At 41.5% G+C, this 72089-nt stretch overlaps 3 protein-coding genes across 4 annotated transcripts; 2 read left to right on the top strand and 1 right to left on the bottom strand.

Moving 5' to 3' along the window:
• The first annotated feature begins 16307 nt into the window (after nt 1-16307).
• On the top strand, nt 16308-29568 carry polr3f (polymerase (RNA) III (DNA directed) polypeptide F). Its single transcript, XM_080455913.1, has 9 exons — nt 16308-16467; nt 19569-19686; nt 21116-21183; nt 21883-21950; nt 22985-23097; nt 23601-23744; nt 26243-26350; nt 28167-28358; nt 29292-29568. The coding sequence occupies exons 1-9, from the start codon at nt 16406-16408 to the stop codon at nt 29367-29369; spliced, it is 951 nt and encodes a 316-aa protein (XP_080312039.1). The 5' UTR covers nt 16308-16405; the 3' UTR covers nt 29370-29568.
• Nucleotides 29569-30399: 831 nt separating this feature from the next.
• On the bottom strand, nt 30400-39400 carry rbbp9 (retinoblastoma binding protein 9). Of its 2 annotated transcripts, none has more exons than XM_080450383.1 (5): nt 39264-39343; nt 33628-33670; nt 33239-33344; nt 32828-32913; nt 30400-32090 (listed from the first exon to the last, which is right to left on the bottom strand). In XM_080450383.1, the coding sequence occupies exons 2-5, from the start codon at nt 33659-33661 to the stop codon at nt 31867-31869; spliced, it is 450 nt and encodes a 149-aa protein (XP_080306509.1). In that variant the 5' UTR covers nt 33662-33670; nt 39264-39343; the 3' UTR covers nt 30400-31866. The 2 variants fall into 2 exon arrangements, with proteins under 2 accessions (XP_080306509.1, XP_080306508.1); XM_080450382.1 differs by having other exon boundaries at nt 30460-32090; nt 39233-39400.
• Nucleotides 39401-43875: 4475 nt separating this feature from the next.
• LOC308093777 (sodium- and chloride-dependent creatine transporter 1-like) lies at nt 43876-45687 on the top strand (the record flags this gene model as incomplete). Its single annotated transcript, XM_080440114.1, has 1 exon — nt 43876-45687. Exon 1 carries the CDS (start codon nt 43906-43908, stop codon nt 45685-45687), a length of 1782 nt encoding a protein of 593 aa, XP_080296240.1. The 5' UTR covers nt 43876-43905.
• Between the last annotated feature and the right edge of the window lie 26402 nt (nt 45688-72089).

Raw genomic sequence — 72089 nt, 5'->3', positions numbered from 1 at the left:
GCGTCTATCTCCAGCTCCGTGATGTCGCCGTCGTAGAGGGATATCTTCTGGTCCAGCTTCTCGTTCCTGGGGTAGCGAGGCTTTTCGCCGCCGTCCGACGTGGGAGTGAAGACGGGGATGCTTTTCAGGGGCGTGTATTTGGGAGTCTTGTAGAACCGCCGCCTGTCCTCCACGGACAAAGACAGCAGGAAGTCCTTGGTCTCCTTCCAGGAGGACTTGAGCTTCATGCCGCGGAAAAACACACCCGTGTTCTGTGACGATATTCCTAATTGCTCAGATTCCGCCAGCAAATGAGAAAGACTTATTGTATATAGAGTGAAGTTTCACCTTTGGAGTAACGGACAAGCAGAGAAACTAGCAGGTCAGCTACGCAGGTGCCAATTGATCCAACTGACTTCTTTGTAGAAATATATATGCGCATTACACCATGACCGACAATGACCCATATATGTCACTGTATGCCACGCCCCCTAATACCAAACATGGAAATCAGTTGACCTGACTTTTCTTTCTTTCAGTGCTATATTCATATTGATGACGTCAGGGATCCATATATGGGGGAATTGTGGATTCATAGATATTTTTAGTGATCTGCTGATCGACCGGCTTCACACCGGGCATCACACTCCTCGGGTCACCCCTATGAAGTATGAAGTCCATCGGTCGATGTGGATGTGTTCAATTGTGGTCACACGGACACACTTGCATAGATTCAAGAATCAAGTTGGGAATGCATTTAGCAGACGCTCTTTATCAAGAGCGACTTACAGTAAGCAAGGTAAACACATGCATCAAATGTATAGAGACAGTGTAGTGCCTCAGTAATATATGATCATAGGTCAACCAATAACCTAGCATCAGTCTAAACAGTATATTATCAACAAACAAACAAAATATGTACATCGAATCTAAAGAAACCATGTTAATGAACCTAGCATAATTATGTCTAAATAACAGGCTATCTAAATGACATTTAACCTTTGCATAAGACTGCATGGTCGTCAAGGCTAGGTCAAGTGCTACGGGCTATGGTCTGAAGAGGTGAGTCTTCAAATTACGGCAGAAAATTGGGAGTGAGTCTGCCGTTCTAACTGCAATGGGTTGGTTCCCCCATTGCAATAATCCCCCATCCCCATTGCAATAATAATACTCTTTATAATTTATAAAGCGCTTTTCGAAAACAATGTTACAAAGTGCTTTAAAATGCCAAGATAAAAAAAAACATCCGTAAGAATAAACAACAGTCAATTGAACCCAGCTTTTAACCTTCTATGATTGATTATATGTTTTAACAATGAAGCACTCTGAGATTCCCTAAGAAGGAAAAGTGCAATACAAATAAAATGCAGTATTATTTATAATTCACAATAATACACAACAACAACATCCAACAATATACACACATACACAACTATACCTCACTGCTCAGCTAACAACACACACACAACACACAGCTTACTGTAGCTTTCATGTCTTGTCCAGCAGAAACAAAGTTGATTCTCAGACTGACTTCAAAGTTGTCCTCCTGAACCACCGCTGAGACCATCTGTAATGACGTAGGAGACACCACCATAGCTTCAGTATGGGACATTTAAGAGACACACGCGTGATGAGAAAGAGACATTGGGCACACAATGTGATAAGATCTCTTCTAGGGCTCATACTTCTCAGAACTGTCTCATAAAAGTCTCAGATTCCTTTTAATGTTATTCCCTTTAATTCTCCTTTAAAATAACTGAGACATAATTGAGATCAGGGGTATACAATTATGAGATCTCTGTTTATCCTACTATGCAACATAACTACTAGTAATATTGTATTGTCATACTCTGGTATACAGATTGGTTAAAATAGCTCTGTGAGGGTGGTGTGAGGGTGGTGAGGTGGTGAGCCCAAAAACTCTTCTGCCCGGTTCTCCTCAGTGGCTGGAGCAATTGCTCTGCATTTGCACACAGACATTCACCATTACCATGAAGCCCGTTTTTTCGATTCCCCCAACTGTCAGCTGTTTATTAGCGTTTTTATGTAAAAGAATGTCGCCATGGTTACGGCTGCCCAGCTGTGGGATGGCCCCGCGAGCTATGGGATGAATGGCTCCCGGGTTGCCAGATCATGTGCGCATATCCCCCCACGGGTATGGACTAGTTATAATAATTACAATAAGTTCCGACTGCAGTTTTAACGCATCAGTCATGAGTTGAAACTCCCAGCTTGTAGCTGGAGACGTGTGGGTTGTATGGACGTACGCGGCCCATGTGTGGTTCTCCTATCAGAGTCCTGAAGTCTGGGTTGTTCTGGGCGTAACTCCTCAGGTGAGCACACACATGGTCCAACTGCTGCCTCCAGTAACCTGTAGGAGGAGAGGAGAGGAGAGGAGGGGAGGAGAGGGGGGTGGAGAGAGGAGAGGAGAGGGGAGGGGAGGGGAGGGGAGGAGAGGAGAGGAGAGGAGAGGAGAGGAGAGGAGAGGAGAGGAGAGGAGAGGAGAGGAGAGGGGAGGGGAGGGGAGGGGAGGGGAGGAGAGGAGTGTGTTTCTTGTGAACATATAGTACTCATGAGTCATGCATATATAAACTGCTTTAGTTTCCATCAGTGCAAATGGTGTATCATTAAAGATTGAATGTCACACAACGTAGAGGGGTCTTTAATCTAAAATAAACTAGTTTTTGTACAACTTTTCTCCCCCCAATGTATATTGTTCTGTGTTGTCAGCTCAGTGGCCTTTTGGTTAGAATGTCCCCCTTGAGATTGGAAGGTCGGGGGTTCGATTCCCCGGCTGGGTCATACCAAAGACTATAGAAATGGTACCTAATGCCTCCCTGCTTGGCACTCACCATCAAGGGTTGGATCGGGGGCAAGTCCATGTGATATACTGTACTAGAGTCGTGTCCAGGGGGTATACTTGTACATCAAGCCGCTTCGCGCTACTGAAACAGGAGATCGGCTCCTGACCCATGGGCCCAATGACTCGGGAAACGTTGGTTCCCAAAGCTACTTACCTTACGGGTCCATTTGGTTCCATTTGTACACTCTCAGAGTTACACACCCATAAGTGGCCATTTGGAACCCTCTCAAGGAACCATGAGGGTCCCTAGACCCCAACATGCACAATATCAGCACCCTGACTCTGTTTGACCAGAGTGGAACACAACCTTAATTACCATGGTAATACCATGAAGGAAGTAAGAAAGAGGCACAATTTATTTCCAATATGGCTGCTGTGCATAGCGCCAGTTAGCGCTCATCGTACCTCTTCCTGGACTGACGGCGGTCAGCAGTGGGCGGCGGTCTCTCATGGCCTCCTGTCTCTTGGTGTCTAGCGCCCCCTGCTGTTCCTTCTTGTGTATGTGAGCGGCAGAAGGGTAGAACAGCCCCGCGGTCTGGGTCCCACTGTCTGCTGTGGGCGGAGCCAGCGCCAGGCTGGGGGAGGGGCCAGAGGAAGGGAGGGGCTTCCAGATAGCACTGTGGGAGACCTGAGATGAAATCTAACAATGAAGAATAAGAATGACTAGAAAAGCAAGCTTCCCGGAGCTAAGATCTCCACCCGTAGTATCAAAACCCTGTTTGACGGTCATTGCCATTTGACTTAAGCCAATCGTAGCCAATCAGAATGGAATATGATAAATCAGACTGACATATCTTCAAGTAAAAGTCAAGAATTCTAAATATACTTGAGTAAAAGTACAAAAGTATTGGTATCAAAATGTACTTAAAGTACCAAAAGCAGAAGTACTAAAATGTTTGAAAATAGCAGATCTACGCGTTGTGAGCTTGTAGATCTGCTATTTTCAAATAGCCTAGGTATAAAATAGGGCTAAAGTGGTTCATGTATGTTTTATAATGTAATATATTTATATCTGAAAAGTAACTATTAACGAGATTGTAGTGGAGTAAAAGTACAATATTTGCCTCTGAGATGTAGTGGAGTAGAAGTAAAAGTACTGAAAATTGGAAATATAAGTAAAAATACCTCAACCTACTTAAGTAGGCCTACAGTACTTTTTTTTGTTTTTTTTTTGTTATCCTTTTAGCCTATAAGTGTTGTACCAGGTTGTGCTCCAGGTCCGTGGAGGTTGTGGTGGCACCGTGGGGTTGGGACCGGCCCGGTCCCTCCAGGAACACGCCACACGTCCCACAGTAACAGGCGTACGGGTGACTGCTGGCTCCACACCGAGAACACACCACATGACGGGCTGGGTGGGCTGGCTGCATGAGGAGACACACACACACACTTATATGGATGGATGCAGTGATGGTGAGAAGTACTCACATGTTTTACTTAAGTAAAAGTGTCAATACTGCAATGTAGATACACTCAGTAACAAGTAGAAGTCACGTATTCAAAATGTACTTGAGTAAAAGTTGGCATAAAAATAATACTTAAAGTGCCAAAAGTAAAAGCACTTCCATTGTGTGCAGAAAGTTAAAAATGTATTAAAAATATTTTGAAAATAGCAGATCTACAAGCTCACAATGCGTCGCATTGTGAGCTTGTAGATCTGCTATTTTCAAATGGCCAAAATATATATAGGGCTGAAGTGGTTAGTGTTTTGAAATAATAATCAGAATCTACAAACTAGTAACTAAAGTTTTCATATAATTGTAGTGGAGTGGATAATTGTAGTGGAGCAGCTAGAAGGTCCTGGGTTCGATTCCCGCAGGGGACGCTGTGGGTGCTGGGGGCGTGTTCTCTCCTCCGCGTCATCAGTGCCCACACCCTAGGTGGAGTTGGCGAAAGGGCCTTTCTGTGTGGAGTTTGCATGTTCTCCCCGTGTCTCCTAGGGTAGGTACCCTCACAAAAAACATGCAGTAATCCTGGTCACTATACTGCCTCCCCCTGGCCAGCCGGGGCGCCTGATGGAGGGGAAGGGAACTGGTTGGAATAACGTGTTCCTTCCACGTGCTACGTCCAACCAGGGAAACTCTCCCCTGTCAGGTGATAAGAAGGTCAGACGGCTCTCATGCATTGAAGGAGGCATGAGCTCGGCCCTGGCCTCCCTAGGTTGGCAGAGGGAAGGTAGTGCCCAGGATTACACGCTTAGGCATTGGCACTAGGGTGAAAAAATAGGGGTTACAAAATCGTGGGATAAAAAAAAAAAAGAATAATGGAGTAAAATAATAATATTTGCCTCTGAGATGTAGTGGAGTCAAAGTAAAATTATTGAAAATTGGAAATACTCCAGTAAAGTAAAAAAAAATACATCAAAATTGATGGAGGTACTGATTGATCGATCGATCAATCGATCGAACAGACAGAGATGAAGAAAGCCTCCCCCGGTACCTTAGAACCACACCAGTCACAGAAGCGAGCGTCAGAGTGGTTGATTCGTTTACATTTGGAACAGGCCACCATCTTGTTTTCTCCTGATGGAAGAGGGGGGGCGCTCTGACCACTAAACACCCCCTGCAAATAAACAAACAAAAAAACAAACACGCTTTTAATAACATGCCCAAAATAAGGACGTGGTTAATGTGGGTTAATGACGCTTTCAGTCTCTGGATCATAATCTGAAGGAAGGGACCCAAATTCTCCTCCACGAGGCTTGACTTATTGACCATACATGGGCAACTGGCGGCCCGGGGGCCACATGTGGCCCCCACCTTCACTTAATGCGGCCTGCAGGTTAATAGAATACTGATATATTATTGATTTCAGCTGTTACAATAACAAACATGCAAACATGAACCCGCTTTAACTACTTCAGTCTATATTAGCAGCTTAATGACTAGTATTAAAATTCTAGTCTTTTTTATGTCCAATGTATTTGTATTTAAGTTCATAAAGTTCACATAAGTATAACTAAATGCAATTGAAATTAAATAAAACATATTTTTCGATCTACACCAAAAATAGCAGATCTATTGTGAGCTTGTAGATCTGCTATTTTTGATGAATGTTCCCCCCATAATATGGATGCTGGGGTTCATGTGGTTAAAAGTCAAGTATAAAGTTATGTTCAATCTGTCCTAATGGAAACGGATATTCTCTCAAGTTTTCCTCCTGACATACTGTATCTTATAGGGGGACAGATTGACATATTATGATATAAATGTAAGGTACTGTAAAGTAACAATGTAATTCAGGGGTGTCTTACCGTGGAGTTCTGAGGCAGTCTGGTCTCACAGGTCACACAGTAGAAGATATGTCCTGGGTTCCCTGTCCCACAAGATGGACACACCACCTTCCCCTAACACACCAGACCAGACAGGGACACAATACCAAATATAACTAATACAGGCTACAAACATGTCTAATCATACCTTATCCTATACAGTATCGTCACTGTGGGGCGGAAACCTGTCCAAAACTGTTTATATAAAATAAAATAAAAATTATATATATAATAAAACAATTATATCCATTGTTCCAATAGATATAACGTAGTTATTATTTAGTCACAAGCTCTTATTAATACTTTTCATTGGTTCAATATTTATAAAACCCACAGACAGAATTAACCACTTTAATCTGGTGTCATTATTGCCTTTCGGCCTGGCGAGAGAGTATGTTTTACCCCCTGTCCGTCCGTCCGTGTGTGTGTGTGTGTGTGTGTGTGTGTGTGTGTGTCCTGTCCGTCCGTTAGCAGCTAATCTCCGGCACCGTTGGCCCGGTCGCTGCGAAACTGTGCATAAACACTCCCTGGATGCCAATTCAGAACCTCTGCCCCAAATTTTTCACATGGGCCTGTTATAGCGCCACCAGGAGGCCGATTTGTGCAAAAGAAAAATGTTACATTACTCCTACAGATGTTATCCAAACGTCATGCAAATTGGTACACAGTATCTCTATAGTCATGTGATCAACACGGATCTGTCTGATTTCCCATATTCCATCCTGATTGGCTAAGGTTGGCTTCCAAAGTTTGCAGGATTGGTCCGTTTTGAACAGCTTGCAATTTCCGTGAAATTTCACACGCACAGGAAGAAATGCCACCCTTTTCACATTGGCCTGTTATAGCGCCACCAGCAGGTCTAATTTAGCAAAACAAATTTTTGGAACAAAATGCCTCAACGCACGCATGCACACACACACACACACACACACACACACACACACACACAGGCGAGTCTTATATCACCTGTAGTTTTAAGCAGGCTTGAGGTTGTAGCTGGGGGTCGATGGGAGCCTCACAGATCACACAGCTCACAGTGTTGACAGGAACCATGGTGTTACAGTGGACACACAGGGTCATCTAGAGGACAGAACCATGGTGTTACAGTGGACACACAGGGTCATCTGGAGGACAGTTCACATACAGTACGTTTCACAGTTAGTTCAGGGAATCAGACCGCGCTGACCCAGTAGCGAAAATAGCCGCTCTACAAGCTCACAGCGTGTTGCACTGCGACACACTGGTTCGCCTTGATTGCGCTTAAACCTTAACATTTAACTTCTCTAAAACTATGCCTAAACCTAACCCTAACCTCACAAACACTATGCCTAACCCTAATCCTAACCTCTACCCTAGCCTCACAGAAATAATGCCTAAACCTAACCTCAAAACCCTGTCCGTCTGGGCGAAACACCTGGGAAAGACATCCTCCCGTGACCTTGTAGATTGTCTAAATTCAAATTCAGCGTCTTATGACGCCAGTGGTTCTCAAAGTGAGGTCCAGGGACCCTCAGGGAATACAAGAACGCTTGCCCCAAAACACGCTCGCCCCAGGCCAAATCCGGCGACCTCGGAACAGTCACCACCGGGTATTCCTAAACGTAACCTCCGTAAAACTATGCCTAAAACGGACCTTATTCCTAAACGTAACCTCAGTAAAACTATGTCTAACTCTGACCTTATTCCTAAACGTAACCTCAGTAAAACTATGCCTAAAACGGACCTTATTCCTAAACGTAACTTCAGTAAAACTATGCCTAAAACGGACCTTATTCCTAAACGTAACCTCAGTAAAACTATGCCTAAAACTGACCTTATTCCTAAACGTAACCTCAGTAAAACTATGCCTAAAACGGACCTTATTCCTAAACGTAACCTCAGTAAAACTATGTCTAACTCTTAACTTATTCCTAACCCTAACCTCAGTAAAACTATGCCTAACTCTAAACGTATTCCTAACCTTAACCTCAGAAACTATGTCTAACTCTAAACTTATTCCTAAACGTAACCTCAGTAAAACTATGCCTAACTCTAAACTTATTCCTAACCCTAACCTCAGTAAAACTATGCCTAACTCTAAACTTATTCCTAACCTTAACCTCAGTAAAACTATGCCTAACTCTAAACTTATTCCTAACCCTAACCTCAGTAAAACTATGCCTAACTCTAAACTTATTCCTAACCTTAACCTCAGTAAAACTATGCCTAACTCTAAACGTATTCCTAACCCTAACCTCAGTAAAACTATGCCTAACTCTAAACTTATTCCTAACCTTAACCTCAGTAAAACTATGCCTAACTCTAAACGTATTCCTAACCTTAACCTCAGTAAAACAAATACAAGAGTACAAGAACCACTGGTGGCGAGCGGAACCCAATGGACCATTACGGGTCCATTTGGTTCAATTTGTATACACTCTCGGAGTTATGGGGATCCTTGAAGTTGAAAAGATTTGAGAACCACTGGTTTAAGAGGTCAAAAACTCAGCCCCGGGTCATTAAGTAATTTCAACATGAAAAACATGTGTTATGCATCCTCCCAGCATGCATCTGCACCGACACGGTATAAAGCATACCTGTCCGCCCTCTGTGGGGGGTAAACTCCGTCCGGGTACAGGAGCCAATGGGAAGCCACAGTGGAGACAGAAGCGGGCGAATGGATCTGAGGGACGGTGGTTCAGACACTGACTGCATCTGGACCACAGAATGACAGGGTTATTAAATAAACATTCTGAACATTCAGACAGAATGACAGGGTTATTAAATAAACCTTCTGAACATTCAGAGAGAGATACGGTTCAGACTGAACCTGTACAAGATTTCATTAATTCCACATCCGTTAAAATATTTAAAAAAGCAAAGAAGAGCAGTGGTGGAAAAAGTACTCAAATGTTTTACTTAAGAAAACGTATCAATACTGCAATGTAGAAGTACTCCGTTACAAGTAAGTCCGGAATTCTAAATTTACTTGAGTAAAAGTACAAAAGTATTGGTGTCAAAATGTACTTAAAGCACCAAAAGTAGAATGCAGAATGTCCCATTTCACAAGTTTTCAAATGTATACAAATCTTTTGAAAATAGCAGATCTACAAGCTCGAAGCTAGTGCTTCGACTGTATATGATGGGGACTAAGATATTGTGATTTCACAGTTGTATTACTATTACTAATAACATGTCTGAGGAGCTGTACAAAAGTACATGTATGTACACAAGATGTAACAATAAACTTGAACCTTCAATTATGTTAATGTGATGTGTTGTTTTCATCTTGGTACCTGAGGAAGTCTGTGTCTCTGTGGATTCTGTTCCTCTGTGTGTTAGTCAGGTTCCTCAGAGGACTGTCCTGGGAACCCGCCTTCTGACACACACACACACACACACACACACACACACACACACACACACACACACACACACACACACACACACACACACACACACACACACACACACACACACCACAAGGTTACAACAAATACTGACTGGACTGTGTTATTACACATAATGTATTAGGCAACTAATACATTATATATACATTAATAATACATAAGATATAAACATTTTAGGACAGCATTGGAAATAGCTGAAAAGATCTACAAGCTCTTGTGACATTGGTAGTATAAAATAGGGAAAACTCTAACCCCATCCCCTAACCTCTAAATGCCTAACCCAAATATTTTCCTAATTGTAAGCCTAACTCCCCAAATCTTCTTTTGAACACACGTAAGTACACGTTCCAACTCCAACATATAATATATTTTCATGTATACTGTGTGCAGACCTCATGTGAATATGGTATGTTAATTCCACTTACATTTTATTATAGTTATTATTTTGTAATGTTTAGTATTTTCTATTTAAAGGTAGGGTAAGTGATTTTTTTTGGTTAAAACAAAAAGTATTTTGTTAAAAGGTTAAAGCATTATATTCTGATAGTAATCATTGCTATAGAGTGTTTGTTCAGTAACAGGAGTCTCCCCGTCTCTTCAGCTCTTTAATAAACAGAAAATACATTTTCCGGTAGGTGTCAAAATCTCAGCCAATCAGGAGAAAGTACCAATTTTTAAGCTTCATTTTTATAGTGTTCCAGTTCAAATTTTGCCTGCTCATTTCCTAGTGTCATCACTTCCAATTTCACTTGTTTAATCTGTATCCTGATTGAGTTCTCTATCCTCATTGGATAAAATTGGAAATGAAACTGAAACTGACACGAAAATGCATTTTCGTTTTATAAAGAGCTGGAGAGAAAAGGAGACTCCTTTTACTGAACAAACACTCTATAGCAATGAGTACTATCAGAATATAGAGCTATTTAACACTTATTTTAACCAAAAAAAATCACTTACCCTACCTTTAACTATAAAGCACTTTGAGCTGCATTCTGTATGAAAGGTGATGTAATTCAGATTGCTGTTAACGTAGTTAATGGATATTTAATTTAAAGTAAAGTAATTTGTGAGCGCACCAGTGTCTGAGAGTGATGAATGGAGCCAGCCTCCTCCACAGGGGTCCGAGGGCCAAGGCGACTGTTGAGGAAACGAGGGCCCCTGGGGGACCTGCTGGAAGGACCCCCCTGGACCTTCGGTACTGTGGTCAAAACAAACAAACAAAGATGTGAATAAAGAAATAAGCTCATTCTTTTTTTAATTAATTAATTTAGAGTGGCCAATTATTTGTTTGACTTTTCTCTCCCCATTTAAACCAATTAGTTCCTCCACACACACATTTATGTGTTTCCACTGCTGTTGTATCCTACTGGCTCACTTGCCAGTGAGGAGCCCCCACCGGGATGAGAGCATGTACCAATGATTACAATCATTACCACCAGATCTAGCACTTTGTAAGTTCCACACATAACACACACACACACACACAAACACACACACACACACACACACGCACACATGCACGCACATGCACACGCACACACACACACACACACACACACACACGCGCGCGCGCGCGCGCACGCACACGCACACGCACACGCACACGCACACACACACACACACACACACACACACACACACACACACACACACACACCTTGAAGCCATGATGAGTCGCCACCAGAGCCGATCTGTGAAGCCTCCTGTCAGGGAGAAGATAAAAACACTCTCAGTCACTTGAATTCAAATTCCACCTTAACATGTGTTTGACTCAAACACTGGCGTTTTAATTTCAAAGACCACTTTGATAGGCATCAGGCCACGGACCCTCATCTGATATGATTTTTTTCTCTCTGGGACCCAAGGGATAAGGGTCCATTTGGTTCCTCCTAACTATCAATCATTTAGCAGGGGACCTCCTGGAACTCCCTCAAGGATCCATTGGGGTCCCCTAGACCTTTTTTATTTTATTATTTTCACATGTACACCACTTTATCCACTCCATTTTTAATGCTGCGTTCACACTGAAAGATACAAAGATACAAAGATACACAGCATATTTGTAGCTTTGTAGCTGAAGTTGAAACCAGCTCAACTTGTTTGTAGCTTTGTAGCTGTTAGATTTTGTAGCAGATAGAAACGTTGGATGTATCCATGTATCTTCATGTCACTGGCTTCCATCGAAAAGGAATAGTATCCTATATCTTTGTATCTGCCAGTGTGAATGCAGCATTAGAAGGGTGTGTGGGTGGTGCAGAAGTAAAGCACAAATATAATAATGATTATGATTTAGACAGCATTATAATGTAGTGTAGTGTAACTGTACCAGTCTGGACTGCTCACTGAGTTTCATGAAGTTCTCGTCGTCCTTCCTGGATTTAGACTCATCTAAGACCTCTGACTTCACCATGAAGACCTTTGTTACCGTCGCACTCTGTCTGCCATCACTGTTCATAGACAGATAGATAGATAGATAGATAGATAGATAGATAGATAGATAGATAGATAGATAGATAGATAGATAGATAGATAGATAGATAGATAGATAGATAGATAGATAGATAGATAGATTTCAAATGTATTTCACATTTATGTTTCATTGTATATTAAAAATGTCTCTGTCATTCCTTGCCATGTTGGACTAATAAAGTATGTTTTAACTTAAACTGAACAGAGTGCCTCGATCTATTTTAAGTTCACCGCCAGATTTTTCACTTTTAAGTCTAACAAAGGAAAGGAACTTAAAAGTCTTGACCCACACATTTCTCTGTGCGGAACCCCAGCGTCCATATTACGGTGGGAACATTATCCAAAAACTAGCCGATCAACAAGCTCACAATGTGTCGCGAACGCGACGCATTGTGACCTTGTAGATCGGCAATTTTTTTTTCACGGTAATCGAATTATTGGCTCAGGAATGCAACAAAAAAGAAACCAAAAACACGAATTCAAGGCTTCATGGGCTGTGCAATTGATAGAAAATACGACATTTGTTGGGTGAACTACTCCTTTAAGTGGTTATGCAGTAAAAGTGACCTCCCACCTTGTGACGGCCACAGCCCTGACAGTCACCCTGCCGTGGGGTAGATGGATGGGTGCGGTGTACGTCAGGGTGCTGTTGTTACCCCGACATCCTGCGTTCTGTAGGGGCTCAGGCTTACTGCCGTCCACTGTGTACAAGATACTCACATCTGCTGTGTCTGCATGGACAAAAACACCACATCACACGTATACATCAATGTCATCACTTGCTGTTGGATAGTAACCTTGTGTCTATACAGTATATTTAAAGGTAGGGTAAGTGATATTTTTTGGTTAAAACAAAAAGTTGGTTAAAGCTCTATATTCTGATAGTAATCATTGCTATAGAGTGTTTGTTCAGTAACAAACTCAGTGTTTGTTCTCTCCAGCTCTTTAATAAACAGAAATACATTTTCAGGTAGGTCACAATTTCAGCCAATCAGGAGAGAGTATCCATTTATCAGCTTCATTTTTATAGTGTTCCAGTTCCAATTTTGTCTTCTCATTTCTTTGTGTCATCACTTCTAATTCCACTTGTTTAATCTGTGTCCTGACTGAGTTCTCTATCCTGATTGGATAAAATTGGTATCCTGACCTGAAAATGCAGTCTCATTTCCCATTTCCTGAAAAGTAACAGGAATAATAAAAGTAGTCGATCTACAAGCTCACAAGCTACGAGCTTGCTGTAGATAGATCGGCTATTTTCGGCATGCAGCCAAGTAAGAATCAGATATTACGAGCCATCACAGCCCGCCAAAAACACATAAGTCAACTAAATCAACTGTAGATTTATTTGACTAAATCTTGTGATATTTATTCAACTAAAACTAGACTAAAACATTTCAGATGACTACAATTGATTTTTTTTTTTAATTAAGTTTTAGTCTAGCTTTAGTTGACTAAATATCATAAGATTATAGTCGACTAAAACTACACTTGATTTAGTCGACTAAAATGTATTTTGGGCGGTGCCTTGATGGCGTCGTAATGGTTGATTTTACACCTGGTTGCATGCTGAAAATAGCAGATCTACAAGCTCACAACGCGTCGCAGCGTGACACGTTGTGAGCTTGTAGATCTGCTATTTTCAGAGCACAACCAAACATAAAATGACTAGTTCTATACTGGATCTCTTCTCCACTAGTCCCTCCCTAACGTTTTAGTCTAGTTATTATTTGTTGACGAAATTGTCAATATATTTAGTCTTAGTTTTAGTCATCGTAGCTTAGTTTAAATTTCGTTTTTATTTCGTTTTCGTCAGTTTTTTTCGTCATAGTTTTTAGTCAACGAAATCAACACTGCTGCAATATTTATTTGGTTTATTGTGTGAACAGAGAGGTGTACAAGATCAGGGACGTGCACAGATAGACTCTTTAAAAAAAAAATGTTTACAGTATGTAGCCCATGGTGACATCGATCAATTCTAGATTAAAAGCTTTTAATATATTAACAATTCCCCAAAATGTGCATTGCAATTTTCTTCTATAAATCTCACACTACTAGGGCAGCCGGCGGTTCCGCGCGCTGCGCAAGGTGCCCTTTTTTTTTTACTTGAGCACCTGCCCCGCAAGCCGCAAAATGTCTGTGCACGCCACTGTACCAGATTTGACCTCCACTGGAGTGGAGGTGCTGATGTCCTGCTTGCTCTGTCCATGTGAAGGAGGTCTGATGGGGATGATGAGAGGAGTGACCACACTGCCAGCTGTCATGATCTGCAAACAATATACCAGTGGTGGAAAAAGTACTTAAGTAAAAGTATCAATACTACAATGTAGAAACACTCTGTTACAAGTAAAAGTTGAGTTGAGTAAAAATTGACTTTTGAAAATAGCAGATCTACAAGCTCACAATGCGTCGCATCGCGACGCATTGTGAGCTTGTCGATCGGCTATTTTCAAATGGCCGAAATGTATATAGGGCTGAAGTGGTTAAAGTAGGTTTTGTAATAATAATAATCAATTCTACAAAGTAGTAACTAAAGTTTTCAAATAATTGCAGTGCAACATTTGCCTCTGAGATGTAGTGGAGTAGAAGTAAAAGTACCTAAAATTGGAAATACTCCAGTAAAGTAAAAAAAAAAACCTCAGAATTGTACTTAGGTACAGTACTTGAGTAAATGTACTGAGTTACTTTACACCACTGGTAGTAAGTAATCTGTGCACAGGAGTTAAAAATGTCTCACCAACAAAGTAATGGGCGAAACAAATCAAGTAAACACACTGTCAAGTAAATAATATGATGGAAAGAGTTACAAAAGACAACATCCATATTAATTGACAATTACAATAAACAAAACTTCACAAAGAACAGCACAGCTTAAATGTTATTGTAATATAACGAAGATAAAATGAAATGGATTACTGTACTTACTATGCTCCTCTGTCCCTGCTTGGAGCCGTTTGCATCATGGTCTCCATAGCAACCGGTCTGGAGCCCATCGACCGGACGGATCGCCCTGTTGTGATTGGCTTGTTGTTGTCAAGGGAGACGGACGAGGAGCTACTTGTAAACCAATGACAGGTAACTAGTTATGGGTTTAGCTCAGTGGTGGAAAGTAACTAAGTACATGTACTCAAGTACTGGACTTATGTACAAATTTAAGGATGTTTTACTTTACTGGATTATATTAAATTTTCACTACTTTTACTTCTACTCCACTACGTCTCAGAGGCAAATATAGTACTTTTACTCGACTACAATTATTAGAAAACTAGTTAGTTAAGTTTTCTAAATAATTGTATGGAGTAAAAGTATAACATCTGAGATGTAGTGCCTACTGTAGAAGTAAAAGTACTGAAAATTGGAAATACTCCAGTAAAGTTAAAATACATCAAAATTGTACTTTAGTACTATTAACTGCTATAATAAAACACATATTATTTATATGTATATTCATATAAACACAAAAAACAACACTTATTGCGTGATGTAACTGTTACATCACGCAATAAGGTGTTTTTGAGTGCATCATGTTATAACATGATGCACGTAACGTTACGTTATTGTATTACAACAGAAGACGTTACAACACGCTTGTTGATACGAGAAACGGTTACACCGGAATCGGTAACACGTCTGAGTTTGTGACTCCTCGTCCGCGCGTCGCCGTGGAGTCCCACAATTCGATAGGTCCTTACTGTCGATGTAACACAGAAGTTGACTTTTTTTTTTATCAGGCAGTTTTTTCGGTCGCTCGGCCGGCTGAGGCGGCTCGCCATTGGATAGCCCTGAATCATGACAGTCATGGCGCAACTTCTTCCTGGTTTTGGACATTTCTTCATGTACAACCCGTACATCTACATAAACGTTCAAATTTCAAATATAAAGTCCTGACCCTACGGCCATGGATGTAAAAATGTAAAACGCTTTGGTCTAAGTACCCGTATCTTTCGTATTGCTCAATAAAAAGCCTTTTAATCTGATTGGCGGCCATCTTCTCATAGAGTTATAATGTATCAGAGTGCAATACACCTCTCAACCGATAAGGTCGCATAATTGAAAGCATATGAGGACATTTTAAGAAAATGGCCACCAATCGGATTAAAATGCTTTTTTATTGAACAATACGGAATATACGGGTACTTAAACTAAAGCGTTTCAACTTAATACATCCATGGCCGTGGGGTAAGCACTTTATATTTGAAATATGAACGTTTTATGTAGATGTAGGGATTGTAAAAAAAAAAAGAAATATCCAAAACCAGGAACAAGTTGCGCCATGACGCGTGTGACAGACGAGCGTCATGTGAACCACGGCCAGCCATTGGATAACTGTTGAGGACCCTGAGCAGAGAGCAGCATCTCTCATGCTGCATTGCTGCTCAGATAGACAGAGTTTAAACATCTTTAACTCGCTTAAACTTTAACATTTTCATCGCATTCACAATGACAGACGTCAAGGTGAAGCAGGAGTCTAATGGCCCCGACGTGGCGGAGATAGAGAACAGGTGGGTTCCATGTTTTAACCCTATTATGGCTGGTTCGTGTTATAAACGAAGCTAACGGTGGCTAAAGGCTAGCGACGCGTTGGTTTGTTTACCTTTTTACTCCATCATGTAGATCAGTGGTTCTCAAACCTTTTTCATGTCAAGGACCCCCAGATTGACATTTATTAGCCCGCGGACCCCCATTTGAAAATATATGCCAGGGACCCCCATAAGAAGTTGTTTTTACGGCTCTATAGCAGTGATTCTCAACCATTTGAATTTCAAGGACCCCCTGTTTGACATGCATTAAGGCTGAGGACCCCCTTTTCATGGCATTTCTATCTCTGGGACCCCAATTTATATTGTAAAATTGATGTAGACCTGTAAGGGTCCATTTGGTTCCATGTGTACACTCTCAGAGTTACAGACCCATAAGGGTCCATTTGGTTCCTAATCTATTTTACCCAGGACCCCACTTTGAGAGCCTATGATGTAGAAGATATGGAACATGTCTTCAATCAGGGGTTCTTAAACATGTTCATATAAGGACCCCCGACGTAGATGTGTATTTGGCTGCGAACGAACCCCCCCATCTGAAAAGATCTGGTGCCAGGGAATCAGGGACCCCCATAAGAGAAGATGTATGTTGTTGAAAATAGCTGATCTACAAGCTCACAACGTGTGTGAGCTTGTAGATCAGCTATTTTCCAATAGCCTAATAGTATAAGTATACAATAGGGTAGCCATGGTTCACATGACGCTCGTCTGTCACATGTCATGATATGACGGTCATGTTTCAGGGCTAACAATAGGGATAAAGTGGTTAAACGTATTTTGATGCTTTACTCATTTGTTGGGGGAGTGTGGACCCCTTGGAACCCCCTCTCAAGGACCCCTGCGGGTCCCCGGACCCCACGTTGAGAACCATGTAGATTATGAAAACATTAAAATGTCTGTGGGTGTTTTTTTCCAGTCTCTCCTCTGCAATGTCAGAATAACAATCAGCTTTATTGTCACATCACAGGTTTTACAGAGGTAAAAAAGTGGGTGAAATTCGTTTTCGTTTATTAGTTCTATCGTATTGTTATTTGTCTATATCAGTGGTTCTCAAACTTTTTCATGTCAAGGACCCCCAAAATGATATGTATTTGGCCGCGGACCCCCATCTCAAAATATTTTGTTCCAGGGACCCCCCAGAAGCAAAGCTTTGAGTTACAAAAAAAAACATATATTCAAAGATTTGCACAAATTTAAGATTTTTCTAAAATAGCAGATCTACAAGCTCATAGCACGGCACTCGGTGCCGCGCTATGAGCTTGTATATCTGCTATTTTTGAATAGTCAAAGTATAAAAGGTTAAAATTATTCTGATGCTATATTTACACATTTTGCTGGGGACCCCCTGGAACCCCCTCAAGTACCCCTGGGGGTCCCCAGACCCCACTTTGAGAACCAATGGTCTATGATGTCTATGATAGTCACTGATAATCTATCTATGCATCTAGACTGAGTTTAATGATCATGATCATTAATTCTGATCATAAATGTAATCCTTAACTGGCTGTGGGTGATGTCTCATGTTGGCATAAAGCGCATCGTTATAATTTTAATGACACATCATACAGAATGATCTAGACCAGTGGTTCTCAAACGTTTTCATGTCAAGGACCCCCAAATTGATAAATATTTGGCCGCGGACCCCCATCTGAAAATATGTCATGCCAAGGACCCCCAGAAGCAAAGATTTATGTTAAAAATGTTGACTAATGTTCAAGATTTCTGAAAAATAGCAGATCTACAAGCTCAAAGCGCGGCACTCGGTGCCGCGCTATGAGCTTGTAGATCTGCTATTTTTGAATAGCCAAAGTATATAGGTTAAAGTGGTTAAAATGATTGTGATGCTATATTAAATAGTTTTGCTGGGGACCCCCTGGTTTGCTGGGGGTCCCTGGGGGGGTTCTAGTGATCGGAAAACAATAGATCTAGAATATGTTGTCATGTCATATTTTAGGAGCTCCAGATTTCATTTCCTAATTGATAGATCGCCCTCCTTATCCAAATGAATTAAAACTACAGTCAGAAAGTCAACAGTTGTATGGTAAATGGTGCATTCTAAAGTTTATATACAATACTGTGGCCTCTCTCCAAAGCGCTTTATACAATGTGCATTACATTCACCCATTCACACACCCAAACAATAGTTACAATACAATGTATCATCCTGCTCACCGGGAGCAGGTTAGGGGGAGTTTAATAGTGTTGCTCAAGAACACTTTGTCACAGCCGGGGATCGAACCAGGAACCTTTATATTTCCAGGATGAACGCTCTACCTCCTGAGCCACTGCCGCCCCTACTGTATGTTGCTATACCATTGAGCTGCACAGAGCCAGTCATTTCTCTAATAACGTAGTGTGTGTGTGTGTGTGTGTGTGTGTGTGTGTGTGTGTATATACTTGTATTATAGTAGAATTTGGGAAATAGACATTTTGAGGAGCGTTTTTCCTGGTCCTCACAAGAGAAAAGGTTGTTTTAGGGCATTTGTTCTCAAAGTGGGGTCCGGGGGTCCTTGGGGGCGGGGGGGGGGGGGTTCCAAAGGGTCCCCAGCAAAAGGTGTTAATGTAGCATCACAATAATTGTAACCACTTGAACCTTTTATATTTTGGCTATTCAAAAATAGCAGATCTACAAGGTCATTCGAGTGCCACGTTATGACCTTGTAGATCTGCTATTTTTGAAAAATCGTGAATATTTGTGCAAACCTTTGAGTATATATATTTTTAAAGCGAACATTTGTAACGCAAAGCTTTGCTTCTGGGGGGTCCCTGGAACAAAGTGTTTTTGAGATGGGGGTCCGCGGCCAAATACTTATCATTTTGGGGGTCCTTGACATGAAAATGTTTGAGAACCACTGTTTTAGGGGGGTTTTAGGGGGTTAGGGTTGGTGATCTGCCTGATTGATGCATTATGTGCCATGTTGTACACTGAAAATAGCCAATTGAATCTTGTAGATTGGCCTTTTTTGGCTTAAATTTTGAGCTCACAAAATTGTTTTTCTACATTTTTGATGTACTCACAAGTTGTGTGTGTGTGTGTGTGTGTGCGTGTGTGTGTGTGTGTGCAGGATAAAGGACCTGTGTCAGCAGTTTCCTCACGGCATCACAGACCAGGTGATCCAGAACGACATGCCTCACCTGGCTCCCCAGCAGAGGGCGATGGTGATCAACAGACTGCTGTCGCTGGTCAGTCGCTCTAATCCTCCTGTAGACCTTAATCATCCTGACATCACCACAGCCAAACATGTGTTACCGGGTAGATTACGCCCGGCAGCGTGGCATTGGAGCAGTATTATTTATTAACCTTAATTCTGGAAGAACAGGGCACCTGATATTGTTATTGACTATTAGAAATACATGTCTATTATTTTGTTCTAAATATCCACAGGTTGACAAACTAGCAAATGTTCTGGACACTTTATTTTATATTGAGTAAATATCCATAGACATTCTACCCAGAAATACCGCCCTACTCGTTTGTTTACAAACATTGTGATCTGGTTTATATGATGCACAGATTTCACTAAGCACATGTGAAAAAGGGCTGATATCGAGATATCTAAAAAAGTTTTCACTTCCACTTGGGGCTGCACAAATTAATCAATATTTAATCTCAATCATGATTTTGGCTTCCCATTAAATGAATATGATTGACTGATGTAGACATTTAACTCATTGAGTGCCCGAATTATTTCTGGCTATTTCTGGCCAGTACGATTATTTATTTTTTTCTTTCTTCAAAGTAAAAAAAAAAGTGCTTAGGAAGCGAGATACAGCCTTTTTCAGTTATAAGTTAAACAAGGAGTGGATGGAGCTGCAAATCTTCAGATAATGATATCTTGGGTTCTTTTTTAAAAAAAAATCAAAAACACGTGAAACACGTGATTGGCACTCAATGAGTTAAAATGCTTGCTCCAGGCGCTCGGGTGGAGCAGTGGTTACGTGCCTGCCCACCGCGGAGGTTGTGGGTTGGAATCGTACCGATGCTGAGCATCAGTACAAACACAATTGGCCCGTGTTTGGGGGAGGTAAGCCGGGCGGGGAGGGTGATATTTGTCACTGCACGTACGCCTGCGGACTGGGGTGGCGGGAGGAGTAGGACGAAGGCTCTACGTACATTTTTGAAAGAATCGCAAATCTACAAGTTGGTAGATCTGCTGTTCTTGAATAGCCAAAGTATAAAATAATGCTTTTTCAGCTAAAATGAATTATTGAACACAGAAAGGAAGTTTAAGAGAATACCTGATAATTCTGAGACATATTGGTCCTCATTTATCAATGGAACGTACTGTATACACCTGCGTACTGTAGCTCCGATTGGAGGAATCGCCTCACGACAGGGCTCACACGTGATTTTTCAAGCGGTCGTATCCTGCCAATCGCAGCGTAAGAATGGTGTCGGGTGTCGATCCGCAAGTATTTCGACATGAAGAAGCGGAAGACGGCCAAGAAGAGATACCCTACCAATGTATAATGTACAAACTATCAGCAGTAATGTCGACGTACATCTTTGGTCAGTGAATGGAGATTATTGACAGTGGATATGAGGCACATACCGGTCAGAAAAGCCATAAATCCTCTTACTTACAGTATGTGTGCATGTGTGTGTTTTCAGGGTCAGCTGGACCTGCTCAGGAACAGCACTGGACTCATGTACCGCATGAAGGACGCGCAGACAGCCAGGTGAAAGCTGACTCATTATATCATTAACACTGTCAAACTAAGCTAGTGGATATTCAGCCGTTGGACGATCTACAGCATTTCATTTAGTTGAGGCATATTTCATTTATTAATGTTTTCACCAGTGGTGGAAAGTAACTAAGTACATGTACTCAAGTACTGCACTTAAGTACAATTTTGAGGTATTTGTACTTTACTTGAGTGTTTCCAATTTCCAATACTTTTACTTCTACTCCACTACATCTCAGAGGCAAATATTGTACTTTTACTCCACTACATTTATTTGAAAACTTTTTTTTTTTTTTACTAGTTTTTTTTACTAGTTACTGCAGATATAAATTATTACATTATAAAACATACATAAACCACTTTAACCCTATTTTATACCTAGGCTATTTGAAAATAGCCGATCTACAAGCTCACAACGCGTTGCATCGCGACGCGTTGTGAGCTTGTAGATCTGCTATTTTCAAACATTTCATTAGTTTTACTTTTGGTACTTTAAGTACATTTTTTGATACCAATACTTTTGTACTTTTACTCAAGTAAATTTTGAACATCAGTACTTCTACATTGCAGTATTGATACTTTTACTTCAGTAAAACATTTGAGTTATTTTTCCGCCACTGGTTTTCACATTGTAAACGATAACATGTATGAGTATGTATGTATGCCTTACTGGCTTTGTGTTGTCTCTCCCAGTAAGATGAAAGGTTCTGACAACCAGGAGAAACTGGTTTACCAGGTCATAGAGGACGCAGGAAACAAAGGTAGGAGGACCTGCACACACACACGTCCATTACATAATACACCGCATCCTACCGCGGGGTGGTCTTTTACCATGTGTTTGTGTGTTAGGCATCTGGAGCAGGGACATGGGATGGTTTTATTTTTTACCCCTTGTTTTTGTTGTAGGCCAGTGGTTCTCAACCTTTTCAGACCGTGACCCCCCCCCCCTCCAAAATAATCATATTTGAACTGGGGACCACCCCACCCTGACAAGCACTTGGAATTGTAGGATATTGTGGAATAATAGCAGATCTACAAGCTTACAACACCTCACGTTGGGAGGCGTTGTGAGCTTGTAGATCGTCTATTTTCACAATTTTTGCAACCTTCTTATATTATTTGACAATTTGGCCAACGTTTGACCAGTTTCCATAGTATAGGTTGATTACTTTTGATACAGTAATGGTCTTTTTTTCTTTGTTTTTTGTTTGAAGTATTAAACGGTCTTAAAAGTCCTTAAATTGTCACTTGACTATCATCTAGCGACACCCCCCCCCCCCCAAAAAAAATTACGTTTACCCTGTAACTGTGTTGTAGGCATCTGGAGCAGGGACATGGGGTGTTTTTTTTACCCTGTAACTGTGTTGTAGGCATCTGGAGCAGGGACATTGGGTGTTTTTTTTACCCTGTAACTGTGTTGTAGGCATCTGGAGCAGGGACATGGGGTGTTTTTTTAACCCTGTAACTGTGTTGTAGGCATCTGGAGCAGGGACATGGGGTGTTTTTTTTACCCTGTAACTGTGTTGTAGGCATCTGGAGTAGGGACATGGGGTGTTTTTTTAACCCTGTAACTGTGTTGTAGGCATCTGGAGCAGGGACATGGGGTGTTTTTTTTTACCCTGTAACTGTGTTGTAGGCATCTGGAGCAGGGACATGGGGTGTTTTTTTTACCCTGTAACTGTGTTGTAGGCATCTGGAGCAGGGACATGGGGTGTTTTCTTTACCCTGTAACTGTGTTGTAGGCATCTGGAGCAGGGACATGGGGTGTTTTTTTTACCCTGTAACTGTGTTGTAGGCATCTGGAGCAGGGACATCCGTTTTAAGAGCAACCTCCCTCTGACTGAGATCAACAAGATCCTCAAGAACCTGGAGAGCAAGAAACTCATCAAAGCCGTCAAATCTGTGGCTGTGAGTCCACCGGTTTCTACTAAAGCCACCGTCCTATAATTACAGTATCTGAAATATATGGTGCAAAATATGACACCTGTAGGTAGAGCTGGGTAATATGGACAAAATCAAATATCACAATATTTTCGACCAAATACCTTGATATCGTTATTGTGATGAAAATGCTGTATTGTGACGATAATATAAACATTCTTTTAAAATGTTCAAACATTAAAACAAATTTTCCATAGTAGACGGATCTACATGCTCAGTTAGCGTTTGTGTTATCTTTCACTGGTAGTAACGCATTACAGTAAAGTGATGTCATCTTTCTTACCTGACCGTTTTAGATGGTCTGTTATTTACATTTATACATTTAGTTATCAGATAGGAATTACTGGTGATTATTTATGGAATGTTTTTTTGTAGATAATTTGTGAACGCACCAATAGTCATCTGCACAATATCACTATTGAGGTAATTGGTAAAACATTTTTTTAATATATATATTTTTAATCTTCCAGGCGTCTAAGAAGAAAGTGTACATGCTGTACAACATCCAGCCGGACCGCTCGGTGACCGGAGGAGCCTGGTACAGCGACCAGGACTTTGAGTCAGAGTTCGTGGAGGTCCTCAACCAGCAGTGTTTCAAGTTCCTACAGAGCAAGGTGACGTTTGACACTCATTTGGTGCGAGGAGTCCATTGTAAACTGGAGGCTAACAGTGTGCCAGCAGATGTCTTTATGTCTGTTTGTCCCGTAACCATGTATGGGTATTAGAGATGCGCGGATGGCCTCTCATGTCACCCGAATCCGCATGTACAAATGAATTATCCGCCCGTTATCCAACCGCAATAATTATATTGTCCAATTTAAATATCCGCACCAACCGTTTTTCCCGTATGTCAAAATATTATTATTTTCTGGTATTCCCCGTTAGTTTTAGTATTAGTTGTGCGATGTGATCACAAAATGCATTGATTTAGCCTATGGAATGTCGGTGCGTCTTTTTTCTTTTTTTTAAACCGGTGCTGCGCTGAACATACAGAGCGCACTGCTCTGCTGCGCTGAACATACAGACTCTGTGCGGCATCCAACATACAGGCATCCAACATACATGCGGCATCCAACATATAGAGCGCACTGCTCTGCTGCGCAGCAGAGCAGCACCGGTTTAAAAAAAAGAAAAAAGACGCACCGACATTCCATAGGCTAAATCAATGCATTTTGTGATCACATCGCACAGAGGCTGCTCTACACACTCACACAGACACAAGCACGCAGAGATTTAGCTATTTTATGGATCTCCATCTCTAATGGGTATATATGTCACAGGGAAAATGGCATTCCAGGGAAATTGACAGGGGAGCGCTTGTTTTATAGGCACGGGGCTGTGCTGCGAGGCGGGGCTTTGATGCGAGGACGACGACCAGAACAACAACATACTAACCAGGAAGCTCCGCTAGGGGAACGCTGAAAATAAAATGGATAATATGAGAGAAATACTCAAGTAAAGTACGAATACCTCAAAATTGTACTTGAGTAAATCTACTTTGTTACTTTGCACCACTAGTACAAGCCTCAGTGGCGCACTTCGATAATCATTGGACTCCCCACCCACTACCACTGGGAGCCGGGGTTTGACTCCAGCTTGGGACATTACTTTTTCAAACAACCGCGGACTACTTTTTTTTCGCTGATAAAGTATAGTTTTCGACCATGACGGAAGGCGCTCCGACTTAGCAGACCTTGAGGCAGAGGAGTCGCGCCCGAGCGCCTCCAGGCGCGAGTGCCCGCGACGACCTGCCGATGGTCTGCTAGTCGACTTAAGCGCCGTCCGAGTTATGTACCGATAGGCACAGAATCGTAAATGATGTTGTGTGGGGACTGCGTTTGCCCCAAGTGCCACTCACTGCACTAACATAGCCCACCAGGCCCGCCCCCTGGAGTGTGTGTGTGTGTGTGTGTGTGTGTGTGTGTGTGTGTGTATGTGTGTGTACACGCGCGCGTGTGCGCATGCGTGTGTGCGTGCTGGTTTGTGCATGCGTGCGTGTGTGGTGTGGGGCTCATGTCTGGCTTGCATTGCCCTCTAGCGTTGATTCTACAGAATTGCATGAGGGGCATGAAAACAAGCGTACCCCTTTCAATTTCCCTGGAATGCCATTTTCCCTGTAACATATACAACTAGGGTTGGGATCCTTGAGGATTTTAACGATTCCTGTTCCTTAACTCTTTAACTGCCAGAGTAATAGTGTAATCATGTCACGCCACTGCCAGCGAAAACGAGTGATTTTACTGTACCTTTGAAAAATTTTGGAACATTTTCCGTGATCACCGTCCTCACGGCGATCGCCTCATTACACGCGGGGGAGGGGGGGGCGGGGAACTGTCCAGTCGCGGTAATCCATTCCATTAGTTATGGCCAGTGGAATGTGGCTTGTTTTTGCCAAAAACAACAGAAAGCAGAGAAAATGTTACTTTTGTAAAACACTACACGAAACCAGCTTCATTTTGTTGTGATCACGTAATTTCTGGGTCTACTCTTCTTCAGTGATCCAGGGATCATTCACAGGCTGCGGAACAGCGAAAAAAGCTGAATTTGATGAATACAAATTCAAATAGACTCTTCCAAGTCTGTAACTCTGAGAGTGTACAAATGGACCCTTACAGGTCTGTAACTCTGAGAGTGTACAAATGGAACCAAATGGACCTGTAAAGGGTCCATTTGGTTCCATCTGTTGTACACCCATCTGTATAGCAGACGTGAAGTCCACATACCAGCTTTGACCAAGCCCCCATAACAGTGAAGCTGCCGTCGCCTGGTGGTCAAATCTGGGATTACAAGACTTTCGCATTTAAAACGCCTGCTCGCTGCTCAAGTCTTCCGCATCTGAGCACCAAAATGTGGTACTTCCGGGTGCTTCATGCGCTGGGTGAGCAACTTCATTTAAATGAATAGGTTGGGGGCGGGGGCGTCCGTTCTCTAGATATATTATAACTCTTTGGCTTTGACAGTGTGATAAAACCGGTTCCTGAAACGGTTCCAAATGTGATGGAACCGGTTCAGATTCCTTAATGTTGGATCCTGTTCCTCCAGTTCCGGATCCCAACCCTACATACAACAGATTGGGCTTAACGGTTGTTCTTTGTTGTGTGTCCCCTGGCAGGCGGAGGTAGCGAGGGACAGCAAGCAGAGTCCCATGGTGCAGAGGAACAGCTCCTTCGCCACGTCACACGAAGTGTGGAAGTACATCTGTGAACTGGGCATCAGCAAGGTGGGTGACTGATGCATACTGACATGATATGACAGCCACTCAGCAGACTGAGATGCAGAGTCAGTTCCTTTAGTACTGCTGGTTTTCTGTCCTCCAACATGATCATTGTTGCCAGGTTTTGCGAGAGAAACAAGCAACCAGGTCTATGAAAACAACATATATTGATTGAATACCTTATTAGCAGTTTGCAAAAAAAAAAGCACAGGAAAGTACAGTTCAATACATGGTCTGCTAAGAGGATTTTAATTGCAATATTTCACACTCTAGAGAGTCTCTTAGAGAGAGTCTCTAGAGTGTGAAATATTGCACTTTGCCTCAGCCTGCAATAAAACGGTAGTCAATTCATGATCATTTCTCATCTCCAAACTTTTTATACTTAAAGGAGAATTCCGGACAAATTAAGTGTTATCTTTCATGTCTCGTTACTCACCTAGCGACGTAAAAAGTGGCGTTCTTTTTTTCCATATATTCCCCTGTCGTCATTTTTTAAACACCCTCCGTTGTTATAATGGGAGCGCGAGGGTTAGTGAAGTTCGTCTATTATAACCGACGCAATGTTATTTTTTTCTCTACTACGATTCATTGTAGAGTCTCATGATAGTCAAACATGCGCTGAAAATTCCTGCGAGCCTGCTGTTAATGGCGAACGATTTAACACTGGATGCTTGTTTCTTTCCAGAACCTGGCAACTCGTGACTATCATGAGACTCTACAATGAATCGTAGTAGAGAAAAAAATAACATTGCGTCGGTTATAATAGACGAACTTCACTAACCCTCGCGCTCCCATTATAACAACGGAGGGTGTTTAAAAAATGACGACAGGGGAATATATGGAAAAAAAGAACGCCACTTTTTACGTCGCTAGGTGAGTAACGAGACATGAAAGATAACACTTAATTTGTCCGGAATTCTCCTTTAACTCATTGGCCGCCATTATCGCATTAATGTGATCTAATAAATAGCGCGCCTGGCCGCCAGGATCGCATTAATGCGATCTATGGTCTTTATTGATCTTTATGCTCTGATCACGCTATTCTGTTATGAATCAGGCTAAGTTTCAGGTTCCACTTACTTCAACCACCACTGCATCCGGTTTAATGACTTGGGTTCCGTTTCCGGTTTTACATTTTTCCCCCCAGTCATTTTCGACCATAATAGGGAAACAAACGGTTTTTCACACGCTATGAAAAACGATCGGAGACCTCCCCTCCTATAATCTATGGTCTGGGTGACGAACAGTCATCCCCGTTGTGTATCGCATCGTAATTTTCGCCGATCACAGAATCTGAGACATTTCACTTCCGGTTCATGTGTTTCACTGTGTGAGTGGGTCTGGGAGGGGGCGAGTGTGTCAGCGAGCCGATCAAGCTTGGTGTGTGCTGCTCTCTAGTGGTGGAACGATCAAAACGATTCAACTGTCCAGCTACACTTTCTATATGTGAATTAAATAACAAAATAACGAAACAAAAAAACACGAAAATCGCTGGCAAGGGCTGCTATGAACGAGGTTTTAACTCTGGCAGTCAATGAGTTAATATACAATGTCAATGTTGTGTAAGAAGACTGCTACAGTAACACAATAAATAGAAGAATTTATGGATTTGACGTGATCGGTAATATCGGGATCGACAGATGATACTGCTTCCAGTGATCGGTGATCGGCCCCAAAAATCTTAATTGGAGCATCTCTAGATTAAAACATTTGAGATGACTAAAATGTGACTTAAACTTCATTGAATTGTATTCAAAAGACAATGACTAAAACTAAATCAAAAAGATCTGCTGTCATAATGAACACTCCCTCTGTTGACCAGGTGGACTTGTCTATGGAGGACATCGAGACCATCCTGAACACGCTGATCTACGACGGCAAGGTGGAGATGACCATCATCGCCGCCAAGGAGGGGACGGTGGGCAGCGTGGACGGACAGATGAAGCTCTACCGAGGGGTCAACCCCATCATTCAGCCCACAGGACTGGTCAAAGTGCCCTGTGGACTCTGTCCGGTAAACATCTATCAGTCCATCTGTCAGTCAATCAATACATCTATTTATCTATCAGTCAGTCAATTGATTGATTGACTGATTGAATACTTTAATTAGAAAGACATGGTAACAGTACATGGAAGTACAAGTCAATCAATCACAGATATCCAAATGAAACCCAATTATTATTTTCTTAGCGATTTATTATTATGCAGAATGTCCCGTTTCAAGTTTTCAAATGTATAAAAATCTTTTGAAAATAGCAGATTTACAAGCTCACGACGCATTGTGAGCTTGTAGATCTGCTATTTTCAAATGGCCGAAATGTATATACCGGGTAAGGCTGGTTAATGTATGTTTTGTAATAATAATCTAAATCTACAAAGTAACTAAAGTTTTCAAATAATTGTAGTGGAGTACAAGTATAATATTTGTCTCTGAGATGTAGTGGAGTAGAAGTAAAAGTACTGAAATTTGGAAATACTCAAATAAAGTAAAAATACCTCATTTTACTTAACACATTCACCGCCAAAGTTTATTCATAATAAAATCACCCACTGCCAGGGTTTTTAATCATTTTTTTATAGAAACAATGTGAATTATTTGTCCGTTTATTTTTTATAGCTCCTAATTCGTTAGGGTTATAAATGTATACTCAAAAATCTGAGAAACATTTTAGGAATTCAAAAACAAAATAAAAAAAAATAATTAAAAGGGGAGAATTCTCCCCTTTGGCGGTAAACACCATTGACTGAAAAGGGGAGAATTCTCCCCTTTCCTTTGGCGGTGAGTGTGTACAGTACTTGAGTAAATGTACTTAATTACTTTACACCACTGTCTGTTGTTAATCTATTATTTCATTAAATTGTAGACTTGTTTTTATAATCGATCAGTAATAAATTAGCTGCTGCACCCCTGGAACAAATGGTCATTATTTTGCTTGTCGTCCTGCAGGTGTTTGATGACTGCCACGTGGGGGGTGAGATCTCTCCATCCAACTGTATCTACATGACAGAGTGGCTGGACTTCTGACCTCCACACTGACCTCCACACCCCCCCACCCTCCCACCCTCCCTGACGTTTTCTCTATGATGAAAACCTTTAAAACGTGTGGCTTTGTTTTCTGTTGTTGATCCATGCTCCACGATGTACGTTTATTTTGTATTTATCTCCAGGGTCTGATAAATGTTCCTCCAGACCCTGCAAAATATAAGTAAGGTGGCACTCAAAATGTGTTTCCAGTTTTCATTTATGTTCAATTATAACAGTGGTTTTCAACCTTTTTTCATGCCAAGGACCCCTGAATTGACATACATTTGGCCACGGACCCCCATCTGAAAATGTTTTGTGCCAGGGACCACCCAGAAGCAAAGATATGCACACATTTTCAAGATTTTTCAAAAATAGCCGATCTACAAGCTCATAGCGCGGCACTCAGTGCCGCGCTATGAGCTTGTAGATCGGCTATTTTTGAATAACCCAAAGCTAAGTGGTTAACAATGATTGTGACGCTATGTTAACTAATTTAGCTGGGGACCCCCTGGTACCATCCCCCCAAGGTTGAGAACCACTGAATTATAACAAAAAATGTGTCTGGTCCGGGCAGCAGATCTCTGCACTGTCAATCGCACAATTCAGTATTGTGGATTTAACCACCTTGAACACTAAATAAAGACTTCAGTGACTGGTGTCCCCCAAGGCTCCGTAATAGGTATGCTCCTTTTCCCCCTCTGCACCAGTGATTCTCAATCTGTTAAAATTCAAGGACCCTCGATATGCGTTACAAACAGACGATGGAAACCTCATGTCCAAAACGTTACTTTTTCAAGATTCAAAATTCAAAAATAGCAGATCTACAAGCTCACAAGCATCGCTTCGTGCCACATCTTGAGCTTGTTGATCGGCTACTTTTGTGTGACGCTGTAGCATGATCAAGTAGGGCGTTAATTTACGAAAAAATACGGTTTCTAAACAAGTTAGAATACAGAGATGAGAGGTTTCTGCCCGACAGCAACGATATATACTTTTTTTCCCCCTCTGGGACCAATCTACACTGTACATTTGCTTATGTTACTCGGAGAGTGCAAATGGAACCAAATGGACCATTTGCACTCAGAGTTACAGACCCGTGGTGGTCCCTGGACCTGATATTGACAACCAGTACACTAAAATCTCTTCGCTGAAAATGGCCGATCTACACAAGGTTGGCATTTTGGGAGAAATATGGATTCATGTGAAAACTTGTGATCTAGAGATCTACATTCCCAGAGAGGCAGAAAGTGAAACCCATCCCCATCATGAGCTTCCAGAAGGTGTCTTGAGGCAAATAATATGACAGAGGCTGTCAGCAACGCTTCCACAGACCTCACCAGCTCTAACTGAAGGAACATACATTTTCTCAGGATTTTCCTTGAATAGTTTAGCCCATTTAGACTGCTTTGGCCATTCAAGAAACAGCAGATATACAAGCTCATAGCGCAGCACCGAGTGCCAGGCTATGAGCTTGTAGATTGCTATTTTACTGGGGGGGATCCCTGGAACAACATATTTTGGGGGTCCTTGACATGGAAAAGTTGGAGAACCACTCCTATAGCAACATACTGTTAGGATTTAGACAACATTTTTAGATATTTGGCATATAACATCTCAAAATGTTTTGTTCCAGGGACCCCCATGAAGCAAAGATTTGAGTTACAAATGTTCGCTTTAAAAATACATATATTCAAAGACTTGCACACATTTTAAAAAATAGCAGATATACAAGCTCTGCTATTTTTGAATAGGCAAAGAAATCTAAAAATGACATGTTCCCGGTCTTAATGTGTCAATAGAATGTTCACCTCCAGGTTCATCCCACTGTGGTAATCTTTAAATATATTCAAATCTACAGTATTAAAACATTTATTTGGAGAAAAATAACTATTTGAACACAGTATGACTTTAAAAACAATTAGTGGTGAAGCACTGCTGCCCTGTAAGGTGAGTTCACTGAAATAAAAGCTGTTCCTACAATGTTACAAGCTGTCATTTATTTGATTAAGTTGAAAGGACACTTGAGTCATGAGGTTTATATTTAATCAATATTGAAGATAGAACTGTAACTAACTCAACTTTCAAAATGAACCAAGGGAATTCCTATCAGAACAGTATGCCATCCAAATATCTACTAACCCAGTGGTTCCCAAACACTGGGTCTCCATTTGTATGGGTCACAAGTAATTTTAGTTTAGTTTTTCACTACCATTACTTATGTTTTTTTAATAAAACATAAGTAGTTCAAATAGCCGTTCTACAAGCTCTCAACAATTGCAATACAGGAATTTTCACTAGTTTGAGACATCAAATGCTCCAAAAATGTACTTAAGTACAGTGCTCAGGTAAATGTACTTAGCTTAAGTTATTGTCCACCACTGCCCCTGATCAACACACTGTAGTGAAGATATGATATCTTCCAGAGATATCTAAGATATCAGTCTGTTAATGATGTCTATATGACAAAATACAGTTGCATTTAGTTTTTGCTTTTGAATTATTTGTCCTCTCTGAGCTTGTGCACGGCCTTGATGAGCTCAGGGAAGTGTGTGTTCATGAAGTGTCCTCTGTCGGTGTACTCGTGTAGCTCCGCCCCCAGGCCCTCTGCCACTTCCTTCTGCTCCGCCCAGGGCAGGAAGGGGTCGTCCCGCGAGCCAAACTGGACAATGTGGCCCACGTTCCCCCGGATCCTCTCCCACTCCCACGGACGACTGAAATACCCTGAGGATTTGAAGGAGAAACAGTTCAGTGTACCTGCACAACACATCCACCACCATTCAACAAAGAGTCTCCTTTGTGTCTCCTACCTGAACCGCTGCCTACCGGTCCACTGGTCATCACATTATTGGCTTAGGAATGTGACAAAAACTTTAAAATATCCATGAATTTGTGTCTCCATGTTGTGACTAATCGATAGAAAAAAAGATATTTTTTGGGGTGAACTATCCCTTAAACTCAAATCTTTGCTTCTGGGTCTTCTAAATCCTAACAACTTTTTCATGTCAAGGACTCCCACAATGATAATCTATTTGGTCACGGACCCCCATCTCAAAATATGTTGTAATAGGGAACCCCCAGAAGCAAAGATTTGAGTAAAAAAAAATCCCTTTAAAATCAAAATGTTCAAGATTTTTCAAAAATAGCAGATCTACAAGCTCATAGCGCCGCACTCGGTGCCGCGCTATGAGCTTGTAGATCTGCTATTTTTTAATAGCCAAAGAAGTCTTAAAATGACACAGATGCGTCCCCGGATTGAATGGGTTAACAATTTTTCTAAAGTAGCAAACATAGCAGATCTATAATAAGCTCACAACACTTTGCAATGTGACCTTGTAGATCTGCTATGGTTGCTTCTTTAGTGTGACAGGGTAGTGTGATGAATTAAGGCATTATACAAAAGGCACTATACTGTACATTCAGTCGTCCTATGAAAAATAAAGATGGGGCACAAATCTCACCACTCGCTCTCTCGTTTTCATCCCCCAGGTCTGAGGTGTACGCTCCCACCAGGATGATAGCAAACACTTTGTGTGTCTCTGCGTACCTGCAAGACAGATTTATTTTATACACATACGGTACTACATACATTATATACTGTACATACATGTCAAATCTGCAAGCCCTTTGAAGTAGGACTAGGCAATATATCAATATCAATATTGTGATATGAGACTAGACATTGTCTGGGATTTTAGATATCATAATCTGGTGATATTGAGGAATTTGGTGAACAATATTGTATTATTTGATGTTGTCTATGTTTGCCCAGGCCTACTTTGAACCAAAGTATATTCTGTTTCTCTTCAATGACATAAAGGTTAAAGTGTAGCATTGTCACATTCATATGTAACAGAGCGATCTTGGGTCACCTCATGGCCGCTGCAGCTCCAGAGCTGTGACCTATGATCACCGTCTCCTCATCACATCCCAGAGTCTCCTCCATGAAGGGCAACCACACGCTTTCTCTGGCTGTCACTGGAGCGCGCGCACACACACACACACACACACACACACACACACACACACACACACACACACACACACACACACACACACACACACACACACACACACACACACACACACACACACACACACACACACACACACACACACACACACACACACACACACACACACACACACACACACACACACAGTGTTGCAATCTCTTATTTAGATATTTTTCATCTCCAGTAATGAATGCATAATTAATGAGCTGTTTTTTAAAGTGTTACATATTTTAACATCATGTTACCGGGGTCAGGCATGTCTTTCAGCTGACACGTCATACCTGGGATCTGAAGAAAACATTGTCAACGTGGTTTGTAATGGCGTTATGTACAATGACACTATATAGCACTATTCTAACTTACTTGAGTCTCCATGTCTCTCCAGCTCTTTATTAAACAGAAAATGCATTTTCAGTGCTCTCTCCTGATTGGTTTAAACGTTGTCACCCACTATATTCTGTTTACTACAGAGCTGGAGAGACCCCTGTGACCGAACAAACGCTCTGTATCAATGATTACTATCAGAATATAGTACTTTAACCTTTTAACAAAACAAAAAAACTACCCAAAAATATCAATTATCCTACCTAATATGATTAATATGATAATCGATATACAACAGAAAACAAAAATAACCAGGAAAGCATCTTTTTGTACAGAAATGTTTGGAAGTCAGAATGTATAAAAAAGTAAACCATATATTTTCAGTAAAGGGGGCAGAGCTGTAACAGGACACAAATTAGGACTAAAATCAAATTTTGAGGTACTTTTGAGTATTTCCCCCCTACATTCTGGTATTTAAAAAAAAAAAAAAGTCTTGCAACAGAGTATTTCTACATTGCGGCATTGCTATTTGTATTAAATATCAGACTACTCCATTTGACCTAGACATCCAGGACTCCGACCAGGGCAGGAATTTCAGGGAGGCATTTTGGCCTTGTGCCGCTCAAAAAAATGGCATGCCCTGAGGCCACAGCGGCCTTAATGCCCCAGCTGACTGTACCACTTTCTCCTCTGTCTCTTTCTTGTCATGTAGACGCCAATGTTATTTTTTTGATATTCTGAATTCGAAACTCCCCTGAGTCCCCATCTTTAAACCAATCCAGTAACTTTGATTGGTGCAGGGCTGAGCACAAATCGGATTGTAAATACCATAATGTATTTATTTCACTGCAGATAGTCTGTATATTAAATTTAAAAACATCCTTAACCCTTAAATTCAATTCTCTCAATGGAATAAAATCGTATTTTATTTGATGGCCTTCCTGCCCTGGCATTTGTGCCCTCAAAAAATGGACATCACCAAAGGCCAAGTGGCCTTGCCCCTAAAATGATGAAATTCCAGGCCTGACTCCGACTTGACATTGCAGGCTTTCAATGAATGAGTTCATATTTTTTGTAACAGAGCCTTTCACACTAATATCCCCCTCCTCAGTAAGTCCAACTGTATTATAACTCAGTGAGAGCCATAGTTGAGAGCAGAGTTAAATTATTTACTGTGTTGAGACTAATATTCCAGTGAGATCCGGTCTAGAGCCCGCCTACTCCAAACATTCCGTTTCCTGTGTGTGTGCCACAGTGTTATTGTTCCCCCGCATCATGAAACAAGTAGCTTAGGTCCCGCGGGGTCATGCCTATGTTCCCTCAGCCCTATGTTCCCTCAACCCTATGTTCCCTCAATCAACAAAAAAAAACCATCCAAATTAGGCCCTATGTTCCCTCAGCCCTATATTCTCTCAGCCCTATGTTCCCCCATATCAATTTAGACCCTATGTTCCCTCAGGCTTATTTAAAAAAAAAAATAAGGTAAAACCGCTGGCAGTGGCGGATGAATTAATTAATTAATACCTGGCAATGAATGTGTGTTACATTAAACCTTACAGAAAGCCCAAATATTTAAATGTTTAAAAAGTGTCCCACTCCGATCAACTATTAATGTTATTAGTCAGAAATCTCGGCCGTCAGTGACACTTATAATCGGGGTTCCTACACATGTTCCATTTCAAAATTCCATACTTTCCAGATTCAAATTTCCAGAATTCTCTATTGATTCTTCAGACCATATTTGACATACAAGTATAATAGCTACATGTAGATGCTTATTATGTAACAAAATTGTTTTAAAATCCAACTTCACTGATATACCGATATACCTTCAACCCCTACAGTAACAGGGATGTTCGTGTACAATTGACCAGTGAACTAGAAAGGAGAACTAAAGTCTATTGACATTGCTTTATTGGCTGTTATAATAAATGACTATAAATAAAGACACTCCTACACAGAAAGTTTGTGTCTATCTAAGGCAAATGATACCTTTATGGCTTCCTTATCGTTTCCTTTATGGCTGTGTTCGTTGTCATTTCAATAGACACTGTGAATAGACTGTGACACAGAGCTTTTTTCCCCAATTCATTTTCGGTTCTTATTTATAAAGACAGAAAGAGAGACAAAAAATATGGAGGGGACAATTATATATATATATATATATATATATATATATATATATATTCAATAGATCATGGGACAATGAGTATACTGTAGATAGCACTGAGCCGGTTAGTTTGTGTCCTCGGCATAGATGTTTGACAGAGGAAACTCGTCAAACTTTTCTGTGTATGAGTGACTTACTTTATTTATAGTCATTTATTAAACAGTGTTGATATGATTGACCTAATCTAACAGCCAATAAAGCAAAGTAAATAGACTTTAGTTATCCTTTCTAGTTCACTGGTGAATTGTACATGAACATCCCTTCTGTTACTGTAGGGGTAATATAATAATAATGATATAAAGTGCTTACCAGGTGAGCACTTTATATTATTTATGGAGATGTACGGGCCTTAAACACGGAACTCCAAACACTATTTGGGGAAGTGTCCAAGGAAGGCTGTCATAGTTACTCAATTGTCATAATCAATAAAAATAAATGTATGACAGTCTTGATCCAAGGCAGGTTTCCTTTTGCAGAAAAGATAACCTGTTTACTTTTCTCATAATTGCATGACTGCATGAATGTTCAAACAAGTTTTAGATTATTTGTGATGCTATGTATAGGCTATGCAATTTTGCACAGACAATAAGAACAATAAGAATACAATTTAAGCTGATAAATGGGTTCTCTCTCCTGGTAGGGTGAAATTGGTAGCCCACCTGAAAATGTTTTTTCTGTTTATTAAAGAGCTGGAGAGACGGGGAGACCCCTGTTACTGAACAAACACTCTATAGCAATTATTGTCAGAAAATAGTGTTTTAACCTTTAACAAACAACATTTTGTTTTAGCAAGAAAATATAACTTAGAGCACCTTTATGTATAAACCTGTCCACACACTTTTGAGATATAAAAAATTTAACCTTTTGTGACATGCCATGTCTATTGTCACACTCCATTTGTAGGATTTTAAACGGTTCCATGGCCCAGGTAAAAATCTATCACTTGTTTAGGTATCTTGCTAAAAAATATCTCATGACAGACAAGAGCAAAATAATTACCCCATTTTACCAATGAATCTGAGGGAACATAGGGCTGAGGGAACATAGGGCTGAGCAGTGGTGAGCTGTGGATTTTTTAACTAAGGGGGCTATATTTTATGACGTCACGTGCGCGCGCACGTGCACGCGCGCGCGCAGGCATGTGCACATAGCAACATGCCTGCATATCCAACATAGCAACATTATTTTCCTTTTTTTATATAAAAGCCCTTTACATATATTCACCCACACATAAGTACTTAAAATAATCAATCAACTTGTCTTTACTTGAATAACTTTTTTTTGCTTTTAAAACAGTGTTTTTTAAAACAAGTAAAAAATAAAAAAAATACCCTTTTGCCACTCACCAAAACAAAGACGGTTTTATGGAGTTGAAAGCCTACTTTACTAAATGGGTCCCCACCTCACGTCTAAAATACACTTTTTGGCCAGAAAAGAAAATATTTCACCGGAATTAAAACCTGTTTTTCGTTACTCCACAGTGCCCTCTACAGATCTGGTCAATGGAATTTTCCTATTAGACCAGATTCTTCCTTCCGGTGAAATATTTTCTTTTCTGGCCAAAAAGTGTATTTTAGACGTGAGGTGGGGGCTCACAGTGTTCCCACTTAGTAGAATAGGCTTTCAACTCCATTAAACCGTCTTTGTTTTGGTGAGTACCAAAAGTGTATTTTTTATTTTTACTACAGACGAGAGGCTGCGCTACCGCGGTGCGAGGGGAAGAATCGAAAGTACCATAACGTTAAGGAGAACTCCTTCTAACGCTATGGACCAGAGCTAGACAGGGATAAGTTTGTGAGTGTCTGGCAGGCTACTAGCTCTTGTCCTCTGCTAAGCGATTAACCCTTTCACACTCCATGGCTTAATGTTATGCAAAGCAGCCAGGTTGAGGCCATTGTTAAAGGTGTTAAAGACGGCTCGCCCCCATAGAGGTATAATATAGCTCGCCCCTGACGGTGCGTTGTTGTGTTAATGATTGACGGCTCGCGGGCGGCTGACGGTGAGTGCTCGCGCGTGCATGTGGAGCTCGTGCATGTGGAGCACGCGCGAGCCCCCAGCCTGGGAACTAAGGGGTCGACGACCCCCCGTAGCACCCCCTTCAGCTCAACCCTGGGGCTGAGGGAACATAGGGTCTATTTTGGGATGGGGGAATATAAGGCTGAGGGAACATAGGGCTCAGGGAACATAGGGTCTATTTTGGGATGGGGGAATATAAGGCTGAGGGAACATAGGGCTCAGGGAACATAGGGTCTATTTTGGGATGGGGGAATATAAGGCTGAGGGAACATAGGGCTCAGGGAACATAGGGTCTATTTTGGGATGGGGGAATATAAGGCTGAGGGAACATAGGGCTGAGGGAACATAGGGTCTATTTTGGGATGGGGGGATATAAGGCTGAGGGAACATAGGGCTGAGGGAACATAGGGTCTATTTTGGGATGGGGGAATATAAGGCTGAGGGAACATAGGGCTGAGGGAACATAAGGCTGAGGGAGCATAGGGCTGAGGGAACATAGGGCTGAGGGAGCATAGGGCTGAGGGAGCATAGGGCTGAGGGAACTTGAGTACGCTCCCGCTTAGGTCCCGCTAGTCGCTAACACGACGTGGATTTACCAAACTAAATAAAAGGAGTACTTGAAGATTACACAATGGTGTAAAAATAACTCAAATGTTTTTACTTAAGTGAAAGTATCAATGCAATGTAGAAATACTCTGATAAAGTAAAAGTCCGGCAAAATCAACGTTTACTTGAGTAAAGGTACAAAAGTATTGGTACCAAAATGTATATAAAGTACTAGCCATGGTTCACATGACGCTCGTCTGTCACAAGCGTCATGGCGATACTTGTTCCTGTTTTTTGAATGGTCTCCATTTACAACCGTACATCTACATACACGTTCAGATTTCAAATATAAAGTGCTGACCCCACGGCCATGGATGTAACAAGTTGAAACAGTTGGGTCTAAGTACCCGTAACTATTGTATTGTTCAATAAAAAGCATTTTAATCCGATCGGCGGTCATTTTCCTCATAGTTATAATGTATCAGAGTGCAATACACCTCCCAAACGATAGGGTCGCGTAATTGAAAGCGTATGAAGAACATTTAGAGAACATGGCCACCGATCGGATTAAAAGGCTTTTTATTGAACAATACGGAAGATACGGGTACTTAAACTCACGCGCTTTAACTTGTAACATCATGGCCGTGGGGTAAACACTTTATATTTTAAATCTGAACGTTTATGTAGATGTACGCGTTGTAAATGTAGAAAGTACCAAAACCAGGAACAAGTTGCGCCATGACTGTCATGATATGACAGTCATGTTTCAGGGCTACATAAACGTGATGTTTCACCTTATTGATGTTCTTGTGGGCCCATCCGTACCAGTTACTGTGATGCACATCTCCTGCTCCGTTCCCAGGGACGATCACTGCCTTGCTCAACGGCATCCTAATAATCCTACTGGAATGGAGGGTTAGAAACTCTCCACGTTGGGTTTGAAACAGATCTGTTCCGTGTCTGTCAAGTGAAACATGGTGAGAGCATGCAGATCCGACCAGGGACTTCAAAATAAAGCCCCGATGCCCAGTGGTGGAAAGTGACTATGTACATTTACTCAATAAGTACACTTACTTTGGTTATTTTACAATAGCAGATCTACAAGCTCACAACTTGAGCTTGTAGATCTGCTATTTACAAGGGATTTTATACATTTGGAAACGTGTGAAATGGGACATTGTGCATAATGAGTACTTTTACTTTTAGTACTTGAGTATATGTTGATGCAATCAAAGACTAACTGTGTTTCACAGTTTGTTTTCCCTTCTTTTTTTCTGAATGGTGATAAAGAATTGGTATCTTTTTTTTTTATCAAAGAGAACTGTGTCTTTCATTAGTAAGTTCATTAGTAAGTGCTTATGAACCTCTCTCTCTCTCTCTCTCTCTCTCTCTCTCTCTCTCTCTCTCTCTCTCTCTCTATATATATATATATATATATATATATATATAATTTTTCTTTTTTTCTCCATTATTATTATTATTATATAACCTTTATTTTCCTAGTTGTTGTCAGCTGTTGAGCTTAACCCAGTTGACTACCGCCCTCTACTGGTTGTGTGTGATCATTCCTGTATGTTGAATGAGTTCTCCAATCAGGAGAAGTCTTACAGAACTGCAATGTAGAAATGATAAGAAAGTACAAGTCTGGAATTCAAAATGTACTTGAGTAAAAGTGCAAAAGTATTGGCATCAAAATACACTTAAAGTACCAAAAGTCAAAGTCACTCATTGTGCAGAATGTCCCGTTTCACATGTTCAAAATGTCTTATGCTTGTAGATCTGCTATTTTCAAATGGCCAAAATATATATAGGGCTGATCGTGGTTAATGTATCTTTTGTGATAATGATCTAAATCTGCAAAGTAAGTAACTAAAGCTGTCAAATAATTTTAGTGGAGTAAAAGTATAATATTCACAGATTTAGTGGAGTAGACGTAAAAGAACAGAAAATTGGAAATACTCCAGTAAAGTAAGAAATACCTCAAAATTGTACTTAAGAACAGTACTTGAGTAAATGTACTTAGTTGTGTAACCCATGCACCTTAAAATACATATTCTGTTTATTAAAGATCAGGAGAGACAGGGAGACCCTGTTACTGAACAAACACCCTATAGCAGTGATACTCAAACTCAGGCCTGTGGCACAATTTCGACTGGCCCCCCAATCAATCAATCAAGAAATGTAATGTAATGTCATTTAATATCACTATGAATTGAGTACAAAGGACCCCAATTGAAACAAGCCATAGGCTTTTCTTTCTTTTTTTAAAATCCTATTTAGTTGACCTTGTATTTGAACTGTACTTTAATGTGCTTTTTTTCTGCAAACTTCTAAATAAAGTATTCAATCAATCAAAAAAGTTTTTGTCACATTCCTAAGACAATAATTTGATGACCTTCAGCGGTTCCGGTAGGAGACACAAAGAGTCTCCTTTGTGTCTCCTACTGGAATCATCAAATTATTGGCTTAGGAATGCGACAAAAACTAAAAAATATCCATGAAATCAAGTCTCCATGGGGTGACTAATTGATTGAAAAAAATATTTTTTTTCGGTGAACTGTCCGCTTAATGTTGTCATTTTATCAACTGGCCCCCGACCCTTTGCCATTTTTATAATGTGACCCACAGGTTCAGCTATTTGAGTATCCCTGCCCTATAGCAATGATTACTATACAATATAGAGCTTTAACTTTTTTTTAACAAAACAACAACAACATTTGTTTTAACAAAAGAGCACCTTTAAATCGGAGGTTCTCAAAGTGAGGTCCATGGACCTTGAGGGAGTTCCAGGGGGTCCCTAGCAAAATATTTTCAAAAACAATTTAAAACGTATTTGACAAATCTTCTCTTAGTCCCTTGCACACAATCTTTTTAAATGGGGGTCCGAAGCCAAATGATTTTAGGGGTCCTTCACATGAAGGACCCCTCCAACTAGACCTAGTCCTCAGTGTTGTACACATACATCACTGTAAGGGTTAACACTGAGGAATTTTTTACTACTACCCTTGAGACCATAGTCTGTCAGCGTTGCCAGATTTTGTGAAACAAGCAGACAGGCCTTGGAAAACAAGCCAATAGGTGATGATCGTGTGCACGCAGGCAGGCACACACACACACACACACACACACACACACACACACACACACACACACACACACACACACACACACACACACACACACACACATACACATACACATACACACACACACACACACACACACACACACACACACACACACACACACACACACACACACACACACACACACTTTCTAATTAGGGGGGGGTCCTACACATTTTTGAGTAGTACATTTACTCAAGTACTGTACTTAAGTACAATGTTTTGGTATTTTAACTTTTTCCAGTTTTCAGTACTTTTACTCCACTACAATTCTATTTTTATTGGTTTTTATTAAGTTTATTGGAAAACTTTAATACTAATTACTTTGCCGATATAAACATTATATTATAAAACATACATTAACCACTTCAGCCCTATTTTATACATAGGCTATTTGAAAATAGCCGATCTACAAGCTCACAACGCGTCGCGATGTGACGCATTGTGAGCTTGTAGATCTGCTATTTTCAAACATTTTAGTACTTTTACTTTTGGTACTTTAAGTACATTTTGATACCAATACTTTTGTACTTTTACTCAAGTAAATTTTGTATTTGTGTAAGTAACAGAGCACTTCTACATTGCAGTATTGATACTTTTACTTAAGTAAAACATTTGAATACTTTTTCCACCACTGCTGGTTAAAGCAAGCCCAAAAAAACACAACCAATATTTACAAGCGACTTTACAGCAAGAACAAGCCCACACTGGCTTATAATAAGCAGACGTGGCAACAGTGCAGCCTGTCCACTCTGCACATTTATGTAACTGTAACATTACATAATGAGGCACTGAGCCCCTCCCACCTCCACATGCTCTGCAAAGCACAGCAGTGCACTCACACACTGATGAAAAGTAACTAAGTACATTTACTCAAGTATACTGTACAATTACTGTACAAATTAGAGATGTACTTTTTACTTGACTTGAGTATTTCCGTTCTTTGATACTTTATACTTCTACTCCATACATCTCCAGAGGCAAATAGTGTACTATTATTTGACAACCTTGATTACTTTGTAGATTTAGATTAGACCTGTTCTAGACTTTTGCTATTTTAAAATAGATCTGCAAGATCACATATCGCATGAGTTGTGAGCTTGTAGATCTGCTATTTTTGAAATATTTCTGCAAACCGTTAAATGGGAAATTCTGCATAAGTAGTTTCAGTACTGCAAGACAGTATGTTTTGATAACACAGGACTTTTACTTGTAAACCGAGTATTTCTACATTGTGGTATTGATACTTTTACTTAAAAAAAAAAAATCTGAGTACTTCTTCCACCACTGGACTCTCCGGGGTTATATTTGAGGTCACGTCTTCAGTGGGACATACCTTTAACCCCCCCCCCCCCCATTCCTGCCAGTGTGTGTGTGTGTGTGTGTGTGTGTGTGTGTGTGTGTGTGTGTGTGTGTGTGTGTGTGTGTGTGTGTGTGTGTGTGTGTGTGTGTGTGTGTGTGTGTGTGTATTTGTGTGTGTGCATGCGTGCGTGTGTGTGTGTGCGTGTGCGTTGCCTACAAACCAAAGTGGACTTTTCTCCTACACAGGAGACAGGACACAATGTTCCAAGTGTGTTTTATCACCAGAGTTGCTGTTTTCATGCCTACAGTAGGCCTACAACATGCATACTGTTCACTAATGTGATGCAGGGTGAGGTTGGTCTGTTACAGAATGGCATAATAATAATATAAGCCTATAGTAGATATATTTGGAGGGGCGGGATTGTATAGTATTTCCATTTGTTTTCATTTTATCCCTTAAAGGGGCACTTACCGTGCCGCACATGCGTGCGCACGTGAAAAAATACTGCCCACACGCCGTGGTGTCCCGTCCAACGAAATATTTAAGCTCCATCTCAGCACCTGCAAAAAAAAAATAGTTGGCGCCGCCACTGCAGAGTGACCAATGCTGGCGAGCAAACCAGAGGGAGGCAGTGAGGATAGATGGGCAGCGGGCAGGGCGAATCGGTGACAAGTGACGTCACAGATCCCACTGACGTCATGTCCTGACGCTGCTATTTAAAGCTGTTCTTTCTGCCAGGTAACACGTTCATTGACAGACATACAGGCATATATTATAGTTTATACCAGTCAGATTCAATTTTGATTGAAAGTGACTTTGAATCAAGTACTCCTTTAGAGAAAGAAGTACAAAGCATCACATTTTACGTTTTTAAAGATACATTAAAAACTGTTCCTGACCCAGAACCTGGGGGCCACCGCAGGAGACAAAAAAGAAGACTTGAGTATTGACCCTTTCGGGTTCAAAGTGAAGGTGATTCGGTGACTGAATGGAGAATGGCGAGGGGGCGCCGCCGGCGAGGGACACATGGGCTCGGCAGATGGACTTCATCCTGGCCTGCGTGGGCTTCGCCGTGGGCCTGGGAAACGTGTGGCGCTTCCCTTACCTGTGCTACAAGAACGGCGGAGGAGTGTTCCTCATCCCTTACGTGTTGATGGTGTTCGCCGGGGCCATACCCGTCTTCTTCCTGGAGATAGCCCTGGGTCAGTTCATGAAGGCGGGAAGCATCGACGTGTGGAACATCGCCCCTCTGTTCAAAGGCCTGGGCTTCGCGTCCATGGTCATCGTGTTCTGGTGCAACACGTACTACATCATGGTCCTGGTCTGGGCCTTTTACTACTTCATCAAGTCCATGGCCTCCACCCTCCCCTGGACCACCTGCGACAACGAATGGAACACGGACAGATGCGTAAATAGCACTTTTGTACAGACCTGTGCTCAGGGGAGCACGGGTCCCAACGCGACCTGTCAGGGCTCGCGGTCGTCCATCATCGAGTTCTGGGAGAATAAGGTGTTGAATCTCTCCGGCGGTTTGGATCAGCCCGGCACGATCAACTGGGAGCTGCTGTTGTGCCTGCTGACTGTTTGGGTCATTGTGTATTTATGTGTGTGGAAAGGAGTCAAGTCCACCGGCAAGGTCGTGTACTTCACGGCGACTTTCCCCTACGTGGTTCTTTTCATCTTATTGGTCAAAGGAGCCACGCTTCCTGGAGCGTCCGATGGCATCGTGTACTACCTCAAACCTGATTGGTCCAAACTAGGCCACGCACAGGTGTGGATCGACGCCGGGACTCAGATCTTCTTCTCCTACGCCATTGGACTGGGAGCGCTGAATGCTCTGGGCAGCTACAACAGGTTTAACTATGACTGCTACAAAGACACCTTCATCCTGGCTCTGATAAACAGCGGGACCAGTTTCTTGGCCGGGTTTGTCGTTTTCAGCATACTGGGATTCATGTCCAAAGAGCAGAACGTGCATATCTCCCAGGTGGCGGAATCTGGTCCGGGCCTGGCGTTCATAGCATACCCTAAAGCTGTGAGTTTGATGCCTTTCGCGCCTTTTTGGGCCATCCTGTTTTTCTTCATGCTGCTCTTGCTGGGGTTGGACAGCCAGTTTGTGGGCGTTGAAGGCTTCATAACGGGGTTCCTCGATTTGTTTCCCGATCACTACTGCCATCGCTACCGACGGGAGATCTCCGTGGGGGTCTTCTGTGTGCTGTGGCTCCTCATCGACCTCTCCATGATAACACAGGGGGGTATGTATGTGTTCCAGATATTTGACTTCTATTCTGCTAGTGGGATGACTCTACTTTGGCAAGCTTTCTGGCAATGTATGGTGGTGGCCTGGGTTTATGGAGCCGATCGCTTCATGGATGATGTTGCTCGCATGATTGGCTACAGACCGTGTCCGTGGATGAAATGGTGTTGGTCCTTCATTACCCCCTGTATCTGCATGGCTATTTTCCTATTCAACCTGGTTAACTATCAGCCGTTGACCTACAACAATACGTACGTGTATCCGTGGTGGGGACAGATGATTGGCTGGTTTCTGTCTCTGTCCTCCATGTTGTGTATACCTTTCTTCATAGTCTACAAGCTCTTAGGAGCCAAAGGCACGTTCAAGGAGCGCTGGGTCAAACTGACCACTCCGGTATGGGGTCCTCATCATTTGGAGAACATGTCTCCAGACACAGACATAAAGCCATCCGTGTCCCCGGGGACAAACGACGACATGAGACCAAACTCGGACGACAGGAGTGCGTCGTCTGGCGTCGATGACGAGAGAGCACTGCCCAGGTCACGACACGGGAGTCTCGTCTAGGACAGACGAGACGGAACGACAGTGTCGTCTAGACAAGGGAGCACTGTGTAGCCAGCCCCGACCGCCCAGGCTCCACCAATCACAGCACTAGGTCCCTCCGCACCTGACAACATAGGCGGTGCCCACCCTACCATGCACCAGCTCAGTGGCCTTGTGGTTAGAACGCATCTGTGTCATTTTAGATTTGAGCTGTAACCATTATTTTATACTTTGACTATTCAAAAAGAGCAGATGTACAAGTCATAGCAAGTCACAGTCATAGCATGACACCGAGTGCTATGAGCTTGTAGATCTGCTATTTTTTGAAAAATCATGAACATTTATGAAAATCTTTGAATATCTATATATTTTTTGGAGGCTTCCGGATCACTGAGCATGACGGTCGCATTCGCTTGAGCACTCCGTGTGTTAGTGACAAACTTTATTATTCCAGTACGATGCACTGACTTGTATACAGCTATATTAATTGCAAAGTTTACACATCCTTTTTTGGCTCACTTTTAATCGATAATGGCTTCCTCTGGTCGGAAAGCAGACCTGCGTGCGAGCCACAGCAAAACCCCACAGACTCCGCGGAGCCCTCCGGTCTCGTCGGAAGCAGAAGTTAACGTGGCTAATGCTAGCGTCACTGATGCTAATACTAGCTAGCATCGATGATGCTAGCGCAGCTAACCTAAACCTGGGTCAGTTGCAAACTATGCTGAATTCTCTGAAACACGACATCTGTGGAAAGATTGACTCGCTTGCAGACGAGCTTCGGGGGGGGGATTTCGGCAGTCCGAAAGGACGCGGGGGACCTGATTGAGCCCCTGCAGCAGAAAGTTAATAATCACTATCAGGCCATCAGTGAATTGGAACGGGCATCCTCGGATCACAGTGACCGTCTGGTTGAACTGGAATCCACAGTAGGCACGCTAACTGCCCAGGTGAAGACGCTGGCCGATAAATGTGAAGATTTTATTATATGTTTGAAGAAGATAAATATACTCAATAAGTATATATTTCACTGCACTGTGTTGGATTTTTATTTCATATTTAACATGATTTTTTCATGTCACTATTGCTGAGCCTTTCAAATTTTACACGTGTCTCTTTAAGGGGGATACTTCGGCGTAGGGTTATTTGTGAATTGCTGTGGGTTTTGTTATTTGTTTGTCCTTTTGGCTTGGTCGCCCTGTTGCATTCATGTTTTATTGTTCTATTTTATGTGCTTTGCACCCAGCATGTGTTCTCAGGTATTTTTCCATCCCTATGTTTGATTAATGACCCAACCTAGAGCTGCGCAGCAGTCGAGAGGTGTACTCGGGTTCTGTAGCTGGAACTGCAGAGGTCCGAATTAGCCACTCAAGAGGTGATCCAACACCTTCAACATCTTAATGTCAGTATTGCTTTCTTGCAGGAGACCCATTTGAGAAGTACCAGTCATAGAAAATTACGGAGGAATTTATCATCATTCCAATTAAAATCTAGAGGGGTGGCCATTTTAATTCATACATCTATTAGTTTAATCTGTTCTGATGTTGTTTCAGAGCCTGGTGGGAGATATGTGTTTGTTACAGGAAGATTATAGGGTTGGCCTATAATCTTGGTTTCTTTATTTCAACCAATCAGACACCTGGGACTTCCGCATCCCTATTGTGGGAGACATCATATTTAAGAGGGGAAATAATTTTGTTGGGGGTCCTTGATATGAAAAAGTTTGAGCGCCACTGATATAGCAACATACGTTTTTCAGAAACCAGTTAGAAGACGTTTGTAGATGTGGTCCCGGATTGAATGGGTTAATATCCCTCGGCTGGTTCATACCAAAGACTATAAAATGGGACCCAGTGCCTCCCTGCTTGGCAATCAGCATCAAAGGATGGACTTGGGGTATTAGAAGACATTAAGCAGAATCCCCAGAAGCAAAGATTGGAGTTAAAAATGTTCGCTTTAAAAAATATATACATTCAAAGATTTGCAAAAATGATTCACGATTTTTCAAAAAAATAGCAGATCTACAAGCTCGTAGCGCGACACTCGGTGCCGCGCTACGAGCTTGTAGATCTGCTATTTTTGAATAGCCCAAAGTATAAAATAATGGTTATACTGTAGCAAAAAAAAAAAAAATGACACAGTATGCGTTCCTGGATTGAATGTGTTAACGAGGCTTCTCAAGAGGTGGACAGGAGTGTTGGATAACAATAGTAACTAGAAAGTACTGTTCCTGAAGAAACAGTGTGGGATCGCTAAGAATGTTGAGCTGGTATTGAGTATTGATAGTGTTAGTAGTGTTATAGTAGGGTCATAATACAATGACATCAGTATTATGACGTCACTAGAATGGCATTATGCATTATGACGTCACTAAATGGCATTTCTCCATTGAAATGACCCAAAAAACGGGGGGAATAATAATAAATAATAATAATACATAGTGAAGATAGTGAAGATAACATTAGTGCGATCGCTAAAGCGATCCCACAATAAAATTAATAATGATAATAATTAAGGGTTCGAGGCCTATCAGGCTCGAAGCCTTATTGCGTTCCTTGGCGTTCTTCTTCCGCCGTTTTTGCAGTTCTGGCCTAACCGTGTGGTAACTTTTTACAAAACTCGGCAATATGGTAGAGGGCTTTGCCAAACGGCTTAGAAACTAAACTCACAACTATCGGCCAAAGGGTGGCGCTATTTCACTCAATCTCCTCCTGGGATCTTTGAGCAATCTGCACGAAACGTTTACACATGAACTTTGGACCTATACCAACAGATTTATGGGAGTGAAAACATTAAGCTTTTATGAGCCAATGAAAATTGCAGTTTTATGACAATTATTTATCTGCCCCTAACACATACATGCAGACTCACATTTGTTTGAAACTTTGCAATAATGTAGAGGGTCATTCCAAATATCACTGAAACCAATTTTACTCCAATTGGTCAAAGAGGGGCGCTATAGCATTTTTTTGAAAATGCAAACTTTAAACAGGCAAAAGTCATGCCTCGTTTGGCCGACAGCCATGAAACTTGCTTACACATGTGCCTTAACTCATGAGGAACACATCTATTACTTTGACCAGTAAGCTCCACCCTGACATTTTACGCCATATTGAGCAGTTTGAAAAACATTTAAACCCAGGATTTCTGAGCAATTTGCGTGAAACTGTGTCAAATGTGTGAGCTCCTTTTTCAACAGTTCAGGTCTGTTGAAACCACAGGATCGCCGGTTCAAGTCCCACCTCATACAGACTTCATCTCAATTGCATTGCACACAACATGATTGTATCAATGAACAAACGTGCAATTGTTAAATATAACATGAAACGCTTATTTTAGGTTAGCTATTTTCAATGTATGACGTACTTCATTCCTCCTTTTGTTTTGTTTTGTTTGATTCTCCTTTCTCACTGACCAAGGCTGTGGATTGAATAGCTCAATCAGTACAACGTTAGTCTCTTCTTCCGAAAGGTCCCTGGTTCAAACCCCACTCATTACAGTTTACATTTAAATTGCATTGTACAAAACATGACCCTGTTAATTCAGACATGTGCAATTTTTTAACAATAACATGAAATGCTTTTTTGAGAGTAGTTGTTATTTATGTATTTCTTGTGAAAATAGCCGATCTACAATCTCACAACTTTTCAAATAGCAACGCGTTGTGAGCTTGTAGATCGACTATTTTCACTAGATTCCATTCCGAGGAGACAAAACAAATCTTTATTGGTAACTGTTTTGTGAACCAGTGATCTAGAGTAGTTAGCGAAACAGAGGCTTGGTTCATAACGGACGGAAAAACCTATAGATATCAACAGACACCATCAGGGAGGCCATATCTCTAGCTCAATGACAAGAGAAGGTCGCTGGTTCGATCCCTGTCCCCAACAATGTGTTGAGGTGATCATCATTTGGAATTCTTAGTTTTACAAATAGTGTTTCTTGAGGTTAGGTCGTTGTTTTACTGAGGTTAAGGTGCGTGAGGGTGGGAGGGTGGGAAAAGAGTCATCTAGTCAGCAACCTTCCCTCTATTCCCATGGATTGGATCCACCCCTCTCTCACCTGCTCTCACTCATCACCAATTACACCTGTCACAACTCATTAGTGGCCTGGTGGCTTTTTCTTTTAAATAATGTGTAATTTCTCAAATATTTAACTTTAAGTGACCAATGCCACGTTATTGGCCATGGCCATTTAAAGGGTAGCAACATTAACAAACAAATTAGTCTATACCTGTAACAATACTCTATACACCAGGAAACCAGATTACTCATATGCTGTATTGCTTTTGCCAGGATTCGATCCCATGACCTTGCGGTCCAGAGTATAAGCGACTTTGGGATTGTTTTTCTGTAAAGTTGCTTGAAAGTGTAGTTGCTTTTTTGGCCTTGTTTCCTAATGTTGTTTGAACCAGTTGTTCTCAAACATTTTCATGGAAAGGACTCCCAAATTAATATTTGTCCGCAGAGGCGCAGCCCTTCTGAAAATATGTTGTGCCATAGACCCTCATACAAGATCTGTATGGATTTGGGAAATATTCCACACCCCCCCCCAAAAGGCTTCTTTAAAAATAGCCTATCTACAACGTGAGCTTGTAGATCGTCTATTTTCAAGTATCCAATTAATTTGTATATAGGCTTAAAGTGCTCATAGTTTTCACAAACCTGGTTGCTTATTTCTCCCGCAAAATCTGGCAACACTCACTCACAGACAACGACACACACACACACACACACACACACACACACACACACACCGCTCGCTCTCTGTGTCTTTTTCTCTCTCTCTCTCTCTCTCTGTGCAATAGTCTCAAATAAACAGCCCCCCTTTGAGCACGCTCGCTCACTCTCATTCTGTTTTATAATAATGTTTAACTTAATACAGGACTGGACGGTAACTATGCGTTGTGTGTTGTGGTCAGGTCCACCGACCTTCCATAGCCACGGTGGCTGTAATGTGCTCTCATTGGCTGTAGCGTGCATCTCCTCGCAGAGTGGTCTCAACTCCTTTCACACTGTATGATATTGTCTGATGTCCTGTCTGCGACTGAGCTGAATATCTAACAGGGTAGTTATCTGAAAACGGTCGGAAAGCCGCCGCAGAGCGGATAATCGCGGCCATATCGTCTCGCGGAGCCTTTCACACACAGCGAGCATTAGCTCGCCGATCAAAGGCCGATCTGTGTCAGATCGGGAGATTTTGTCGGCGAGCGCCAAAAAAGGTCGGCGACAGCATTATCGGACCAAATATCCTGCAGTGTGTACATGCCTTTAACCCCTAATTGCTCACAGGCCCTCATTGGAAACAAGACCGCAAGGACTTTCATGAACGGACCTGTTAAAGGAATTATCCTTTACACTGTCTACCCGCAAGTCTGTAGGTCCCTCGTTCAAACCCCAATTTAACCAGTCCAAATATAATTTACTGAACAAAAATCATGACTTTGTTAATTAATGCATGTTCACTTCTTCTCTCTCTCTTTCTCGCTCTCTCTCTCACTGCCTCTCTTTCTCTCTCTCTCTCTCTCTCTCTCTCTCTCTCTCTCTGCCTCTCTCTAACTGCCTCTCTTTCTCTCTCTCTCTCTCTCTCTCTCTCTCTCTCTCTCACTCTCTCTCTCTTTCTCTCTGCCTGCCTCTTCCTGCCTTTTCCCTCGAACCCGCTTATTGCTGCTTGCAGCTATATTTTAAATTGTCTTTGTTTGCGTATTTTATTTGTGGCGGCTGGAGGGTTTGTGTTATAATAGCAATTTATCTTCCCCACGGTTAATGACGTGATACAGACTTGAACTGGATAGACCAATCGACATGGTGTAAAGTACATTTACTCAAGGACCGCCTGCCACTCCAAGCCGCTCCGGTCTGACGGTCTGACGGTCTGACACAAAGAAATCCAGAAGTGCGCAGCACGTCTCTGATCAAGACTTCATTCAAATGTCTCCGTAATCCACACAAGTATGTTTATAAATACCTTGTGACTGTTAAGTTATATCACCAGCCGATACACGATAATACCATTTGAAACGCATGGGACAGATTTTGGCTGAATTAACCACACTCGCTTTGCGACTCGAGCGCCTCTCTCTCACAGTGGTGTAAAGTAAATAAGTGCATTTACTCAAGTACTGTACTTAGTAATTTTGAGGTAATTTTACTTTACTGGAGTATTTCCAATTGTCAATACTGTTACTTCTACTCCACTACATCTCAGAGGCAAATATTGTACTTTTACCCTAGTTACGACAGTAGTTTGACCTTAAACTGAAACTGTGTTTATCAACTTACTAAAAGATGATATCATATTATTGTAACCTCTGCTGGCCAGGTGCCTGGCACAGAAAATATATGGTCAGAGCACAGGCTCTTTTCTCTATAATGATGTACCAAGCTCTCTCTCCCTCCCCTGAGGGAAGTCAATTACTGACTGTATGTAAACTCTTGCTTTACTCTGTATGTCTCAGAATGCATTCTCTGAATAAACCAATTTATTGAATTCCGTATTCTCTTCTCATATTTGGTTAACATATATTGAAGCTGATCAATCTGTCAATCCTTTCCGTGTCCGGGCCGGGTGAGCTTCCCCAATTTGAGTCAAATTAAGCCGCAGGCTCCACTCCTGTGTGTCACGGTACCTTTAACTGAGTATTTCAGATTTTCCTAGCTATCAGGGTCCGCGACCAAATACATAATTCATTTGGGGGTCCTTGACATGAAAAAGTTTTAAAACCACCGCAATAAGGGACAAATAAAGTAATGTTTCACCTTGAGGTATTGAAGTCATAATCAGCATAAATCTTACACAATCATGATGGTGATTAATCACAATTCTTTGTTATGTATTAAAAATATAAATAATGAACAGATGAGCTTTTCAAAGAGAATGAAACAAGTTGAAGTTTATTGTCATAACAATGTACATCATTAGCAGTCATGACATTCTTGTCCAACTCAACTTGACATAGTAATACAAATATGAGCATAGTGAGTGATTACATCAAAACAATATTTAACAACATTAACATTAAACATTGACAACATGCCAGATAATAAATGTCTTATTTTTTCTTCTAAATTTTCATCCCACAAATGTTGTAACCCATTATTTCACCCAGTGCCAATGCCTAAGCTGTAATCCTGGGCGCTACTCTCACTCTGCCAGCCTGAACTGCTCATGCTTCCTTCAATGCATGAGGAGTGAGCAGGCCGCTTCTTATCACCTGACAGGGGGGAGTTTCCCGGGTAGGACGTAACGTGTGGAAGGAACACGTTATTCCAACCAGTTCCTTTCCCCTCCATCAGGCACCACGGCTGACCAGGGGGAGGCATTATAGAGACCAGGATTACTGCATGTTTTGTGAGTGTGAGTGTTCCTCCAGGACACAGGATGCTACTGTGCCTCCTCTCTCTGACACACACTCACTGAGGAGTCAGACCCCCACACATTGAACCCAGCATAGAGAGGTTCAGTGAATGTGGACCGGAAGGTGTGCAGGTGAGTCAGTGTGTCAGAGGATACTGTGTAGAAGGACACAGTGCCAGCAGGCCAGTCAACATACACTGCTACTCTACCGGAACAAGAGGAGGGACCGACAGGGAGCTCAATTAACTCCACATTGTGCCACACATTGTGCGGGTTAGCACCATTACATTGCAGAGACCAGGACTTGTCATTGTATCCCATCTCACTGTCATCACCCTGTCTGTTGATTCCTTTGTATGTGACTGCTATCTCAAGCTGTCCACTCCACTCTACCTCCCAGTAACAGCAGCCAGTCAGACTCTCTTTACACATCACCTGTATACAGTCTTTAAATCTCTCATTGTTATCAGGATACTTCTGATCCTCTCTCACATGTGTCACCTTTCGGTTGTTCTCAGACAGAGAGAGCTCTCCGTGTGCTGTGTTTGGATCCAGTGTGAGTTCACACACATCTGATGAGAGAACAAGACAGTAAAACATTAAAAACATCATTCACTAAATATCATTCACTGAGTGACTCACACACGCACACACACGCACATGCACGCGCACACACAAACACGCACACACACACACACACACACACGCGCACACACAAACACGCACGCACGCACGCACGCACGCACGCACGCACGCACGCACGCACGCACGCACGCACGCGCACACACACACACACACACACACACACACACACACACACACACACACACACACATACACATACACATACACATACACATACACATACACATACACATACACATACACACACACACACACACACACACACACACACACACACACACACACACACACATACGCCCACACACACATACACCCACTCACCCACCCAGAGGGAGAGAGAGTGTTGTAATCCAGACAGGAATCATCATCATCATAATCATCATCGTCCTCAACCAGCAAAATGTTGTTGTGAGCTTGTAGATCGGCTATTTATTTTCCCTTTTATATAGTTGATCTACACGTTCACAGTGCCTGTTTCACTAACACTACTTTAAATATGAAATAAGCTACGCAGCGCCACTATTTGGTTTTCAAAGGTCAATATTGGAGGTCATGGTGCTGTATAATAATCACCTCAGCTTGACCCAGCTGAGGTGGTCATATTTAGCACTCAGGGGAGCAATAAGGGGTTAAGAACCCCACTCATGGACACCTCTACCATTGGCCGGAGACAGGAATGGAACCCTTTGCCCTTCGGACCCACAGGATATCACACTTCCAATTGAGCTAGAGCTCTGGACACCCTTATGATGTCTGTTGATTAGCATAAACTCTTGCCTTCTGTCATGAACCAAGCCCCTGTTTCAATAACACTGAACACTACTCTAGATCACAAACCATTTACAAATAGAGAAATGTGATGTCTCCTCGGAACCGAGAATAGTGAAAATAGCCGATCTACAAGCTCACAATGTGTTCCTATCGAAAAAGTTGTGAGCTTGTAAATTGGCTAGTATTTTCACAAGGAAATTATGTCATACATTGAAAATAAATACCCTCAAAGTAGCATTTCATGTTATCTTTAAAAAGTGTGCATGCATTAATTAATACGGTGATGATTTGTGCGTGGGAATTTAAATGAAGCCTGCATGAGGTAAGGTTCGAACCGGGGACCTTGTGACCTACAGACAGTGATGCACCCCCATTTGGTCAATTGGGCCAAGATTGGTTTCAGTGATATTTGGAATGACCCTCTACCACACTACAAAGTTTCATAAAAAAAGAATGTGACTCTACATTTATGTATATATCATTCAAAATGGTGGGAGATCTAAAGGTCAGAGGTCAAAAGTCAAAGTGGCAAAGTTGTTTGGCATGAGGAAACACATTGTGTGTATTGAAGTTTCATGGCAATAGCTCAAACAGGGAATGAGTTATACCTGTTCTGTTTGCATTCTCAATTGAGTGCTATAGCGGCACCCTTTGGCCAATGGTAGTGGGTTTTGTGTCTTTGCCATTTGACATTAGCCTGGTAAACCCTCCCTCCGGAAATCTCATTTCTATTTGATTCCAGGAGTGAGTCTGTCCTGATAGCCCTTTGTGGGGGTTTCTAGTGGAATTACCAGCTAACCGAGCCTATCAGCGTCGTCGCACATCGTTCTGTGATTGACAGCGACAGTTGGCCAATCAGGTGGCGAGTTCGAGTGAGCCCAAAACACGAACGGCAGCCATCTTTTTCTTGTCCGCTATAATCTCCGCTATTTTTTTACTTCAAAAAGCTCTCTAACTTCTATTTTGAGGCACGGAATTTACTTATAATATATCGTTTGGATAGAATTTAGTTGTTTAACTTCATATATGTGGTCAATTAATCATGACAAAGCCTATTTAAAAATAAAAATTTAGAGAACCGGTAGGGGTGGGCAGTGACACCCATGTATCCGAATAAGGCAACCCATTTTGGGCTTGGCTGTCTCAAAAGTCCCGTTGACGTCACATTAGACTGGTGAACTGCTGATTGGCTGAAGGGGAAAAAATATCATTGGCTGAAGGGGTTGTCAGTCAACGGTATTACTTCCGCCCAACTCAGCCTGCAGCCAATATTGCAGAATGGGCGATCAGCCCAGACTCACTCCTGGAATCAAATAGAAATGAGATTTCCGGAGGGAGGGTTTACCAGGCTAATTTGACATAGCCCCTACTATTGACTATAATCACACAGCGGCCATTTCGCCCTCACGTCATATTTGCAGGTGGGGAAGATCCACAATGCGGGTGGCATTATTTCATTAACTTAATAGCAAAATGGCTGCTGAGTGAATATGGTGAATATTGTAGGATTCTGTAAAAAATAACTGCATGGTTAGGCTAATACTGCGAAATATGTGAAAAACGGGGACCACAGCACACGTGCTTGGCCCCCTAATAATAATAATACCTCCTCAAGCATTGAACTGCACAAGGACAATAAAAGCTCACCTCTTTGTGGATCCTTCGGGATGCCAGCGGCTTTGTAAAGAAAACAGGTCCGCCCGGCGTAAAGCTCCTGGCGCTGGACCTCCAGGTGGTCGATGGTGGGCATGAGTGCCAGGCCCTTGGCCGTGCGCCACAGGAGGGTCACACCACACAGGTCGATCAGCGAGCCGTCCACCAGTTCCTGAGACTCACGGTCCACCTGGACGGAGAACATAAGATTTGGTTGATGTTTTTGTAGACGAGAATGCATCGTCGCTCCATTTTTCAGCTTTTTAATAATTAATATATTTGTTTTCATAAATAAGTGCTGTTGAACACCCTTCACGTCTGTGTGTTGGTTAAAAAATATTGAAAAAACTAAACAGAAGAAGCTTGAGAGCTTATTTCCATATTGTGGTACTCTGAGTGCTTGTGCAAATGTGTTTGGGGGAGGGTAAATACATACATAGAAATAGAAATACATAAATCAATCAATAATAAATACATTCATACAATTTCTACAATACAACTAAAATGGCGAAACCCAACATGGGTACATGGGTTACAGCTCAATAAATTGATGGTTAGGCCTAGCTGATATTAACCCCATGAACCCCAGCATTCCTATTCTGGGAATGTCCTAATAAGCGAACATTCAATGAAAATAGGCCAAAGGATTTGGTGTAGAGGGAAAAAGGGAAGGGAGAAAGTATAGACCCCTGGAGGACCCCGCTGAATTAAATATAGGGTTTAAATTAAATCAACATGCAAATATCAAATGTACAAACAGAGAATGTACTAAGGGTCTCGTGGACACCCTGACCTGACCCCCTGACCCCCACACAAACAAAAATATGAAATATATGAAAAATGTTTACACTACATCGAAAAGATTATTTTCATGCCAATAAATCTGTTGAAATGTCCCTTTCCGATGTCTTCTAAAGTGTCATGCACTTAATAATAAGGGTAATAATAATAATAATAATAATAATAATAATAATAATAATAATAATAATAATAATAATGGTAATAATAATAATAATAATTATTATTATTATTATTATTTTCAATGGAACAGTGATTCAGGCACGCAGCACCCACCAAGCAATGCACTTGCTTCTTTTCATTTCATGTTCAGCACGGGCGTACAAGTCACACGATTAATCTAAATTTGCATGTCACGCAAATCAGCGATGCCGAGCAACACTTTTATCATTATGTGATCTTCTACCAGGATCATGTGTCTATTGATGTATGAGAATAAAGTCTGCACACTGGGTCATGCTCCAAAGCAGACTTTATCCCGTAGCATATTTCACATTTTGATTTCGCACAATGATGTGCACGGCCAACTATTGTCTACATTTATTTTGTTGAATATAAACTATATACTGTATTATAATCCTCACCATCTCCCCCTGTTGCTGATCCGTGGAGGTCTTCCGGAGGGTGAAGACGTTGCCGCACACCGAGATCTCCCTCCACAGGCCGGGCTTCATGGTGTTCTGAGTGAAGCCATGTAGAGGGTGCCTCACCAGCACGCCGTTGGTGGTCAGTCCGTCCATCCGTCCATCGGGCGTCTCCCATTTAATTGCCTTCACCTGCGGGGGGAGGAAGGTGGTGAAAGAATCCAATTTTGTACTTAAGTAAAAGCAGCAATACCACAAAATACTATGTTACAAGTAAAAGTCCTGTATTTAAAACTTTTTCAAAAGTAGCAAATCTAAAAGTTCACAACACATCGCATTGCAACACGCCGTGATTGCCTATTTCCCAGGTGTTCATTTTGAATGCATTTGTTCATAATGGATTCATCAATTAATCAAACAAGTTATGAATCCCCGACACAATTGTGTATGAGACACTTCATCTGACATTTCATAACCTACACCCAGGCAGATGTTCTTCTTCTCGGAATCGAAGCCGGCGGCGTAGATGCGCGTGGCATAGGGCGGGCTCCTCTGGCAGATGATGCGGCAGGCGAAGAGCGAGATGGTGTCCTGAACTGACTGGCTGTCGGGCACTGTTTCCGTCACCACATAGTCATTTTTCATGGAACGCCCGATCTGTTATAGACAAACATACAAGGGGTTGCACATTATTTGCTTGTTTTACATACTCAGTAAGTATTGACCACTTTCACCCTAGTGTCCATATTTTGGGCATGTCATTATAGTTAAAGGGATAGTTCACCCAAAAATAACTTTGTTTCTATCGAATATAGTCACCCCATGGAGACTAGAATTCATGTATGTTTTTTATGACCAGCGGACCGGTAGGCGGCGGCTCCGGTAGGAGATACAAAGGAGACTCTTTGTGTCTCCTACCGGAACCGCCGCCGGTCATCAAATTATTGGCTTAGGAATGCGACCAAAACAAAAACATATCCATGAATTCAAGTCTCCATGGGGTGACTAATCGATGAAAAAAAAAAGTCATTTTGGTGGTGAACTATCCCTTTAATCATTATAGGAGGATGGCAATAGCTGAATGGGTAGAAAGGCCACCTGGGAAACAAAGGTGCCAGGTTCGATTCCTAACAAGACACTTAAGCCCCCTTATATCCTCCAATCAGGAGAGAAGAGCATTCATCAGCTTCAAATGTTCCAGTTCCAATTATGTTAATGCTAATGTTTTGGTGAAAATATATGTTGTATTTACTAAAGAGTTAGATAGACAGGGTTCTTACTGAACAAACACTCTATAACTATCAGAATATAGCATGCATTTCCACAGCAGAGCATGTTTATTTGAATGATCAATCAATCGATTGTGTTCCACCTGTGGACCAGTGGATGTATTTATTGATATAGGCTATTTATTGGTTATATTATCAATACAATCTTAGTGTTTTGCCAATTATTTGGGGGCCCACTTGCAACATCCTCATGGCCGCAAAAGGTTGTGAATCGCTGGTTTATATAGTGCAAAACATAATGTATGCATCATGGATCCTACAGACCTGAAACATGTCCGTATTGCTGTCAGGAGTGTACTCCATCACGACCATGGAGGCTTGGGAGAGTTTGAAGTATAAGGTGTTCTGGTATATGGTGTTGATGGAAGCCTATGGAACACAGAGAAGTTAGAAACATCCACTTCTGGACAAAGTACTCAGCCTCAGTGCTTGAGTCAGAGCATAGATTCTCCTCAAATATTACTCAACTACAGGCAGGCTAAGTTGTTCTGTCAAATTTGTACTGTATTTGTTAAAGTAATAGAACGCTTGCTTTTAAAAATTAATTAAGTATTAAAAAAAAGAAGAAAGAAAAGAAGAACATTGCAATTTAGACTTTTTCCAAACTATTTAAATGTTTTCCCTAAATCAAAAAGTCAATACTAGTTAAAATAGCAGATGTACAACCTTGTGAGCTTGTAGATCAGCTATTTTCAATATATATATATATATATGAAATAGGGCTCTGGTTAATTTATTGTAGGAGTGGAGTGGAGATAAAAGAACAATATTTGTCTTGTAGTGGAGTCACGTATACACAAATACAAATAAATACTTGAGTAAAGTACAGAGACAGAAAAAACATACTTAAAGGGATACTTCACTTTCGGGCCGGGGACACATTTAAAAAAAATATTAAAAATAAATGAAAAAAGTTATGGAAAATTCATGGCCCCCTCACACATTAGTAGGACACTGCGTGTCGTGAGGGGGGCATGAATTTTCCATAACTTTTTTCATTTATTTTTAATATTTTTTTTAAATGTGTCCCCGGCCCGAAAGTGAAGTATCCCTTTAAGTACAGTAGGCCTACTACTCTTGTCAATACTTCGTACTGCTCCCACTGGAGAAACCACATGGTATTTTTAAATGTCACGTGGGACTTTAGCACTTTCCCAGGAGTCCTTCAAATGAACCCTTATGACTCTGAGGGCCATATTGTGTGCGTCTTATTTCCAGGTTTTAGGTGGAAATCAAGTAATAACGCCACCATCTTATGCGCAATTGCGCAGTCACGCTGTACTCAAACACTTAAAGGAGTAGTTCACCCAAAACATTTCTTAATATCTATCAATTACATACACCATGAAGCATTGAATTCATGGAGATCTTTTTGTTTTTGTCGCATTCCCAAGCCAATATTTTGATGACCGGCGGAAAGATGCTAACGTATCCGGTAGGAGACTCAAAGTTGACACTTTGAGTCTCCTACCATGCAGAGAGACCACCGGTCATCACATTTTTAGCTTAGGAATGTGACAAAAATGAACAAATCTCCATGAATTCAATGTTTCATGGGGTGTGTAATTGATAGAAAATAAGTAACTTTTTGGGTGAACTACTCCTTTAAGAGTGTTACTTTTACTAAAGTCCCAAATCGGAGTACTTCTTCCACCACTGATTGTACCTTATCTGCACTGTACAAAGGTACAGTGCTTGGTTCCACACCGTTGGCCTCGGGTCTCTGGCACAAAGCATAGCGGCTTTTCATCTTGGCCTCGTCCAAGTTGGGCAGGAGGCCATTGTACCTGTGAAGAGAAGATGAAACCGTGGTGGGAGCGCTGTGGTTAATAAAGCAAGCTTTTGACATGTTTAGTTTCGGTTCAGATCTTTGGAACAGCAAGAATGCGTGGGCAGCACTGGTGGAAAAAGTACTCACATGTTTTACTTAATTAAAAGTATCAATACTGCAATGTAGAAATACTCTGTTACAAGTGAGTGAAAGTCCGGAATTAAAAATGTACTTGAGTAAAAGTACAAAAGTATTGGTATCAAAATATAATAATAAGTAAAACACTCATTGTGCATAATGTCCCATTTCACAAGTTCAAAATGTATAAAAAATCTTTTGAAAGTAGCCGATTTACAAGCTAACAATGCGTCGCATCACAGTGACATAATTCACGCTCAAACTGCAATATTGTCACTGTCGGGTGCAAACCTGACATGTCCCAAACTGTATTTTCTCAGTAAAACATATCTATAGTTATTATTAAGTCATAAGCTCTTGTCAATAACCAACAGACAAACTTAACCACTTTCACTTTCAAACATTTTACAAAATAGCGAAAACAGCCGATCAACAACTTCACAATGCGTCACATTGTGACACCCTGTGAGCTTGTAGATTGGCTATTTTATTTACTTTTGTGTGACACTTTTGTATGATAGCGTAGGGCATTAATGTACAAAAAATTATACAAATGAAACATGGAAGGTTTCTGCCCGACAGTAATGAATGTAAAACCAACACACTGCATGTCTTTGCTTGAGTAGTCAAACTTTGATCAAAGCAACACCACTGTCACCTGCAAAGTTCACTTTAGGTTTTATTCAAAACTTTTAATCTATTTGAAGCCAACAACTGAAAAAATAAGAATACCGACGGCTTCATTGATGTAAGGGTTGGTTATTATGTTCTTCTTCATTGTTTTATAAGCATTCCAGTAAACCAAAGACAAAAACACATCACTGTCGCCATCAGTGCAAAACCACTGAGCACATTCTCACAGTGGCCATTTAGCTCTTATTATTATATTGTACTTTTACTCCACTACATTTATTTGAAAACTTCAGTTACTAGTTACATTGTAGATTTTGATTATTATTACAAAACATACATTAACCACTTCAGCCAATATACATTTTGGCCATTTGAAAATAGACGATCTACAAGCTCTCACAATGCGTCGCGATGCGACGCATTGTGAGCTTGTAGATCAGCTATTTTCAAAAGACTTTTATACATTTGAAAACTTGACATTCTGTATAATGAGTACTTTTACTTTTGGTACTTTAAGTACATTTTGATGCCAATACTTATGTACTTTTACTCAAGTACATTTTCCATTCCTGACTATTTGTAACAGAGTATTTCTATAATGCAGTATTGATACTTTACTTAAGTAAAAAGTGTGAGTACTTTTTCCACCACATCTATGCACAGCAACTGTATTGGAAAGAAATTGAGCGGCTTCCTTACTTCCTTCATAGGTGTTACCAATGATTCTAATGAATGCTCCGTTCCATTTAGTGTAGCACAGTGGATGTCAAACTTTTACATTTCAAAACCCCCCATAACTTTCAGAGTTATCAGCACCCTGACACTGTTTGAACGGAATGGAAGTAAGGAGGAGGCCCAATTCCTTTCCAATATGGCTGCTGTGCAAAGAGCCTATTCAATGAATATCAACAAATGAATGTTTCATACCTCAGGACAATGAGCTCCCCATATTTTACAGGGTTTTTGATGGGGGCCGGTGAGGAGGACATGTTTTCTTGTTGCTGCGACATCTGTGCTTCCTTCAGAGGGAGGGCGGTGCAGGACTCTCCGATAGCGACACCCCTCTGTCGCCTGCTTCAAAGTCTAGTGGTTGTTGCTGTCCTTTACGCCCCACTTAACCTGCAGACATCACAAGAAAAACCCATGTTAGGTTTCATTCTCCCTTTAACCACTTGTATATACTTCAGTGTATGGCAAAAAATAGCCAATCTTCACGTTTCAAATCCCGAAGCTTGTTAATCTAAATATTTTCAAACATTTTGGACATTTTTGAATATTCTGAAAATGTTTGAAAATGTCCCTCTACAAATAGGTACGTCACATTTAAAGTGGTTAATACAAGTGTCACTTTTATAAAATTCTGATGTAGGTCGATCTAAAACCCAACTGTAGATCATATCGCAGTTATTGTGGTTCTTACTTAAATAATAGCAACAGTTTAAATGATATATACCGCAATTATTCAGCAATAAGCATTCTGTAATATCTTCACAATATCTTTATATAATTCACCCCCACAGAACGATTGGAATGAAGTATATAAACCGAAAATTGGAGGCAGACTAAACAAGCTAAGCAATGTAGCAGATGCGGGTCGATACTTATCTGTCGGTTTCAGTGGAAGTACTCTGATTGTTTAAGTAGCAAAACCACAATGTAGAAATACTCTGTTACAAGTAAAAGTCCTGTTGTCAAAATTGCACTTAGTACAATCTTTCAAAAGTAGCAGATCTACAAGCTCACATCACGAGGTGTATAGTGAGCTTGAAGATCCGTAACAATCTAATTCTACAAAGTAACTTTTAAATAAAGTTTTCAAATAATTGAGTAAAAAGTACAATATTTGCCCAACCGGCATGACACACAAGAGACATGATGATTGTGTGAGCTAGTATGGCCTACAGACACACTAGCGACAATGTTTAGTTTGTATTTCAGGAAAAAAACAATCACTAGCAAAGCCTAGAGTGAAGCTCCACATTTACTATAAGAAAACAATCACTTAAATGACAAAAGGAAAAACCCAAGACAATTATACTTACTTGACTTATCTTGAGTAGGATTTCCAACAGCGGCTGGGTAGAAGAAACTAACAGCTTCTCAAAAGTAAGTTTTGCAATTATAACAGCTCATCCGTTCGGTCAAGTCCTCAAGCCTCAATGTGTGAACTGAGGATCATGATGTGCTGTTTATATGTAGCCTACTGCTCTCTCTTTATCTCTGATTCAATCAGTTACAGTTCTTTGACATACAGCCTGATCAAAAACCTTTTCAGCTGATTCAGTCATTTACAGTTCTCTGACAATCAGCTTGATCAAAGGGTTATCTCTCTCTCTCAGTTCAAATCAATTCAATTCAATTCAAAGGGGCCTCATTGACACACACACACACACACACACACACACACACACACACACACACACACACACACACACACACACACACACACACACACACACACACACACACACACACACACACACACACACACACATTTAATCATTTATTTATGTCCACATAAGAGATACACAAATATTACAAGGTGCTGTAAAAAAAATGTACAGTCAGCAAATCATGGACAAATACCCCCACACCCTTCAGGGGTACGAATAACAGCGTCTTCGCCATATTTGGCGGCTACCAATAGTAGAAGAGATTCCACAGAATTTTGCAAGCCGTTTAGCTGCTTTTTTTGGCATCCCAAGTTGTTGGAAGCCTCTTACAACCAACCTATGTACATGTCCTAGGCTGCCAAAAATAAACACAAGTAAATTGCACCTATAACCTAGCTCTGTGATGTATGGAGGAGCGGCTGGTATTTAATGACTTTGGTCATAAAAGCTTCCTCTAAGCTAGAGTCAAAGGTGCAGGCCATTTCAAGAATGGAAACTGATCTGGAGCCTTCATTGACAACAACAACATCTGGTGTATTACCCCTCTAGGGGTAGTAACCACTTGTTCAATCCCTACAAAGCGCAAAGATGAGGGTGAACCATGTTTTGCCTCAAGATAGTGTTTAGCCATGGCATATTCAATATTGCCTGTGCGTATAGCAGTTTTGTGTTCAGAGATCCTCAGTTTCAGGCATCTTTTTGTTTGGCCAATATAAGCCTTACCACAAGGACAGGTCAACATGTAAACCACACTGGTGGAGGTACAGTTGATGAAACTCTTTTGTTTATACTTTTTACCTGTCAAAGGATGTGAGAGAATTTACAATTGGTAGTATTGTGGCATTGTGCACACCGTCCACATCTATAGTTGCCCTTGAGGGACAGCCAGGTGGAACAGTCAGGATTAGAAGATGAGTGAACCAATTTGTCTCTGAGAGTTGGGGCTCTTCTGTGTGCAAAGAGAGGAGAATAAGTTGTTATGTTGTTGTGCATAGGTTCCATCTGTAAAATCGGCCAATGTTTTAATATTATTTGTTTGATCTGTTTAGAACAGTAATTGAAATCTGACACAAAACACAATCTTGGAGGTTTCACATCTTTTTTACGCTTTTTTAACAAATAATTCCGAGGAGTCTGTTGAGCTTGATTCACAGATTGATCCAGGATATTTTTGGGGGTATCCTCTATGTAAAAAACGATTCCTCATGACAGGGACCTGGTTATTAAAAGTTTCTAGTGAGGAACAGTTCCGTCTGAGACATAATAATTGTCCTGTTGTAATGTTGGAAACCAAGTTAAGCAACTCACAGAGAAAGAGGTTTGGAGGAATCTCTGTGTCAGCACGAGTTTGAAGTGCTTTTGTGGTTGCTGACAGGCCAATGTCATGAGGAATACACATATACTGTACAGGCTGGTTACATCTAGGGTGACAAGAAGAGTAGGGTTGACAGTACAATTATTTAGACAGTTTAGCAGGTCTGTAGTGTCCCTTAAGTAAGAGGGCAGATTTGTAACAATGTCCATGAGAAAGAAATCCACAAATTTGGACAGAGTGTCAGTGACCGATCCAATGCTGCTGATAATAGGTCTGAGTGGGGGTTTGGTGGGATTTTTATGCACTTTAGGGAGCCCATAAATTACAGGTGTGACTGGATAGACAACTGTGAGATATTCAAATTCACCTTTTGAGATCCAATTATTGTCTAGGCCATGTTTCAGAAGACTATCGGTCTCAGACTTAATGGTCGTTATAGGATTATGTTATACATTGTATGAACCAGATTGTTCTAGGTGATTGGTAATCTCTGAGTTGTAGTATACCTTGTCTGAAATGCAAACCGATCCCCCTTTGTCAGCAGGTTTTATGATGATGTCCTTGTGGTCCTGGAGCTCCTTCAGTGCTTGTTGTTCTTATGTAGACAGATTATGGTAGTTAGGGCCTTTGTCATTGTTGATTAAAAGATCCAAGTCTCTATCAATCAATTTACCAAAGGTAGTGACGACGGGGCTGATGTGTGTAGGCGGCATGAAACTGGATTTCTGAAGAAGCTTCTCTTGTTGTCCTCCTGGAACCAAATGGACCCTAACCCATTTGTAATTCTGAGTGTAGAAATGGAACCAAATGGATCCTAACCCATTTGTAATTCTCAGTCTACAAATGAAACCAAATGGATCCTAGCCTATTTTTAACTGTCAGGCGGCACACATAAAACCAAATGGATCCTACATTTTTTTTTAGTCAATGCAAGCTTTCACATCAAAGACGAATTTTCCCGGAGTGACAATGCAGCTTTTATTTATTTGGACCGCAGTCAAATTTTGCGTATATTCGCTGGCGACTGCTACACCTCTCTGACCAATCAAAATGTATTTATGTATTCATTTATTAAACACGCTAGCCATCCCATCCAACATCTGTTGAAGATGAGTGAGCCAGATGCGCACTGCAGGCTATATAGCCCATTGGTTCTCAAAGTGGGGTCTGGGGACCCCCCTGGGGGGTGATGTGCGGGTCAGTCTTTTTTTTCATAACCCGCCCCGCAAAACAATATATAAATCAACGACCCGGCCCGCAGAGAGAGAGGGACAGTCGTCCCGTGCATCACTAGGTCCTTGGGAGTGTTCCAGGGGGTCCCCAGCAGTGTAACCACTAAACCCTATATAGCCTACAAGCTCACAACACGTCACGGTGCGACGCGTTGTGAGCAGTGATGCTATGCTCATTTGGGAAGTGGTTGCACTCTATTTTAATGACGTCACGTGCACGCGCTCGAGCACGACACGTGCATGTGAGCGCCCTCCCGCGCATGCGCATAAATGTTCCAAACAACAAACAAACAATGTTTTAAATGTCTTAGTTACATTGTTAATTTAGTTTGTATTTACTTTTCTAGTTTAAGTTAATTCAATTAAAGACATTGTTGTACACACAAACACAAAAGCAAACTTAAAATAATCAGACAACTTGTTTACTTGAACTACTTTATTTTGCGGAGAAAAAAAAAAAGCGCACTGAGAAAGGAGGCAGTGTGTGTGTGTGTGTGTGTGTGTGTGTGTGTGTGTGTGTGTGTGTGTGTGTGTGTGTGTGTGTGTGTGTGTGTGTGTGTGTGTGTGTGTGTGTGTGTGTGTGTGTGTGTGTGTGTGTGTGTGTGTGTGGGGAGGGGGGGGTGAGTGAGTCAGGGTGAGACAGAAGAGAGGAGGGCGGGATGGAGATACGGGGGCAGACAGAGGGTGAGAAAGATGACACCTCCAATCTTATACATTGTATGTGAGGACGAAGTTGAACACACCTAACGACCTGAGCTATTGTTATGCTAAGTAGCCAGGTACTCGCTCGGCGCACGGATCGAGTGGAACGCATTCTTGAATGCACGCTCGTGCACCTCGCGTGCACGCGCGTGCACATCCGTGCATGTGCCTGCGCGTCCCCCTGGTCAAATAAGTGGTTGCACGGCGTGCAACCCCGTCCACTGAGCATTGCACCCCTGGTTGTGAGCTTGTAGATCTGCTTTTTTCAAAAACTTTTAACAAAATGTGAACAACTTGGAATATTTTTGCAAACATTTTAAAACCACAAATATTATAATGGTGGTCCCTGGCACTAACCTCGTTGCTGGAAATGCACTCAAAGTACAAAAATATCTACAAGATCTGTGAGGTTATAGATCTGCTATTTTCAAATAGCCGAAATGTATTGGGCTATATATAATAATAATCTATATTGTAGCGGCCCACTGCGGATTGTGTGTGTATTGCACTCTAGTGATTGTCAGCCAATGACTGGGTCTGTGGAGTGGGACTTCCGGGACTAGGGTGGGGAAGTGACGGAGCCCTTGTTGTTGTGGGTGTTAACCATAGAGTTAAAAATAAGTTGTTAACCTGGAAGGTATGCAAGTGACCACGTTAGCCTTGGATGTAATGTGACTGGATTATAATAAAGACAGAACCTAACGGTGGATTAAGTCTCAGCCTCTATTTCCTGGGATCGTTACAATATCTACAAAGTAGTAACCAAAGTTTTCAAATAATTGTAGTGGAGTAAAAGTATAGCATTTGCCTCTGAGATGTAGTGGAGTAAAAGTAAAAGTAGCTTACTGAAAATTGGAAATACTCCTGTAAAGTAAAAATACCTTAAAAAAAATTACTTCGTTAATTTACACCACTGTGTTGCTGTCTGTTACAGGCTGAATTAAATATGTTCCTTAATTAAGGGTTCGAGGCCTATCAGGCTCGAAGCCTTATTGCGTTCCTTGGCGTTCTTCTTCCGCCGTTTTTGCTGTTCTGGCCTAACCGTGTGGTCACTTTTTACGAAACTCGGCAATATGGTAGAGGGCTTTGCCAAACGGCTTAGAAACGAAACTCACAACTATCGGCCAAAGGGTGGCGCTATTTCACTCAATTGACTTTGAACAGGTACAACTCATGCCCTGTTTGACCTACAGCCATGACTTCGATACACACATGCGTCTCCTCATGCCTAACAACTTTCATACTCTGACTTTTGACCCCTGACCTTTAGATTTCCCACCATTTTGAATTATATGAAAAACAGTAAAAAATCTATCTCCTCCTGGGATCTTTGAGCAATCTGCACGAAACGTTTTACACATGAACTTTGGACCTATACCAACAGATTTATGGGAGTGGATTTTTTCTAAGTGAAAACATTGAGCTTCGACTATTTTCACTAGATTCCATTCCGAGGAGACGAAACAAATCTTTATTGGAAAATGTTTTGTGAACCAGTGATCTAGAGTAGTTAGCGAAACAGAGGCTTGGTTCATAACGGACGGAAAAACCTATAGATATCAACAGACACCATCAGGGAGGCCATATCTCTAGCTCAATGAGAAGAGAGGCAGCATGTGAGTCCATAGGTTGCTGGTTCGATCCCTGTCCCCAACAATGTGTTGAAGTGATCATCATTTGGAATTCTTAGTTTTACAAATAGTGTTCCTTGAGGTTAGGTCGTTGTTTTACTGAGGTTAAGGTGCGTGAGGGTGGGAGGGTGGGAAAAGAGTCATCTAGTCAGCAACCTTCCCTCTATTCCCATGGATTGGATCCACCCCTCTCAACTGCTCTCACTCATCACCAATTACACCTGTCACAACTCATTAGTGGCCTGGTGGCTTTTTCTTTGAAATAATGTGTAATTTCTCAAATATTTAACTTTAAGTGACCAATGCCACGTTATTGGCCATGGCCATTTAAAGGGTCGCAACATTAACAAACAAATGAGTCTATATCTGTAACAATGCTCTATACACCAGGAAACCAGATTACTCATGCTGTGTTGCTTTTGCCAGGATTCGATCCCATGACCTTGCGGTTCAGAGTCAAGAGCTCTTCCAACTGAGCTACCCAGACACAAGAAACATTATACATTGATATTTCATGAACGTGCAACTTTTACACTACAGATTCTTTTTTTTTTACATCACTCTCCGATTTAATCAAAAAATCTAAGCTGTGTGATATATACATTTTGAGTTAAGACCATTAATATCAAACCATGTTCCTCTGCACTCTAGCAATCAGTGCACCTGGCGATACCTAGCCTGTCAGTCATTGGCTCCTCAATGGTGCTGAAAAGTAAGTATATACATTTACTCAAGTACCAATACAAGTGCTTACAGTTAATGCACAGTACAATTTTGAGGTACTTTTACTTTACTTTCCATTTTTGTTACTTCTACTCTACTACAATTACAGCAGATGACAGCTTTAGTTACTTGTTCCTTTGCAGATGTAATTATGAATACAACACCTACAGTAACCACATACAGCCGATCTACAATGTGACGCGTTATGAGCTTGTATGTATATAATAAGCAACCCATGCTGTATGATAACTTACCACACATGAAATCCAATTCTGTCTCTCCAATGGCTCAGTCAGTACTGCGGCCATAGCTGAGTGGTTAGTGAGCCCGCCTAGGGAGCCAGAGGCCCAGGTTGCCCCAGGTACGATTCCAGGCCAGGCCAGCAAATGTGTTGATGAAATGAAATTTGTCCCTGAGCAAGACTCTTAACCCCTAATTGCTCACAGGCCCTCATTGGAAACAAGACCGCAAGGACTTTCATGAACGGACCTGTTAAAGGAATTATCCTTATCCTTTACACTGTCTACCCGCAAGTCTGTAGGTCCCTCGTTCAAACCCCAATTTAACCAGTCCAAATATAATTTACTGAACAAAAATCATGACTTTGTTAATTAATGCATGTTCACTTCTTCTCTCTCTCTCTCGCTCTCTCTCTCACTGCCTCTCTTTCTCTCTCTCTCTCTCTCTCTCTCTCTCTCTCTCTCTCTCTGCCTCTCTCTAACTGCCTCTCTTTCTCTCTCTCTCTCTCTCTCTCTCTCTCTCTCTCTCTCTCTCTCTCTCACTCTCTCTCACTCTCTCTCTCTTTCTCTCTGCCTGCCTCTTCCTGCCTCTGCCTTTTCCCTCGAACCCGCTTATTGCTGCTTGCAGCTATTATTTGACATAATTTGGCCAATGTTTGACCATGCAGTTTTTAGTTTGTTGATGACTTTTGATGCAGTAATGGTGTTTTTTCATGGTTTCATTTTTAAAGGTATTAAAAAGGTCTTACAATTATTTAAATGAATCACTTTTGAACAAAATGCGAAGCCAAATGCGGAAGATTTGTTTTTTACCGATGTTCACCAAAATGAGGTACATGTGATCTGAGAAGTCATGTGATGACTATGAGCGTTGAACAGGGTTTTGACATTCTATACTTGTTTGCCTGTAATTGACTTCCAGGAATTAGTGGCAGAGGCCTATTGTGGACAGACAACGCCATATAGATCACAAACGCAGTCATTGTCAAAACTTCAATGGGAATCCCACTGCAAAAGCAGCATTTACCAGATCCAGGCAGAAGTGGTTAAGTCTGACTGATGTCATAATGACATGGTTTAGCAACTAAACTGTAACTGTGTGCGTGTGCGTGTGCGTGTGCGTGTGCGTGTGCGTGTGCGTGTGCATGTGCGTGTGCGTGTTTGTGTGCCTGTGTGTGCGTGTGCGTGTGCGTGTGCGTGTGCGTGTGCGTGTGCGTGTGCGTGTGCGTGTGTGTGTGCGTGTGCGTGTGTGTGTGTGCGCACGCGTGCATGCATGCATGCATGCGTGCGTGTGCCAGATATTTTCCGGTGTGTGTGTGTGTCTCTCTCTCTGAAGTGTAATCAGCAGCTGTCACATTTCCCATCAGCCCCAGGCTGGTGGAGATGTTTGCTTTGGTCTATCAGCTGTGCTCAGTAATAGTTTTTATTGGCACCAGTGTTGTTTGAATCACTTCATTTCACTCCAATGTTTTCATTTAGGCTCAGACTGCTTACTGCTTCAGACGGAACATCTTTGTTGGTCAGTTCTTCTTAGCAATTGATTTACTTTTTTCAGTTTTTTAACTCACCTGCACAACTGGCTATTTGTCCCTTATATGTATTTAGATGTTATTCATCTAAATTATATAGATTTTTGCTTCTGTTCTCATAATATCCAGCATTTAAGCCACACTGAAGATATACTGGCACACCATGTATTCACTGAAGCTTAATACGACAGACAGACAGACAGACAGACAGACAGACAGACAGACAGACAGACAGACAGACAGGCAGGCAGGCAGGCAGGCAGGCAGGCAGGCAGGGCGGCAGACAGGCAGGCAGACAGGCAGGCAGACAGGCAGACAGACAGAGGTTGCCAGTCGTCTCCACATTTGAGACCCAGAGCATAACACCGCAGGGAGCTCAACTGACCTCGTTCCCCCTAAATTTGTCCCAAACATGGGGGCGAAATGCATTCCACTGTGCTGCCACCCAAAATGTGGAATGCCTTTCCAACAGCCATTAAAGATCTCCACTCCCCTATACCCAAAACTCTAATACAATTGGGCTTTAGTAGTACAACAACTTTGGAACACCGTCCTCTGCCCCATGACTCCAAATTTGGGCAAGGTTTCAGCTTGGTAGTTAAGATAGATCCTGCGGGGGAATTCCAGTCGCCCAGAGGTAGCACAGCAGTACAGAGTAATACTGTCGTATACAGCAATACAAAGGCAAGAAAAAGAAGCACCGTCAATACAGAACAACAATATACAATAGTATATATAGGCCTACACCTATTCAACTATCCTGCACTATGCAGGAAAAACAACACAAGGTTACAGTGTCCTCATCGTATCCCGCCCCCAAAACAGATAAAGTGTCCATTTCAATCACAGCCCCTTATGATTGCCATTATAAAATATGAAAGTTTAAATATTTTATAAACGTATTAAACATGTGCAGATGTATACTTCCTGTCCTACTCACAGTCTGCATGCAAAGTTTAGAGCTGACACAAACAATAGTAGTACTTGGAAAAAACTCAACAACAAGTATTTCAGAATACAGATC

The sequence above is a fragment of the Gymnoscopelus braueri genome (genome assembly GCF_963280865.1).
Source record: "Gymnoscopelus braueri genome assembly, chromosome: 2".
NCBI lineage: Eukaryota > Metazoa > Chordata > Actinopteri > Myctophiformes > Myctophidae > Gymnoscopelus > Gymnoscopelus braueri.
Note: the sequence above shows the minus strand (reverse complement) of the source record. Positions and strands in the feature narration are given on the sequence as shown.

Bases quoted from the DNA above. Each gene is read 5' to 3' on its own strand.
- polr3f (XM_080455913.1), top strand. From the start codon at position 16,406: ATGACAGACGTCAAGGTGAAGCAGGAGTCTAATGGCCCCGACGTGGCG. The intron at 16,468-19,568 runs GTGGGTTCCATG...GTGTGTGTGCAG, and splicing joins GTGGCGGAGATAGAGAACAG to GATAAAGGACCTGTGTCAGC. The intron at 28,359-29,291 runs GTAAACATCTAT...GTCGTCCTGCAG, and splicing joins TGCCCTGTGGACTCTGTCCG to GTGTTTGATGACTGCCACGT.
- rbbp9 (XM_080450382.1), bottom strand. From the start codon at position 39,328: ATGCCGTTGAGCAAGGCAGTGATCGTCCCTGGGAACGGAGCAGGAGAT. The intron at 33,671-39,232 runs GTGAAACATCAC...TGTTTTCTTCAG, and splicing joins CCCACAAGAACATCAATAAG to ATCCCAGGTATGACGTGTCA. The intron at 32,091-32,827 runs GTGAGATTTGTG...TCAAATCCTCAG, and splicing joins TGAAAACGAGAGAGCGAGTG to GGTATTTCAGTCGTCCGTGG.